The 51,723-nt window shown below is 38.3% G+C and overlaps 1 protein-coding gene and 1 pseudogene across 1 annotated transcript; both read left to right on the top strand.

The window, feature by feature from the left end:
- The first annotated feature begins 18,686 nt into the window (after window positions 1-18,686).
- Window positions 18,687-32,917, top strand: LOC128049668 (UDP-glucuronosyltransferase 2B4-like). Its single transcript, XM_052641975.1, has 6 exons — window positions 18,687-19,445; window positions 20,191-20,339; window positions 26,658-26,789; window positions 28,892-28,979; window positions 29,842-30,061; window positions 32,638-32,917. The coding sequence occupies exons 1-6, from the start codon at window positions 18,719-18,721 to the stop codon at window positions 32,915-32,917; spliced, it is 1,596 nt and encodes a 531-aa protein (XP_052497935.1). The 5' UTR covers window positions 18,687-18,718.
- Window positions 32,918-33,616: 699 nt separating this feature from the next.
- On the top strand, window positions 33,617-41,952 carry LOC128049535 (UDP-glucuronosyltransferase 2B18-like; annotated as a pseudogene).
- The last annotated feature ends 9,771 nt before the right edge of the window (window positions 41,953-51,723 follow it).

Raw genomic sequence — 51,723 nt, 5'->3', positions numbered from 1 at the left:
CACATTGCTAAATAAAGAACAAGTTCCACAAATTATAAAAAATAAGCATGACATTCTTATTTGGAAACAAAATTAAGTCTATATAATGTGTATATCACAGAGGAAAATTCTCTCAAAGAATACACTGAAATTCCATTGAAGAGAATTTGCATTTTGATTCTAATTTCTTCATTATTTGCTCTTTCACAATAATGTTTTTATTTATTATGTGGTTTTAAATGCCTAGTGAAATAAACAGTGATTCAAGAAAATAAGTTCTAAGATTTTCTTATATTATCTATGTGCTAGTTTCTTTCAGAACACTTGAATTGACTGGTAATCTGGCATACTATTCAATATATCAATCTAGGAACATTTTTAATAATACCAACTTCATGTTTAGATCAGTTCAGTTCAGTTCAGTTCAGTCGCTCAGTCATGTCCGACTCTTTGCATGTTTAGATATTTTAAACAAAATGTATGACAATATGTGTTTATCATTTCAATAGTTTCACAAATCATAATTCACAAAAATTTACTTAATGACTTTAGTGTGGTTTTAATGTCAATATTTAATTTTATTACAGTAGGCACTTCTGCTGACTCATTGTGAATACTTGCATTTGCAGTATTTTTGACATGACTTCTATTACTTTGGCATCCATTCCATCAACTAAGTTCTCCTCTCCTGAACTTTAGCATGTTTTGTTGCTGTCTCTCAAATGTTGCAGTTTAACTGCCGAAGCTCAATTACAACATGTGACACATTCTGGCTCTCTGTTTATGTCTCTGTCTTTCTCTCCCTCTCTCTGCTCACTATGCAACTCTGTACCATACTAAATTTTTGCATTATAAATGACCATTTGTCAAGAGATATATAGATATGTCTAAGAAGTTCCAGTAGTTCCAGCCCTCCAATAGTTTGAGTCTTCACAAACCAATCACTAAGTATGTTCAGATTATTACAACCCCAGTCACCATAAGACTGAAGCTACCTAAGAAATCATGTAAAAGAATCACCCAGCTAAGCCCACACAAAACCCAGAACTATGAGAGATAAAAATAAAATGATTATTGTTCTAAGCCTCTAATACATAACAGAAACAATAATTATACTTTTGTTATAACATTATAACTAAAATTTAGCTTAATAATGGGAAGCTATCAGTGTTACATTTTGAAAGTAACTGTGACAAGAAAGGGGAGCCAACATACCATGATTGCACTCTGAATGCAGAAAGCATAGATTTAAATCACTGAAAAATTATTGCAGATTTATGTGGAGTTGGGCAAGTTATATAACCTCCCTATATCTCAGCTGTTCCATCAGATAAACTAATACAGTTATAGTAACGGTGTCACTTACTTCAGGGGTTACTGAAGTCTGACTATATTAACATTCTAAAGCACTAAATAGCTATTGAAATAAAATTTGCATTAAGTAGTCTCATTTAAATGCATAGAAAATTTTCAAGAAGGATTTGAGTCTTCACATTATTATATTTTAATGTAACATTTATCAAATATAAATGATAATAATAACACTGTGTTAAATATGGAGAAATTAAATATGTCTGCATTAGATACATGGTATAGGATCAGGTCAAGATGGTGGAGTAGGAGGGCATGGAGCTCACCTCTCCCAACAAACACATCAAAACTACATCTTCACATGGAACAGTTGTCAGAGAAAACTAAAGGGAGACTGGTAGAACTCCTATACAAATATAGCCTCAAGAATAATTTCCACATCAATGGAAGGGTGGAAAAAAGACATAAGATTGACACCTTTGTCTCTGGGAGAGATCTTAAAAAAAAAAAAAAAAAATAGAGAAGATCCATACAGCTGGATTCTCCCACCTGGGGAACAAAGCAGTTGAGTCACACAATGGAAGTCCCAGTCCTAGGGTCCTATAGGAAGAGAAGGGGACAACAGAGGTTGAGCTAGTTGGATAACATCACTGACTCAATACACATGAATTGGAGCAATCTCTGGGAGATGGTGAAGGACAGGGAAGCCTGGCATGCTACAGTCCATGGGATAGCAAAGAGCCAGACACAACTGAGACTGAATAACAACAGGGAGCAAACAAACCTACTGAGACAAAGAGCACAGCTGCAGAAGCCTAGATTCTGATCAAGAGTACACAGGTGCTGGCTTGCCAACAAACACTAAGGAGAAGCTTTACACCAGCAGCTGGCAGTTCACCCTACTCTCAACTCCAACTACAACAAACATCACAGCCCTGTTCATTACACACCACAGCTTTGCACAGAACATAGATCAGCATCAATTCTTCAGTGCTCAGCTTTCTTTATAGTCTAATTTTCTCATCCATACATGACTAATGGAAAAAATCATAGCTTGGAATATCGGGACCTTTGTCAGCAAAGTAATATCTCTACTTTTTAATATCCTATCTAAGTTGCACCAGTGATGCTGAAGAATCTGAAGTTGAACAATTCTATGAAGACCTACAAGACTTTCTAGAACTAACACCCCAAAAAGTTGTCCTTTTCATTATAGGGGACTGGAATGCAAAAGTAGGAAGTCAAGAAATACCTAGTGTAACAGGTAAATTTGGCTTTGGAGTAAAGAATGAAGCAGGGCAAAGACTAAGAGTTTTGGAAGGACACTGGTCATAACAAACACCCTCTTCCAAAAACAAAAAAGATTCTACACATGGACATCACCAGATGGTCAATACTGAAATCAGATTGATTATATTCTTTGCAGCCAAAGATGGAGAAGCTCTATACAGTAGGCAAAAACAATATTGGGAGCTCACTGTGGCACAGACCACGAACTCTTTATTGCCAAATTCAGACTTAAATTGAAGAAAGTAGGGAAAACAACTAGGCCATTCAGGCATGACTTAAATCAAATCCCTAACAATTATACAATGGAAGTAAGAAATAGATTTAAGGGACTAGATCTGATAGAGTGCTGGATGAGCTATGGGCAGAGGTTCAAGACATTGTACAGGAGAAAGGGAGCAAGACCATCCCCAAGAAAAAGAATTGCAAAAAAGCAAAATGTCTGTTTGAGGAGGCCTTACAAATAGCTGTGAAAAGAAGAGAAGCAAAAAGCAAAGGAGAAAAGAAAAGATATACCCATCTGAAAGCAGAGTTCCAAAGAATAGCAAGCAGAGGTAAGAAAGCCTTCCTCAGTGAGCAGTGCAAAGAAATAGAGGAAAACAAGAGAATAGCAAAGACTAGAGATTTCTTCAAAAAAAATTAGAGATACCAAGGGAACATTTCATGCAAAGATGGGCACAATAAAGGACAGAAATGGTACGGACCTCACAGAAGCAGTAGATATTAAGAAGTGGCAAGAATACACAGAAGAACTGTACAGAAAAGATCTTCATGACCCAGATAACCACAATGGTGTGATCACTCACCTAGAGTCAGACATCCTGGAATGTGAAGTCAAGTGGGCTTTAGGAAGCATCACTATGAACAAAGCTAGTGGAGGTGATGGAATTCCAGTTAAGGTATTTCAAATCCTGAAAGATGATGCTGTGAAAGTGCTGCCCTCAATATGCCAGCAAATTTGGAAAACTCAGCAGTGGCCACAGGACTGGAAAAGGTCAGTTTTCATTCCAATCCCAAAGAAAGGCAATGCCAAGGAATGCTCAAACTACCGCATGATTTCACTCATCTTACAGGCTAGCAAATGATTCTCAAAATTCTCAAGCCAGGCTTAACAGTACATGAACCGTGAACTTCCAAATGTTCAAGCTGGTTTAGAAAAGGCAGAGGAACCAGAGATCAATTTGCTAAAATCCACTGGATCATCAAAAAGAAAGAGGGTTCCAGAAAACCTCTATTTCTGGTTTATTGACTATGCCAAAGCCTTTGACTGTGTGGATCACAACAAACTGCGGACAATTCTGAAAGAGATGGGAATACCAGACAACCTGACCTGCCTCTTGAGAAATCTGTATACAGGTCAGGAAGCAACAGTTAGAACTAGACATGGAACAACAGACTGGTTCAAAATAGGAAAAGGAGTACATCAATTCTGTATATTGTCACCCTGCTTAATTAACTTATATGAAGAGCACATCATGAGAAACACTGGGCTGGATGAAGCACAAGCTGGAATCAAGTTTGCAGGGAGAAATAATAATTTCAGATATGCAGATGACATCACCTTTATGGCAGAAAGTGAAGAACTAAAGAGCCTCTTGATGAAAGTGAAAGAGGAGAGTGAAAAAGTTGGCTTAAAATTCAACATTCAGAAAACTAAGATCATAGCATCCAGTCCCATCATTTCATAGCAAATAGATGGGGAAACAGTGGAAACAGGGACAGACTTTATTTTTGGCTCCAAAATCAGTGCAGATGGCGACTGCAGCCATGAAAGTAAAAGATACTTGCTCCTTGGAAGGAAAGTTATGGCCAACCTAGATAGCATATTAAAAAACAGAGCCATTACTTTGTCAACAAAGGTCCGTCTAGTTCCTGTTGTCATGTATGGATGTGAGAATTGGACTATAAAGAAATCTGAGCACCAAAGAATTGATACTTTTGAATTGTGGTTTTGGAGAAGACTCATGAGAGTCCCTTGGACTGCAAGGAGATCCAACCAGTCCATCCTAAAGAAAATCAGTCCTGAATACCATTGGAAGGACTGATGATGAAGCTGAATCTCCAATACTTTGGCCACTTGGTGTGAAGAACTGTCTCTTTTGAAAAGATCCTATTGCTGGGAAAGATTGAAAGTGGGAGGAAAAGGAGACAAAAGAGGATGAGATGGTTGGATGGCATCACCAACTCATTGGACATGCTGCTGCTAAGTCGCATCAGTCGTGTTCTACTCTGTGCGACCCCATAGAAGGCAGCCCACCAGGCTCCGGCGTCCCTGGGATTCTCCAGGCAAGAGTACTGGAGTGGGTTGCCATTGACATGAGTTTGAGTAAATTCCAGGAGCTGGTGATGGACAGGGAGGCCTGGCATGCTGTGGTTCATGGGGTCACAAAGAGTCAGACACAACTGAGTGACTGAACTGAACTAAAGTTGGACATAGCTTTTTTTCCCAAGGAGCAAGTGTCTTTTAATTTCGTGGCTTCAGTCACCAACTGCAGTGATTTTGGACCCCAAGAAAATAGTCTGTCACTCTTTCCATTGTTTCCCCATCTGTTTGCCATTAAGTGATGGAACTGGATGCCACGATCTTAGTTTTCTGAATGTTGAGTTTGAAACCAGCTTTTTCACTCTCCTCTTTCACTTTCATCAAGAGGCTCATTAGTTCCTCTTCACTTTGTGCCATAAAGGTGCTATCATCTGTGTATCTGAGGTTATTGATATTTCTCCCGGCAACTTGATTCCAGTTTGTGCTTCATCAAGCCCAGCATTTCTCATGATGTTCTCTGCATAGAAGTTAAATAAGCAGGGTGACAATACACAGCCTTGATGTACTCCTTTCCCAATTTGGAACCAGTCTGTTGTTCCATGTCCTGTTCTAACTGTTGCTTCTTGATCTGCAAACTAATTTCTCAGGGGGCAGGTAAGGTGATCTGGTATTTTCATCTCTTTCAGGATTTTGCAGTTTGTTGTGATCCCCACAGTCAAAGGCTTCGGTGTTATCAATAAAGTTGAAGTAGATGTTTTTCTGGAATTCTCTTGCTTTTCTGTGATCCAATGGAAAATGGCAATTTGATCTCTGTTTCCTGTGCCTTTCATAATCCAGCTTGAACATCTGGAAGTTCTCTGTTCATGTACCGTTGAAGCCTAGCTTGGAGAATTTTGAGCATTACTTTGCTAGTATGTGAGATGAGTGCAATCGTGCAGTAGTTTGAGCATTCTTTGGCATTGCCCTGCTTTGGGGATTGGAATGAAAACTGACCTTTTCCAATCCTGTGGCCACTGCTGAGTTTTCCAATTTGCTGGCATATTGAGGACAGCACTTTCACAGCATCATCTTTTAGGATTTGAAATACCTTAACTGGAATTCCATCACCTCCACTAACTTTGTTCATAGTGATGCTTCCTAAGGCCCACTTGACTTCACATTTCAGAATGTCTGGCTCTAGGTGAGTGATCACACCATCGTGGTTATCTGGGTTATAAAGGTATTTTTGCATAGTTCTTCTGTGTATCCTTGCCATCTCTTTTTAATATCTTTTGCTTCTGTTATGTCCATATCATTTCTGTCATTTATTGTGCCCATCTTTGCATGAAATGTTCTTTAAAGGACATTCCATAAAGGACTTCAGAAGAAATACTCACAACATTTATGCAATATAAGTGTTCCATGAAGGACAGCAGAGGAAATACTCCTAATCAAAAGAGTAAGAGTAATCTCCTGAAAGAATAAATAATGAAAGAGACATCACCCATCTACCAGACACCAAGTTTTAAAAGAAGTTAACAAAATTGCCAGTTGAATTAAATATCAATGATTTAAAAAATAAATAATTCAATTTCTGAGATAAAAAGCAATCTAGATACAATGAATAGCTGACTAAATGGCACAGAACAAATAAGTGATCTAGAAGAGAAAATAATAGAAATCACCAGTTAGAACAGCAGACAGAAAAACAAATTAAAAAAATTTAAAGCAGCATAAGAGATCTATGGGATAATTTAAAAGGTGCCAACTTACACATATAGTGTTCCAGATGGAGAAGAGACAGAGAAAGGGATCAAAAATGTATTTGAAGAAATTATGGATGGAAATGTCCCAAACCTAAAGAAGACAACATATATACAACTACAGGAAGCAAAAAGGATATGAAATAAAATCAAAAAGCACATGATTACCTCAGTAGATATGAAAAAAGCATTTAACAAAGTCCAACATCTATTCATGATAAAACTCTCATTAAAATGAGCACATTTGATGGGGAAATATTTTACAACATAATAAAGGTCATTGACAATAAACCCACAGCAAACATAATACTCAACAGTGATAAACTTAAAGCTCTATTGCTAAATCCAGGAACAAGACAAGGACATCACATTACTGCCTTTATTCAACACAGTATGTAAAGTTGTAGCCACAGAAAGTAGATAAGAAAAAGAAATAAAATGTGTCAAAAGTGCAAGAGAAGAAAAACTGTCAGTATTTGCAGATGACATGATACTCTATGCAGAGAATCCTAAAGTCCCCACATAAAAGCTATTAGAACTAATAATACAATTTCAGCATGCTAGCAGGAAACAGGATTAATTTGCAAAAATCTGTTGCATTTCTTTTTACTAATATTGAAATATCAGGATGAGAAAGTTTAAAAAAAATAACCTCTTTAAAAACTGTATCCAAAAAATAAAACACCTATGAATAAACCTGACCAAGAAAATGAAAGACTTACATGCAAAAAACTTTAAAACTTGAATAAAGGAAATAAAAGAGGATTCAAAGAAATGGAAAGACATCCCATGCATGCTCTTGGATTAGAAGAATTAATATTGTCAAAATGGCAATACTACCCAAAGCTATCTACAAATTTAATGTGATCACTATCAAATTACCCATGACATTTTTCACACAAAACTAGAATCAATAATTCAAAATTTTGTATGGAACTGTAAAAGATGCAGAATGGGAGAGTAATCCTGAGGGGGGTGGAAAGCAGGAGGTATAACTCTCCTAGACTTCAGACAATATTACAAAGCTGCAATAATCTAAACAGTGTAGTATTGATATAAAATTAAAAATAGAACTAACATTTTTGTTTTTGTTCAGTCACTAAGTTGTGTCAGATTGTTTGCAACCCCATGGACTGCAGAAGGACTGTCTCCCTGAGTTTGCTCAAACTCATGTCCACTGAGTCTATGATACCAACCATCTCGTCCTCTGTTTCCCTTTTTGCCATCTGCCCTCAACCTTTCCCAGCAACAGGGTTTTTTTCAATGCATCAGCTCTTTGCATCAGGTGGTCAGAGTATTGGAGATTCAGCTGCAGCATCAGTCCTTCCAGTGAATATTCAGGACTGATTTCCTTTAGGATTGATGGGTTTGATCTCCTTGCAATCCAAGGTATGCTCAAGAGTTTGTTCCAACAGCATAGTTCAATATCATCCATTCTTCAGCACTCAGCCTTCTTTATGGTTTAAATCTCACAGCCATACATGACTACTGGAACAACTATAGCTTTGACTATACGGACCTTTGTTGGCAACATGATGTCTCTGCTTTTTAATATCCTGTCTAGATTTCTCATAGCTTTCCTTCCAAAGAGCATGTGTTTTTTTTAATTTCATGGCTGCAATCACCATCTGCATTTACTTTAGAGCCCAATAAAATAAACTGTCACAGTTTCTACTTTTTCCCCATCTATTTGCCTTGAAGAATGGGAATAGATGCCACAATCTTAGTTTGTTGAATGTAGAATTTTAAGCCAGCTTTTTCATTCTTTGCTTTCACCCTCAAGAGGCTCTTTGGTTCCTCTTTACTTTCTGCCATTAGAGTGATGGTGGTGGTTTAGTTGCTAAGTCATGTCTGAATGTTGCTATCACACGGACTATATCCTACCAGGATCTTGTCCATGGGATTTTTCAGGCAAGAATACTGGAGTGGGTAGCCATTTCCTTCTCCAGGGGATCTTCCCAACCCAGGGATTGGGCTGGGGTGTCTTGCACTGCAGGTAGATTGTTTTACTGATTGAGCTACCAGGGAAACCTGCATATCTGAGGTTGTTGATATTTTTTTTAGCAATCTTGATTCCAGCTTGAGATTCATCCAGTCTGGCATTTTGCATGATGTACTCTGCTACAAGGAACAAGGACTGTTTCAAACTTGGAAAGGAGTACATCCAGGATATATATTGTCACTCTGCTTATTTAACTTACGTGGAATTTCCACTATGAAAAGAGAAAACTAAAAAGAGAGGCTAGTGTTAACACCCAAAACAAGGATGTCAATCAGAAAGAATTGTGCCATTGTCCCTATTCCTAGCTCTGGAAGCCAAAGTTCAGAGGGTTTGTTCATAGGGTGATGCAGGAACTGAAACAGAGAGCTCCAAGATTCTACACAGAAACTCATTTTATTTGAAACAGACTGTGGGAAGGTCAGGGCTTCCCTGGCGGCTCAGAGGGTAAAAAAATATGCCTGGAATGCAGAGAATGGGTTCTATCCCTGGGGTGAGAATATCCGCTGCAGAAAGAACTGGCAACACACTCCAGTATTCTTCCCTGGAGAATTCTGTGGAGAGAGGAGCCTGGTGGGCTACAGTCCATGGTGTTTCAAACAGTTGGACACAGCTGAGAAACTATACTTTCACTTCATTTCACATGGGAAGGTCAAGCCTAATAGTTCCCTCAAACTATGAAAGATTTTGTTGAAAAGCAGTTAAGAGGAAGCTTATGACTTCATGACAGATTCAAGCTAAACCATTTGCAAGCAAGTTTATCAGAGAAAACCAGAGAAAGACACAGCTAGAAAGAGCCTTCCTGAGGTCAGAACATATCTCAAACATTGACTTCAAAACTATCCTTGAAAAAGAGAATGAACTTAGGGGGATCAGATTCTGGAAAAATTAATATTCCTAGGTCAGTTCAGTTCAGTCTCAGTCATGTCCGACTCTTTGCAACCCCGTGAATCGCAGCACGCCGAGCCTCCCTGTCCATCACCAACTCCCGAATTTCACTCAGACTCATGTCCATCGAGTAAATGATGCCATTCAGCCATCTCATCCTCTGTCGTCCCCTTCTCCTCCTGCCCTCAATCCCTCCCAGGATCAGAGACTTCTCCAGTGAGTCAATGCTTCGCATGAGGTGGCCAAAGTACTGGAGTTTCATCTTTAGCATCATTCCTTCCAAAGAAATCCCAGGGCTGATCTCCTTCAGAATGGACTGGTTGGATCTCCTTGCAGTCCAAGGAACTTTCAAGAGTCTTCTCCAACACCACTGTTCAAAAGCATCAATTCTTCAGCACTCAGCCTTCTTCACAGTCCAACTCTCACATCCATACATGACCACTGGAAAAACCCATAGCCTTGACTAGATGGACCTTAGTCTGCAAAGTAATGTCTCTGATTTTGAATACGCTGTCTAGGTTGGTCATAACTTTTCTTCCAATGAGTAAACATCTTTCAATTTCATGGCTGCAATCACCATCTGCAGTGATTTTGGAGCCCCAAAAATATAAAGGCTGACACTTTTTCCACTGTTTCCCCATCTATTTCCCATCAAGTGATGGGACCAGATGCCATGACCTTTGTTTTCTGAATGTTGAGCTTTAAGCCAACTTTCTCACTCTCCACTTTCACTTTCATCAAGAGGCTTTTTGTTCCTCTTCACTTTCTGCCACAAAGGTGGTGTCATCTGCATATCTGAGGTTATTGATATTTCTCCTGGCAATCTTGATCTCAGCTTGTGCTTCCTCCAGCCCAGCGTTTCTCATGATGTACTCTGCATATACGTTAAATAAGCAGGGTGACAATATACAGCCTTGACGGACTCCTTTTCCTGTTTGGAACCAGTCTGTTGTTCCATGTCCACTTCTAACTGTTGCTTCCTGACCTGCATATAGGTTTCTCAAGAGACAGGTCAGGTGGTCTGGTATTCCCATCTCTTTCAGAATTTTCCACAGTTTACTGTGATCCACACAGTCAAAGGCTTTGGCATAGTCAATAAAGCAGAAATAGATGTTTTTCTGGAACTCTCTTCCTTTTCCATGATCCAGCGTATGTTGGCAATTTGATCTCTGGTTCCTCTGCCTTTTCTAAAACCAGCTTGAACCTCTGGAAGGTCACGGTTCATGTCTTGCTGAAGCCTGGCTTGGAGAATTTTGACGATTACTTTACTAGCAAGTGAGATGAGCACAATTGTGCAGTAGTTTGAGCATTCTTTGGCATTGCCTTCCTTTGGGATTGGAATGGAAACTGACCTTTTCCAGTCCTGTGGCCACTGCTGAGTTTTCCAAATTTGCTGGCATATTGAGTGCAGCACTTTCACAGCATCATCTTTCAGGATTTGAAACAGCTCAACTGGAATTCCATCACCTCCACTAGCTTGCTGGCATATTGAGTGCAGCACTTTCACAGCATCATCTTTCAGGATTTGAAAGAGCTCAACTAGAATTCCATCACCTCCACTAGCTTTGTTCATAGTGATGCTTTCTAAGGCCCACTTGACTTCACATTCCAAGATGTCTGGCTCTAGATTAGTGATCACATCATCATGATTCTCTGGGTCGTGAAGATCTTTTTTGGACAGTTCTTCCACGTATTCTTGCCACCTCTTCTTAATATCTTCTGCTTCTGTTAAGTCCAGACCATTTCTGTCCTTTATTGAGTCCATCTTTGCATGAAATGTTCCCTTGGTATCTCTAATTTTCTTGAAGAGATCTCTAGTCTTTCCCATTCTGTTGTTTTCCTCTATTTCTTTGCATTGATTGCTGAAGAAGGCTTTCTTATCTCTTCTTGCTATTCTTTGGAACTCTGAATTCAGATGCTTATATCTTTCCTTTTCTCCTTCACTTTTCGCCTCTCTTCTTTTCACAGCTAGTTGAGCTCTTTCAAATCCTGAAATATGATGCTGTGAAAGTGCTGCACTCAATATGCCAGCAAGTTTGGAAAACTCAGCAGTGGCCACAGGACTGGAAAAGGTGAGTTTTCATTCCAATCCCAAAGGAAGGCAAAGCCAAAGAATGCTCAAACTACGGCACAATTGTGCTCATCTCACATGCTAGCGAAGTAATGGTCAAAATTCTCCAAGCCAGACGTCAGCAGTACATGAACCATGAACTCCCTGATATTCAAGCTGGTTTCAGAAAAGTCAGAGGAACCAGAGATCAAATTGCCAACATACACTGGATCATGGAAAAAGCAAGAGAGTTCCAGAAAAACATCTATTTCTGCTTTATTGACTATGCCAAAGCCTTTGACTGTGTGGATCACAATAAACTGTGGAAAATTCTGAAAGAGAAGGGAATACCAGACCACCTAACCTGTCTCTTGAGAAATCTGTATGCAGGTCAGGAAGCAACAGTTAGAAGTGGACATGGAACAACAGACTGGTTCCAAACAGGAAAAGGAGTCCGTCAAGGCTGTATATTGCCATCCTGCTTATTTAACTTATATGCAGAGTACACCATGAGAAACTCTGACTGGAAGAAACACAAGCTGGAATCAAGATTGCCGGGAGAAATATCAATAACCTCAGATATGCAGATGACACCACCCTTATGGCAGAAAGTGAAGAGGAGCTAAAAAGCGTCTTGATGAAAGTGAAAGAGGAGAGTGAGAAAGTTGGCTTAAAGCTCAACATTCAGAAAACAAAGATCATGGCATCTGGTCCCATTACTTCATGGCAAATAGATGGGGAAACAGTAGAAACAGTGTCAGACTTTATTTTTGTGGGCTCCAAAATCACTGCAGATGGTAACTGCAGCCATGAAATTAAGAGGCACTTATTCCTTGGAAGAAAAGTTATGACCAACCTAGATAGTATATTCAAAAGCAGAGACATTACTTTGCAGACTAAGGTCCATCTAATCGAGGCTATGGTTTTCCCTGTGGTCATGTATGGATGTGAGAGCTGGACTGTGAAGAAGGGTGAGCGCCGAAGAATTGATGCTTTTGAACAGTGGTGTTGGAGAAGACTCTTGAAAGTTCCTTGGACTGCAAGGAGATCCAACCAGTCCATTCTGAAGGAGATCAGCCCTGGGATTTCTTTGGAAGGAATGATGCTAAAGATGAAACTCCAGTACTTTGGCCACCTCATGCGAAGCATTGACTCATTGGAAAAGACTCTGATCCTGGGAGAGATTGGGGGCAGGAGGAGAAGGGGACGACCCAGGATGAGATGGCTGGATAACATCACTGACTTGATGGACATGAGTCTGAGTGAAATTCGGGAGTTGGTGATGGACAGGGAGGCCTGGCGTGCTGCGATTCATGGGGTCGCAAAGAGTCGGACACGACTGAGTGACTGAACTGAACTGAACCACTAGCTTTGTTCATAGTGATGCTTTCTAAGGCCCACTTGACTTAACATTCCCAAATGTCTGGCTCTAGGTGAGTGATCACACCGTCTTGATTATCTTAGTTATGGAGATCTTTTTTGTACAGTTCTTCTCTGTATTCTTGCCACTTCTTCTTAATATCTTCTGCTTCTCTTAGGTCCATACCATTTCTGTCCTTTATCGAGCCCATCTTTGCATGAAATGTTCCCTTGGTATCTCTAATTTTCTTGAAGAATTCTCTAGTCTTTCCCATTCTGTTGTTTTCTTCTATATCTTTGCATTGATAGCTGAGGAAGGCTTTATTTTCTCTTCTTGCTATTCTTTGGAACTCTGCATTCAGATGCTCATATCTTTCCTTTTCTCCTTTGCTTTTCACTTCTCTTCTTTTCACAGCTATTTGTAAGGCCTCCTCAGACAGCCATTTTGCTTTTTTGCATTCTTTTCCATGGGGATGGTCTTGATCCCTGTCTCCTGTACAATGTCATGAACCTCATTCCATAGTTCATCAGGCACTCTATCTATCAGATCTAGTCCCTTAAATCTATTTCTCACTTCCTTTGTATAATCATGAGGGATTTGATTTAGGTCATACCTGAATGGCTTAGTGGTTTTTCCTACTTTCTTCAATTTAAGTCTGAATTTGGCAATAAGGAACTCATGATCTGAGCCACAGTCAGCTCCCGGTCTTATTTTTGCTGACTTTATAGAGCTTCTCCATCTTTGGCTGCAAAGAATATAATCAAGCTGATTTCAGTGTTGAGCATCTGGTGATGTCCATGTGTAGAGTCTTCTCTTGTGTTGTTGGAAGAGAGTGTTTGCTATGACCAGTATATTTTCTTGGCAAAACTCTCTTAGTCTTTGCCCTGGTTCATTCCGTATTCCAAGGCCAAATTTGCCTGTTACTCCAGGTGTTTCTTGACTTCCCTCTTTTGCATTCCAGTCCCCTATAATGAAAAGGACATCTTTTTTTGGGTATTAGTTCTAGAAGGTCTTGTAGGTCTTCATAGAACAGTTCAACTTCAGCTTCTTCAGTGTTACTGGTTGGGGCATAGACTTGGGTTACTGTGATATTGAATGGTTTGCCTTGGAAACAAACAGAGATCATCTGTGGTTTTCAAGATTGCATCCAAGTACTACATTTCGGATTCTTTTGTTGACCATGATGGGTACTCCATTTCTTCTAATGGGTTCCTGCCCACAGTAGTAGATATAATGGTCATCTGAGTTAAATTCACACATTCAAGTTCATTTAGTTCGCTGATTCGTAGAGTGTCAACATTCACTCTTGCCATCTCCTGTTTGACCACTTCCAATTTGCCTTGATTCATGGACCTGACATTCCAGGTTCCTATGCAATATTACTCTTTACAGCCTCGGACCTTGCTTCTATCAACAGTCACATCCACAGCTGGGTATTGTTTTTGCTTTGGCTCCATCTCTTCATTCTTTGTGGAGTTATTTCTCCACTGATCTCCAGTAGCATATTGGGCACCTAATGACCTGGGGAGTTCCTCTTTCAGTATCCTATTATTTTTGCTTTTCATACTGTTCATGGGGTTCTCAAGGCAAGAATACTGAAGTGGTTTGCCATTCCCTTCTCCAGTGGACCACATTCTGTCAGACCTTTCCACCATGACCTGCCCATCTTGGGTGACCCCACGGGCATGGCTTAGTTTCATTGAGTTAGACAAGGCTGTGGTCCTAGTGTGATTAGATTGACTAGTTTTCTGTGATTATGGTTTCAGTGGGTCTGCCCTCTGATGCCCTCTTGCAGCACTTACCTTCTTACTTGGGTTTCTCTTACCTTGGACGTGGGGTATCTCTTCATGGCTGCTCCAGCAAAGAGCAGCCGCTGCTCCTTACCTTATTATCAAAAACTATAGGGACTTCTTTGGTGGTCCATTGGTTGACTCCACCTTCCAATGCAGGAGGTGTGGGTTTGATCCCTGGTGTTGGAGCTAAGATCCCACATGCCTCATAGCCAAAAAACAGAAACAATACTTTAACAAATTCAATAAAGACTTTAAGAATGGTATATATATATATATATATATATATATATATATATATATATAGTAAGTCAGTCAACAATTGATGAAAGCTACCAGCGAGGGAATGTGAATATGCCGGAGGCTGCACAAAGACTTCATTAAATAGTCCATGTAGTTACTAAATATATAAGAGTAACAATACATGGAATTGGTGTTGCTACACTCCATTGTCTAAATGTAACAGTTAAACAATAATTTCACAAAACATATAAAGAAATAAAGTATGTGACCTACTGGGGGGTGGGGGGAGGGGGAAGGGAGGGGAGAAGAGACAATAGAATCTTCCTGTGAGAGGATAAATGATTGGCTCTAACAGTAAAACACTTCAAAATAGCTATTGCCTATGGGCTCAGTGAATCAAAGGAAACTATCGAAAAGACAAAACACTGAAATTAATAAAATTAGAAACTAAAATTAAAAATACAAAAGACCATAGGAGACTACTGTGAATATAAGAATGTAAAAAATATTCCTACAAACTGGAGAACTTAGTAAGGTGGATAAATTCTTATGAGCATACAACCTACTTTCAGGAAACTATTCTTGTAGAACAAAAGTATAATAACAAGGTTCCATCTAATAGAGTCTATAAATAAGAGATAGAAATCATACTTTACAAAAACAGCAAATGGAAATTTTGGAGCTGAAAATTACTATATCTATAATGAAAAATTCACAAGCTGGAGTTAACAGTAGATTTGAAGAAGCTGATGAAAAAGCAAGTGAATTTGAAGATAGATCAATAAGTTAACATAATCCAAAGAAAAGGGAAGAAAAGAATAAAGAAAAGTGAACAGAAACTTAGAGAATGGTGCATGTGCTGTGTGTGCCTAGTCACTCAGTTGTATTTGACCCTTTGTGACCCCATGGGCAGGACTGTAGCCCTCCAGGCTCCTCTGAACATGGGGATTCTCCATGCAAGAATATTGGAGTGGGTTGCCATGCCCTCAGGGATCTAACCCAGGTCTCCTGCATTGCAAGCAGGTTCTTTACCATCTGAGCCACCAGGGAAGCCCTATGTACTAACCTGCTTAGCTTCTGTGATCAGACGAGATAGGGTGTATTCAGGGTGGCATGGCTGTAGACATAATAAAGCACACTAACATACACAAAAATGGAGTGCGAGAAGAAAAAGGTGCAGAGTAAAAGATTCAAAAAATAATGCCTGAAAACATCCCAATCATGATGTAAAATATTAATCTGTGCAATCCAATTGTCCAATTAATTCCAAGTAGGATAAATATTGGAGAGCCATACACAGATACTAATGAAATATTGAAAACTAAAAACAGAAAGTCTTGAAGCATTAAAAGAAAAATAATTCATCCTTACAAGCGAATGTCAAGATATTGCTTATTCCTCATTAGACACAAGGAATGTTCTCTGGCAGTGAGATGATATATTGAAAGTGCTAAAAGACAAACCTATAAGCCAAAAATTCTGTATCAAGAAAAACTCTTTCAAAAATGAGGGCATGGGGTTCCCTGGTGGCTCAGTGGAAAAGAATCCATCTGCCAATGCAAAAGACATGGATTTGATCACTGATCTGGGAGAATCCCACATGGCACAGAGCAACGCACCACAACTAGGTCCATGCACCAAAAGTAGTGAGCCTGTGCTCTAAAGCCCAGGAGCCCCAGCCACTGAGCCCACATGCCACAACTACTGAACCCCTGATGCCGTTGAGTCTGTGCTCAGTAACAGGAGAAGCCACTGAAATGAGAGAATAGCCCCCACTGCTGAAACTAGAGAAAGTGCATGCAGCAACAAAGATCTAGCACAATCAAAAATACATAAATCATTATTTTAAGATGAAGGCGAAATATAGACAGTCTTATCCTCCCTATCAGCCCAAAAAGAGTTTATTTCCAGGAAGTCTGCCTTATAGAGAAACTTGAAGGAAGGCCTCTGACTGGGGAAAGTAAATCTAGACTACAATTCTAATCATGATGATAGACCAAAGGGCACTGGTAAAGATAAGCAACTCTAAGATAAATAAATGCATATGTCTTCTCCTTTCTTCTCTTAACAAATATAAAAAGCAAACAAGTAAAATGTATATAGTTGCATTTCTAGACATATGACATAGTTATTTAATAATATATTTGGGAGGTAGGGGGAAGGCAGCAGTGGTTTGGGCCCGGAGATGACAAGGTTGTGCAATGGCTTAGGCCCAGGGGTCAGGTGCTGTACCTGAGATACACAGCTTGGGGATAATGAGTGAAAGTTCCACTTTTGCCCAGAGGTGAAGTCAGAGAATATCAGCAGTTATGTTCCTAGTAATGACCTATCAGAGCCACATGTTGGGACCCAAGGGTGAGGTACAGAGAAACAGTGGTGTGAACACAGTAATTGTGGATCAGAGCTCTGACTAGGACCCATGGTGAGGCACAGAGTATCTGCACTGTTGCCCCAGCAATGATAGGCTAAAGTCATGACTCAGGACCCAGGAACGGTGTGTGGAACAGCAGCAGCTCAGCCTAGGTAATGGCCAGTCAAAACCAAAATTAGGAATAACATGGTGAGACCCAAATAAACAGCAGCATGGCCACAGTTATTAAGGACAATTCACTGACTTAGAACCTGGCAGCAGGGCGCAGATCAGAAACTCTAGTTGCACAGATAGTAAGGCACTGTGACACATCGATCAGGGAAAGTGGGGTACAGGAGAGATGGGGAAACTTTTTGACCCCAAGATCAGGTCTCACCACAGTGACATTTCTAGCCTCAAGAAAGACACAGCAGCAGGGACCCTGGGCAGCTCTGTCAGTTGAATCAGTGTAGGTGCACACTGTGGACGTGCTCAGGAGCAAGGCTGCAAAGGTCATGATGAGGAGGTTACTGGAGTTCCCTTGCATTATTTTTCCTCATGAGCTGAAATTCCTCTTAGGGGATCTCTGCCAGTGCCAAGCTCCTCTGAGCTACAGGAAGGGATGGTGGGGGTAAAATCTTTCCCACGCTTTTCTACGCAGTAATCTTCAGAGTTTGCATCCTACAGGGTTTCTGCTGCTTCTCCATTGTAGTCCAGAAATTTTCAAAAGTAATTTATATTGGCTTATAGTTGTTTGTTGTTTTTCTTGTTTTTGTGAGGGATGCAAGTGATGGGACCTCCTAATGTTCCATCTTGTTGATGTCACCTTTCTGTCATTCTGTGTCAAAGTGATTGAAGACACAAGAACCTCTCATTTGCTATTGCTTTACACTAGTCTTTTTTCTTCGGAGAAGGAAATGGTACCCCACTCCTACTACTCTTGCCTGGAAGATCCCATGGATGGAGGAGCCTGATAGGCTGCAGTCCATGGGGTCGCAAAGAATCGGACATGACTGAGTGACTTCACTTTCACTTTTCACTTTCATGCTTTAGAGAAGGAAATGGCAACCCATTCCAGGGTTCTTGCCTGGAAAATCCCAGGTATGGCGGAGCCTGGTGGGCTGCCGTCTGTGGGGTCGCACAGAGTCAGACATGACTGAAGTGACTTAGAAGCAGCAGCAGCAGAAATCTTTTTTCTTACATTATATAATTGATTTGTGTGTACAAGGTCATTGACTTTTAGCTGGGTGACAACTTTGACAAATCAATATAAACACAATGTATAATCTAGAACTAGTCTACACTTTGCCCTTTCATCTAATTTCCACATCTGCTGGCTATTATGCAATTTACCTACTTGAGGCAAAGGAGTTATAATTTAACTTCTGAATGATTTCTTCCGGATATAAGCCTGAGCAATAGCAAAAGGATATAGTAGTTGTTTAAACTACTGCATATGAACAAGATGTCTATGAAATGGCTCTTGCTTCTGCAGCTGTTACAGCTCACTTGCTATTTTACCTCTGGGAGTTGTGGAAAGGTGCTGGTGTGGCCAGTGGAATTTAGTCACTGGATGAATATGAAGACAATTCTGGATGAACTTGTGACGAGGGGTCATGAAGTGACTGTACTGGAATCTTCAGCTTCCAGTCTTATTGATCCCAACAAACCATTGGCTATGAAATTTGAGACTTTCCCTGTATCTTTTACTAAAGATGATTTTCAGGCTGTTGCCAAGATTTTGATTGAGACATGGATGCTTGTGGTGAAAGAATCCCTTTGGACCCATCTTTCAACAATACAAAGTCTATTTGATGAATTTTCTGATATTGGTGTGAAGATATGTAAAGAAGCTGTTTCAAACAAGAAACTTATGAAAAAACTACAGGAATCGAAGTTTGATGTCGTTCTTGCAGATGCTGTTGGACCCTGTGGAGAGCTGCTGGCTGAGATACTTAAAGTGCCTTTAGTATACAGCCTCTACTTCTCACCTGGCTATTCAGTTGAAAAGAGGAGTGGAAAACTTTCATTTCCACCATCCTATGTACCTGTTATGATGTCTGAATTAAGTGATCACATGACATTCATAGAGAGGGTCAAAAATATGATATATGTACTTTATTTTGACTACTGGTTTCAGCTGTTCGATGAGAAGTGGAATCGGTTTTACAGTGAAGTACTAGGTAAGTCAGGCTTCCCTAATGGCTGAATGGTAAAGAATCTGCCTGCAAATGTAGGAGATGTGGGATCGATCCCTGGGTTGAGAAGGTCCCCTTGAAAAGGAAATGGCAACCCATTCCGGTATTCTTTCCTGGAAAATTCCATGGAGAGATGAGGCTACAGTCCATTGGGTTACAAAAGAGTCTGACATGGCTTGGAGACCAAACAACACACAACAACTAAGTAATTCATGTTCTTACTTGGTAGCGTTAAATCCTATCTTTCCTTATGCCTTGGCAGGTGAGTTTGTATAAATATAATTTCACAGAAATTAGTCTCAAATAAGTGAAAGAGTGAAATAAAAATATAAAATGACCCATCAGTCTTATAAATATTATGAAAATACTTAAATTATAAGGTAAGGTAGAACCCATTATTAGTTTCAGATACTAGGAAGTCACATACCACAAATTGAAGCACATAGGACTTCCGCAAGTGAATATATATCTAACTCACAAAACCTTTTTTTTAATTTAAAAAATCACTAGAAGTCTCATAAAATGTCTTAATAAATGAAGACATGTACACTAAGAATTACACACATATTATACTATGTTATATTTATATTTATCGAAGAACAGATACATTCTAACATTTTTGACCACATTATCCCAAGCTCCTTTACAAAAATAACCTAAAATATATGCACACGGCAATATTCTCATTTGATCCAAAATTTGTGGTTTTTGTTTTTTATTTCACTTTCAGGAAGGTCCACTACATTATCAGAGTTGATGGGGAAAGCTGAAATGTGGCTTATTCGAAACTATTGGGATTTTTCATTTCCTCGCCCACGGCTACCAAATGTTGAATTTGTAGGAGGCCTCCACTGCAAACCTGCCAAACCCCTGCCTAAGGTCACCTACTCCTCTTTGTTCTTCTTTGTTAACTTTGTGTTTTCAATAGGAATCATGCTGTATTCTTTATTTAAAATGTTTGATTACAGTGAGTCCGATGTGGGAAGCTGGATAAAGTGATCTCTAGTTAGATATGGATATATGTCTATATGAACAAAGTATCTGAATTTCATTGTCATTCCAGAATAAGCTAGAATATGTGGGACACTTTAAGAATATGTCAGTTAAATAACAGCTTCATTATTCAACACATAATGAAGCATAATCAGATATCCACTAAAAAATATTTATAGTTATATTACATTTTATAAGTAATATAATACTAGCTACATTATTATAATTATATTATAATTGTAATGTTATAGGATAATTATATATGTTACATATTCTAGGAGTACTGACATACACTAATGGTGTAGACACAGTTTTTGCTACCTGACACTCCACGTGGAAAGACAGAATACAAGCAAATCATAAAAATTGTGCAAAAGTGTTATAAAAAGGAAAGAACAGAATGCTAATAATTATCTAGCATGAATCACAGACGGTATCTCTGATTCACTGATAATTAAGGTGAAATCAGAAGAATGCTCAAGAATAAACAGAAGGGATGGGGCAGGGGTAGAAGAAGATAAATAAGAAAAGCATGTAGAGTAGTAATGGTAGTTGCCAAGAAGTCCAAGCTTAGTGTAAACAGGAAAAGCCCAAGTAAACAAATAGATGATGCTGGTGAAGTCAGGTGGAAACGGATAGTGACTTAAAACATCTAGTAGGGGCATTGGGAAAACATTGAAAGGATTAAGAAAGAAAGCAGTAAAATATTGTTTAAACAGGATTTCCTGGTAGCTTAGCTGGTAAAGAATCCACCTGCAATGGATTCCTGGGTGGGGAAGATCCCCTGGAGAAGGGATAGGTTATCCACTTCACTATTCTTGCACTTCCCTACTGGCTCAGACAGTAAAGAATCCACCTGCAATGTGGGAGACCTGGGTTCAGTCCCTGGGTTGGGAAGATCCCCTGCAGGAGGGCATGGCAACCCACTCCAGTATTCTTGCCTGGAGAATCCCCATGGACAGAGGAGCCTGGTGGGCTACAGTCCATGGGACCACAAAGAGTTGGACATGACTGAGCGACTAAGCACTATGTTATACTATTGCTTAAACAAACAAACAAACAAGACAACAAGTAACATGTAGTCACTGGGTTAGATGTAAAGAGTAAATTGTGGGAGAAAAGACCACTTTGCAGGTTGTTGCTAGATGTAGGCAACAATGAGTGAAAACTAGACTACAGTGTTCATAGAGATACAACCACACTGTATCTTATAATAGTACCAACCTTATATTGTTGAGAGAAAAAATTTGTAAGTACATGTGAAACATCCAAAATGTCACTGGCATATACTCATGGTCCAAAAGATATATTAACTGCTGTCATTTTTTTAATTTTGTTATTATAATATAGTATCAATAACCTAATGTATGCCAGCCACCTTGATCTAATTCCTAATTGAAACTGATTTTCTTAATCATCAAGATTATAGTATTCAGCAAACTGCTAGAGATTAGATATCCCATGGAGTGTTTTAATGGTAAATAATGAAAGTTTACATAAAAATTAATGAAAATAATTTAATAAATTTAATAAAATTCACTTTAAATAAAATTTAATTTAACATACTTCATGTAAACTTTTTTAATGTTAGGAATTTTTAAGATTTTGGCAATCAGATATGTAAGATGAAATGCTAAAGTTTTTCTGTGAGCTTTGAGGCTCTTCATCTGTGCTTTGGCTAAACTGAACATTCTTCTTCTACAATATAAATGCATGTATTTATAAGGAATATTTAGCCACATTAAATTATACATAATATTTAGTTGGAAAATAACAGATATAATAAGATCACAGTTTTCTCTAAGGTTAAAAAATATAAGCTGGAATTACAAGTTTCGAGATTAGGAAACCTCTCTTTGTGTTCTATAAGAGCTAAACCAACTTTCTAACAGAAGTGAGGTAATATTGTGATTTTGAAATACGTTTCCCTGATGATTAGTGATATTGAGTATCTTTTCATATGCCTGGTGGTGATTTGGAAGCCTTCTTTAGAAAATGTCTATTTTGTTCTTCTGCCCATTCTTTAATTGAATTTTGTTGTATGAGTTCTATATGTATTCTAGACATTAATCCCTCATTCAATATGTGGTTAAAACTTTCTTTTTTTCCATTCTGTAGGTTGCAGTTTCATGCTGTTGATTGTTTCTTCTACTGTGCAGATGCTTTAAGTATAATATAGTACCACTTGTGGATTTTTTCTTTTGTTGTGGCTTTTATGTCCTATCAAAAAAAAAATAATCATTTTTAAGACAGATGCCAAAGAGTTCCATCCTTACATTTTCCTTTAGGGATGTTATGATATATAGTCTTATGTTTAAGTCTTTGGAATTATTTTAAGTCATTTGGAGTTATTTTTGTGAGGGGTGTAAGGCAGGGGTCTCATTTCATTTCTTGTCTATATACTTATCCAATTTTCTCCAAAAAGAAAGAAGTGACTATTCTTTCCACAGGGGGTGTTCTTGTCTCCCTTGCTGAATTGGTTGGCCATATATTCAGGGTTTTAATTCTAAACCCTGTATGAGGTTCCATTGATCTACGTGTCTATTTTGGGGCCAGTACATTATCATTTGAAATGTTGCAGCTTTAGTATAATTTGAAATTGGAAGGTATGATACTTTTGGTAGTGTGAACATTTTAACAATATAATAACATTATATTCAACAGTAAAAATTTGAAAACTTTTTCTCTAAAATCAGAAACAAAATAAGGATATATCAAATATATTTCACCCTTTTCTAAAAATATATAAATTTGAAAATAAAGATATCTCTGAATGGAGCATTTTAGTAAATCTTATTTCCTATTATATAAATGTTCATACTTTTGCATATTTTCTTGCAATGAGCTTATATTATTTTCACAAACATATCAGAGTATAAAATGAATCAGTCCACATCAGTGATTAATTTGTATAGATAGGATATATTAAAATAATACCAAATCAATGTATCTTTCACAGCATAGATGGAGCATATTTGGTTAGCAAGCCAACATGGCAATGCAAAGAAGACAAGTAACTTTAAATGCTACTACTGGTCAGGAAAATTTTGCTCCTCTACATTTATTAAACAGGATCATTAAGCAATGTGTAATTATTCTGGTATAGAGTGTACACTTTTTAAATTAGAAAGGATAAAGGACCACAAGACAAAATAATTCAGAAGCAATACAAGCAAATACAGATTCACATGGAGTTTTATATAGTTTGAAGTGAACTACTAAAAAGGTGACCAGATCTCTGCTGCAGAAAGCCCTGGGGGCACTAATGCCCCCATTAGTGCCCCATTAGTGCTCGCTGGGGGCACTAATGTAGGGGACTCTGAAGTTCCTTCACCACAGCTGACATTGTACATCCTACTGTGACATCAGTTATACAATATAGTTCAGGATGAAGGTTGCCACATGTAAACAAATTCAGCAATATGGTCAGTCAAATAAGTAACTACACAAATATATCTCTGGGTTATACACAGGACTTATAGGACTATCTCATAGAACTCCCCAACAATAATACCAGACTGCTCAATGTCAGAGATTAATAATTTAGACAGCTTGGGAAATTATGACAAATTTTAAGATAAGGATTATAGAGCTGAGTGAATGATGGACATAAGTGATTCAAACTATAAGTTTTTCATAGTGCTAATAGAGAAATGAAATATTAATGACTAATCTAAAATAATTATCAAAAAAGTATGTCTGGAATAAATAACTGATTTAGTAGATCTATAATAATAAAGAATTTAAGGTCAGTTTAATCCTGCAGTACAACTTCCTTCTAAGAATCTATGTTAGTAATTAATAACATAATAGATGAAAAATCTCAGTATAATAGTGTTTAACAGTGTCTCCTTGCCACCAATGTGTATTGGCCCTATCTCATTTCCTGCTTATAAACAAATATATTTGCAAAAATATACATAATACTTCTGCTTCATTGACTATGCCAAAGCCTTTGACTGTGTGGATCACAACAAACTGCAGAAAATTCTTCAAGACATGGGAATACCAGACCACCTGACCTGCCTCTTGAGAAACCTATATGCAGCTCAGGATGTAACAATTAGAACTGGACATGGAACAACAGACTGGTTCCAAATAAGGAAAGGAGTACATCAAGGCTGTATATTGTTACCCTGCCTATTTAACTTATATGCAGAGTACATCATGAGAAACGCCGGGTTGGATGAAGCACAAGTCAAGATTGCTGGGAGAAATATCAATAACCTCAGATATGCAAATGACACCACCCTTATGGCAGAAAGTGAAGAACTAAAGAGCCTCTTGATGAAGTGAAAAAAGAGAGTGAAAAAGTTGGCTTAAAGCTCAACATTCAGAAAACTAAGATCATGGCATCTTTTCCTATCACTTCATGGCAAATAGATAGGGAAACAATGGAAACAGTGACAGACTTTACTTTTTGGGGCTCCAAAATCACTGCAGATGGTGATTGCAGCCATGAAATGAAAAGATGCTTACTCCTTGGAAGGAAAGTTATGACCAACCTAGAAAGCATATTAAAAAGCAGAGACAGTACTTTGCCAACAATGGTCTATCAAGTCAAAGCTATAGTTTTTCCAGTAGTCATGTGTGGATGTGAGAGTTGGACTATAAAGAAAGCTGAGCACCAAAGAATTGATGCTTTTGAACTGTGGTATTGGAGAAGACTCTTGAGAGTCCCTTGGACTGCAAGGAGATCCAACCAATCCATCCTAAAGGAAATCAGTCTTGAATATTCATTGGAAGGACTGATGCTCAAGCTGAAACTTTGGCCACCTGATGAGAAGAACTGACTTATTTGAAAAGACCCTGATGCTGGGCAAGATTGAAGGCAGGAGGAGAAGGGGATGACAGAGGATAAGATGGTTGGATGGCATCACTGACTCATTGGGCATGAGTTTGAGTAAACTCCCAGAGTTGGTGATGGACTGGGAAGTCTGGCGTGCTGTAGTCCATGGGGTCACAAAGAGTCAAGTACAACCGAGCAACTGAACTGAACTCAACATAATAGAAGAAATGGACCTCATATCACCCATTTGTTTCTCAAGGACTTCAGGGATGATTTATGTTAAAAAAAAAAACAGCCATTATGGAAAATAGTATGGAGTTTTTCAAAATTTTTAAAATATTTTTTCTTAGTGCTGAATATTTATTAGCACAACTAACCAACATCCAAGATGTGAAGTTAACGTATTTAAGGAACATGAGGAGGAAGGAAGTCACTCTATAAACTATATAGTATGTGGTAAGAATAATATATATCAACACCTATGGCTCAGCAACGTCTCTTCTTTGGGTACATATACAAAAGAATTGAAATTATTACCCCAATAAGATATCTCTACATGTGCATAAAAGCTCAACTCACAAGAGTCAAGAGGCTAAAGCAACCCAAGTGTCCACCAACTAAGGAATCAATAAACAAAATGTCATATACACCAGTGATGGAATATTACTCACATTTAAAAGGAAATTCTAACAAATGTCACAACATGAAGGAACCTTTTGCTAAGTGAAATAAGTCAATCAGAAAAAGATAAATACTCTACATTTCAACTTATAAGAAGTATCCAGACTAATCACATTTGTAGAAACAGGATAGAATGAAGCTTGCCAGAGGCTAGAGAATGAGGAATGTGGAGTTTCTTAATGAGCATAGAATTCCAATTTTGCCAGATGAAAAAGTTCTGGAGATTGGTTACACAGTGGGAATATACTTAATGTTGCTATACTATACATTTAAGAATGATTAACAAAGTAAATTTTATGTCATGTGTATCTTGCCACATATTTTTTTTAAAAAACCTCTACTACAGACTTTATTTGATTTTCTCTCTTTAGTTGCTGGTAGCAATCCCTTCCTGAGAAGGCAATGGCACCCCACTCCAGTACTCTTGCCTGGAAAATCCCATGGATGGAGGAGCCTGGTAGGCTGCAGTCCATGGGGTAGCGAAGAGTCAGATATGACTGAGCGACTTCACTTTCACTTTTCACTTTCACGCATTGGAGAAGGAAATGGCAACCCACTCCAGTGTTCTTGCCTGGAGAATCCCAGGGATGGGGAGCCTGGTGGTCTGCCGTCTACAGGGTCGCACAGAGTCGGACACGACTGAAGCGACTTAGCAGCAGCAGCAGCAATCCCTTCAATAATGTTTGCTGTGCTCCTTCTCTTTTATGATGGAACAAATTATTTTTTTTTCACAGGAAATGGAAGAATTTGTGCAGAGCTCTGGAGAACATGGTATTGTGGTGTTTTCGTTGGGGTCAATGGTCAGTAACATGTCAGAAGAAAGAGCCAATGTGATTGCATCAGCCCTTGCCCAGATTCCACAAAAGGTACACACAGTAACTTAACAGTGAGCAACTATTTAATGTCTGTTAAACTCTACGAAAGTTCTGATTTTAGACATTTTCTAACAGAAAGGTAAACTATATAACTCCAATTTGTCTCTCATTTATATAAACCAAAATATACATAGTAGGTGTTGTAGAATTACAAGGAGTGTCTTTCATCCATAATAGATTTAGATTAACATTGTAATAAAAGAAAGAATGATATTAAAGAGATACAATATGAATTTTGGTATTATAATGGTATTGTGGGGCCAGAAAAGAAACCACCAAATTCTGCTTTGTCACTTGTTCCATTTCCTTGAATGATATCTGAGGTACAGTACACATACAAATGTTCCCTGGGGTTAAATTTTAATAGAAAATATAGTCACACAATAATGTCAAGCAATACTGAGAGAAGTCTGTTGTGCTTCTTGCAGTGTACATTTAGCATGTAATCCTGGTCTTTTTTGTATCCCATAAGTTTTGGAACAGAACTATCAGTGTGTTTTTCAGAATGCTACTCAGAGAAAGGATGGACAAGATTCCTCAAACTGCCATCCCCCAACTGATTTAGAGAAGAGAAATATCTGCCTCCCTGCTTGACTAGGCCCTGCTAAAATCTGAAGCAGGGAGATCAATGTGAAAGAGTGAAGATAGGGTCCTTGCCCTTAAGGTGAACTCTGTAAAGTCTGGTCCTTAATGAACTGTGCTTCTAACCTGTCACATTCTTCCTCCTGAGTGAAGAGGGAGAAGGGACTATAAGAAGCAGTCAAGCATAAGGGAGACTGGCATGGAGAAGATTCAGCTGCCTTATTCTTCATAAAATGGAGCAGTAACTTTTTTTCTGATATATAAAATACCCCTGCGGTCTTCGGATATTTGTTAACAACTTTTTTAGTTTGCGATTGATAGGCCTCTCCTAATAATTTATGCTATATTTTTGCTGAGAAACTAAAATTAATTTACATCCATTCACAGAGCAAATAGAAGTTAAACACTAATAAATTAGAATCCAGTTTATAAGAATTGCTTGGAATTCTAAAATTGTTCCTTATTTTTGTACTGGATCTAGAGACCACACTAATCAATTCTGTCAATGCTTTGTGCTTCATTGTTGAAGTATTCAGGATCAGTTGAATAAACTTTGATGCCACTATTTTGGAACTTTTTCAATAGTCCTGTTGTCCGTTTCAAATTTCCAACTGGCTCTTCTTTTCTAAAGGTAAAACATCCAAGTCTAGTAATAGAGATAATACTTTGGATTCATGTCAAAAAATTCCAGTTGTCATTGCTTTTGAAAGTGCTTAACAGTTTATAATTTAAATGAAGCTATACTTCCTAAGAAGCACTAATTAACTTATTATTAATAAATTATGAATAAGCAAAGGTATTTATTTCTAAGTGGCTGAGGCATGCCATTTTCCTCTTTGTAACCAAAATGTGTGAAATTCTAATAAAATAGCTTGTTATACTAACAAGTTGATATAACTAAACTCTCTTCTATAATGGTCAAAAAGAAATCAGTGAATATTAAATTTGAAGATGACAGCTAGTATAAAAAGAAGGTATATAAGTGTTTAGGTTACTTGTAATCTGTCACTGTCTTTTTGTTCTTGAAATAAGACCACCTAGAAATTATTTAAGTTTTCATGTTGGCACTGACACTTCAGTTGTCTATGCCATCATGTGTATATCAAATGTAGGTATTCCTGTTCATGTCAGGGTATTGTGCATGGGTGCTAATTCACTTCAGTCGTATCCAGTTCTTTGCAACCCTATGGACCATATCCCACTTGGCCCCTCTGTCCACGGAATTCTCCAGGCAAAATTACTGGAATGGGTTGCCGTGCGCTACTCTAGGGCATCTTCCCAACTTAGGGACTGAACCCACATCACTTATGTCTCCTGCATTGGCAGGTGGGTTCTTTACAAGCAGCATCACCTGGGAAGCCCATCAATGTATTAACAGCTAATATTACTTAATATGCCCTCATTTCTTACATGTCATATGGAAGACATGTAACTAGATATATTTTGATCACTTTAGAATTGTAACGTTGAAGTTCAACTCATAGAATAAGATATTACCCTTACCCTAACAGGTTCTATGGAGATACGATGGCAAGAAACCAGACACCTTAGGACCCAATACTCGGCTGTATAAGTGGATGCCCCAGAACGACCTTCTTGGTAAGACTTGGTAGAAAAAAATATTGAAAACATGGGTAACAGCTGAGCAAAGTGATAGCACTTCAAAAGGAAACAAATGTATAGAAAATTATTGAAACACTTGAAAAATGTATTATTTTATTTTTATTTCCTATGCGAGGGGAAAAAAGGAGATTGTATAACAATTGGCCTTTTATTCTACACAGTCACACCCCTTATGGCCAGAATCTTTATTTTGGCTCTAATTTCTACTCACCATGATCTTTTCAATAACTCCCTTGATTGTTGTTCTGTCTCTGAATTCTTTCCTTATACCTCTTTTTTCCCCTCTGTAGGGGTATGCTAAATGCTACTAAAAATGAGTCCCCTTTTTATTAAAGGAGACTCTCCATTTTCTGTTAAAAAAAAAATCTGCAATCATTTGTATGATACAATAACACACTTCATGACAAAAGGTTGCTTTTCCTTCCTCTGGTTCCAGTGCTACTACCACTACCCTTATTTTCCCCTGATACCATTCCTGTCAGACTAAATGACTCCACTATATCTTTAAGAGAATAATTTCTGGCATGCCCTCCTCTTTTTTTTGCATGTGTGGTTTCTTTTACCCGGAATGTTCTTTCAAGTTGTTCACTTGCCAATCATGGATTCATCTGTGACGTTCAAGTGACTCAGCACTTCTTTCACAAAGTCTTTATTTACCCTTTCAGCAGACATAGCAGTTTCTTCTCCGAGTTCTGAAAGCAATTTAAAAGCACTCTCACATGTGTAGTAATCTGTTATCTAAAAAAACACTGCTTCTTTCAGTGCCTTATAAAGCCCATTTCTCATTTTATTCTAAAAGTTATAATTAATCATTTTATTGAAATTCGCTCAATCCTAGGTCATCCAAAAACCAAAGCCTTTATAACTCATGGTGGAAGCAATGGCATTTATGAAGCCATCTACCACGGAATCCCTATGGTGGGCCTTCCTTTGTTTGCTGATCAACCTCATAACATTGTTCATATGACTGCTAAGGGAGCAGCTATCAGACTGGACTTGGAAACAATGTCAACAGAAGATTTGCTCAATGCATTGAAAGAAGTCATTAATAATCCTTTGTGAGTATATGTTTTTTACCTGACATTCTTTCTAGAGAAGTTCTCATCTGAAGGCCAAGGAGGCAGAAATGAGCCTTCACATAAGTATAATGAAGAGTAAGATTTATTCAATGCTTTGAAAACAATCAACAATAACCTATTGTGAGTGTCTCAATATTTTTTCATGGTTTTATGGGGAAAGTTTGTCAGTAGTTTAAAGACGGTAGAGAAATTCTGAAAGACTTAATCATTAGAATGGGAAGAATCACTGAAATGGTAATAGAAGGATTAAGAAGCATTGAGAACAAAGGTAAGTAGGGAAACATGCATCATATTAATATGAATATTCATCTGCTCACTTTACTTTCTTTCAGCCTGTGAACTCCTCAAATGTTTTAAACTCTACAAAGATACTTTATTTTCAGTAAACCACTTTGACATAATCAGTCTTAAATTCCCATTATATTTAATGTTTTCCAAGTTTTCTATGCTAATATTTTGACTCCATCACTGATAAATGGTAAACACCTAGAACTTTCTAATTACTCATTTTCAACTATTTAATATTTATAAATACAAGTTTATTCTTAGGTTTTCTGATTGTGATAAATTTTGTCTAATTTAGAAGAATTATAAATCTAAATGCAGTTGATTTGGAAGGGTATGTTGGGATATTCCTTTTCAAAAAACTTTTACACAGTTTTTAAAACCTATTTTCCATTCAAAATTATTACCAAATATTGGTTATGTTCACAGTGTTGTACAACACAACCTTGAGCTTATATTATTCCCAGTAGTTTAGCTTCCTACACCCCATGCATATATTTCTATTCCTCCAATCTGGTAACCAAAATTGTTCTCTATATCTGCAAGTTTTTAATAATACTTTGCTAACTAGAACTTTCTAACTTAATTTCAACTATACAGATATTGCTTATAAATGTAGATATATCCTGAGTTCTTCAGGTTGTGATTGATTTTGTCTTATTTGGAAGAGATATGATGGGATATTACTGTTTAAAAGCCAAATTTTCAAAAACGAGAAATATTTGATTTCCAAATCACTTCAGGATATATGTGAATTTCAGTTACACAATTATATTAATATCATAAATATGATATATATATATATGTTTCCCCCTATTATTTCATAATGACTTTGCAATGAAACATTTTGAGAATGTCAGTAATAGTAGCACAGTGTGTATTTGTGTTTTTATAGCAGTGTTATTTAAATTTAATTTTAGCACAGCTATTGTCCTAAATGAGTAGTGCAAAAAGCACATTTTCTTTTTTTTCTTAAGTAATAGATCTTTCATTTGCTGATTCTATGTAAATGTACATCTCTTTAGTATCTTTATATTTTTTTAATTTTAATAATGTAAAGTTGGTGTCAAAAATGAAGCTGATTTCTTAGCTGCTATATACTTAATGTTCATGATAAGCTACATATTTTATTTAGTAGCATAGTGTTACTTTACACATATTAAGTAACTTCTTTATTGTAGTCTATTCATGAGATGGTTAGATGGTATCACCAACTCAATGGACATGAGTCTGAGCAAGCTCTGAGAGTTAGTGATGGACAGGGAAGCCTGGCATGCTGCAGTCCATGGAGTAACAAAGAGTCGGACATCACTGAGTGACTGAACTGATTCCTATTGTATCACAAAAATGTATCCTGATTACTGCAATCTTTGCAAACACCAAGTGTTCCCCCTATGCTTTGACAGAAAAGGGAAAAAAGTTAACTCCATTGTTATCGCTACAGTGCCATGTTATAGCACTTTGTGATTTAGAGTTCATGAACCATATCTCATTATTCTCTCTACTTTCTTGTCTGTTAGCCATCATCTCCAGGTCAGGAAGATCCCCTGAAGAGAATGGCTACCAACTCTAGTACTCTTGCCTGGAGAATTCCATGGACAGATGAGCCTGGCAGGCTACCATCTATGGGGTTGTAAAGAGTCAGACACAACTGAACACAAACACACACACAGTCCATCATCATTTTAACAGTAGAAACAGAGTTCAGGCATTGTAACTGCAATGCCTGAAAGTGAAATTTTGAGTCTTCTCCACATTCTAAGAGAATCTTGTTCTAAAAGAACAAGAACCGGAACAATATGAGAAAACATTTTCTGAGAGTATACTAGATTCTAAGAATGTCCCTGGTTCAATTCCTGGGTCAGGAAGATCCTGGCAAAGAGATAGGATAATCCAATATTCTCAGGCTTCTTTGGTAGCTCGAATAGTAAAGAATCTGCCTGCAATGCAGGAGATCTGGGTTCAATCACTGGGTTGGGAAGATCCCCTGGAGGAGGGCATGACAACCCACTCCAATATTCCTACCTGGAGTATCGCCATGGACAGAGTAGCCAAGCTGGCTACAATCCATGGTGTGGCAAAGAGTCGGACACGATTGACTGATTAAGCACAGCACAGCCCATAAGCTAAGATCTCAGTAATCACCTTGGAGGAAAAGTAGCTACTTTTCTTCCACTCTGTGTTGCACTTTTTGCTACCATTTGCAAGAAAATTTCATTTATTTGTCTATTATAGCTCATTCTATAAATTAATCACTGATTTTCCTTCAGCTACAAAGAGAATGTCATGAGGTTATCAGCCATTCAACATGATCAGCCTATGAAACCCTTGGACCGAGCAATCTTCTGGATTGAATTTGTCATGCGGCACAAAGGAGCCAAGCACCTGCGGCCAGCCGCCCACAACCTCACCTGGTTCCAGTACCACTCTCTGGATGTGATTGGGTTTCTGCTGGCCTGTGTGGCAACTGTTGTATTTGTCATTACAAAGTGTTGTCTATTTTGTTGCCGGAAGTTTGCTAGCATAGGAAAGAAGGGGAAAAGAGACTAGCTGTTTCTGAGATGTCTAGCACGTTTGCCACATAAGTAGAACTCCTCATATTTATTAAAGTAGGATGAATTATGATAAAGTTCTACTCTTCTTGTGACAAAATGTAAATTTTATTTGCAAAGGATTTTCTACCTGACAAAAATATGTCTTGCCAAGAAAAAACACTGATGAAAAATTAAATAAAACTATATGCATACATATTGAAATTTAATTTTTAATTAAAAAGTTAATCTAAAAAGAAATGATTGTGTTTAACTATTTTTCACATGCTCTTTGTAAAACAACAAGAAGTCTACTCATAGCATCTGTGTCATTTTCTAGATATTCAGAATTTTTAACTTCATTTTGATGTCAAATTTTATAGGTTTTCCTTGTAATTGAAATTGTTCAATAATTGGAATTCTGTAAAAAGTTTCATCCATTTATTCTATTTGTGAGACCACTATCTGGTCTTCATTTTTACTGTGCATGCAGCCTCAGAATCACCTCCTACCTAGAGCCATGGCAAGACATTTGCTTTCATCCAGTTTAGCTTATTTCCTGAAGAGTGTTTGTAGATTTAGAAATATAGCAACTGCCACCTGCTTCCTATTATAAAATTGAAATATTTGTGAAAATCTTTAATTTCATGACAATTTTCTTTTTCTCATCCACCTTTTAGTCACCTATTATTTTCCCTCCCATATTCAACTTTTAATAATGGATGTAAGTTCTCAACTGTATATTAAGAAAATATATAACCTGGACTCTAAAGGGACTTAGAAAATTTTCATTCTCTCAAAATGTACCTGAATTTATCTGCAGATCCTATCTATATCTATATACATATCTAAGTCTGTATATACTCTTACAAAACTGGACACAGCATCACTTAACTACTTGCAGATATGATGTGATATCCAATGGGTTTGTTGACCATAGATTGAATTAATTACTATTGCATTATAATGTATTTTGAACCACACTTTTGATTAGCATTTATCATTCTTTTGTCTCTTTATTCAAGCAGCTATTGCCTCATTCCTTGCCATAGCACTTATATGTAAAATACAATTCCTTATCATGACAGAAAATAACATAGACATCATGTTTTTAAACCTGGGTCCACTATGACTGACATAATCAGCAACAATGAGCACAGTACAGGTGGGAGGGGGGTTCAGGATTGGGAACACGTGTACACCCGTGGCAGACTCATGTTGATGTAGGGCAAAATCAATACAGTATTGTAAAGTAAAATAAAGTGAAAAAAAAAAAAACACTATAGGTGTTTAAAAAAATAAATAAAATGAGCACTAAAAAAAAAATTACAGAAATTTTAAGAAAAATTGGTGAATCAGATGAAAGCAATCTGAAGCCACACTCATGAAAACTGCACATCAAGAAAGCAGCTTATGATTGAACTGGTCCAGGTGAAGAAATGAGTATTTTAGTCAAGAGGACCACAATCCACACTGTATGACATTCATCAACCTAAGACATAATTAATATTAAAAGTAAATTGAAACATGATTATACAGTGGAAGTGAGAAATAGATTTAAGGGACTAGATCTAATAGAGTGCCTGATGAACTATGGACAGAGGTTCTTGATACTGTACAGGAGACAGGGATCAACCATCCCCAAGAAAAAGAAATGCAAATAAGCAAAATGACTGTCTGAGGAGGCCTTACAAGTAGCTATGAAAAGATGAGAAGCAAAAAGCAAAGGAGAAAAGGAAAGATATATACATCTGAATGAAAAGTTCCAAAGAACAGCAAGGAGAGATAAGAAAGCCTTTCTCTGTGATCAATGCAAAGAAATGGAGGAAAACAATAGAATGAGAAAGAATAGAGATCTCTTCAAGAAAATCAGAGATATCAGGGAAAATTTCATGCAAAGATGGGTTCAATAAAGGACAGGAATAGTATGGACCTAACAGAAGCAGAAGATATTAAGAAGAGGTGGCAAGAATACACAGAAGCACTGTACAAAAAACATCTTCATGACCCAGATAATCATGATGGTGTGATCACTCACATTCACCTAGAGCCAGACATCCTGGAATGTGAAGGCAAGTGGGCCTTAGGAAGCATCACTATGAACAAAGCTAGTGGAGGTGATGGAATTCCAGTTGAGCTCTTTCAAATCCTAAAAGATGATGCTGTAAAGTGTTGCACTCAATGTGTCAGCAAATTTGGAAAACTCAGCAGTGGCTACAGGGCTGAAAAAGGTCAGTTTAAACTCCAATCCCAAAGAAAGACAATGCCAAAGAATGCTCAAACTACCGCACTGTTGCAATCATCTCACACGCTGGTAAAATAATGCCAAAATTCTCCAAGCCAGGCTTCAGCAATATGTGAACCGTGAACTCCCTGATGTTCAAACTGGTTTTAGAAAAGGTAGAGGAACCAGAGATCAGATTGCCAACATCCACTGGATCATTGAAAAAGCAAGAGAGTTCCAGAAAAACATCTGTTTCTTCTTTATTGACTATGCCAACACCTTTGACTGTGTGGATCACAACAAACTGTGGAAAATTCTGAAAGAGATGGGAATACCAGACCACCTCACTTGCTTCTTGAGAAACATGTATGCGAGTCAGGAAGCAAGAGTTAGAACTGGACATGGAACAACGGACTGGTTCCAAATAGAAAAAGGAGTATATCAAGGCTGTATATTGTCACCCTGCTTATTTTAAGTTAAATATGCAGAGTACACCATGAGAAGCACTGGACTGGATGAAGCACAGGCTGAATCAAGATTGCTGGGAGAAATATAAATAACCACAGATATGCAAATGACACCACCATTATGGCAGAAAGTGAAGAACTAAGAGCCTCTTGATGATGAAGAGGGAATTCATAGGGCCTGGACCCCATCTTAGACCTGTTCATGCTGATCATGCTAAGCCACCTTTCCAACGGGCTCTGAACTCTGTGTTTAGTGTCTATGAAAACAACAACAGAAGGATAAGACACCCTCCAGACAGGGGAACCTTGAAGATAGTATCTAGGTTACTCAACACCTAAGAGAAAACATACACTAATCACCCCTTCCTCCAGAAAGGCCATATATTTTTCTGTATCTATTGGAGTGTAAGCTCTGGTTTATTGATTATTGGGTAACTGTTTGACTGTTTGAGCACACGAGTACATAGCACGTGAATGATGGGGTTATTGGGATTGCATTTTCCTTGGTTGATGTAAGTCTCAAGGAATTTGGAGTGATGGGTTCTGACACGTATGCATGGGGTATAAAAGGTTTTCACAAATGCTGGTCAGTGTCCTTGGCTAAGAGGAGACTCTCCCTTGGGCCCACCAGTGTAATAAACTGCACTCCACTATCTGCATTGTCCTTCTGAGTGAGTTTGTTTCCCAGTACGTGTGGCTACAACAATGAAAGTGAAAGAGGAGAGTGAAAAAGTTGGCCTAAAGCTCAACATTCAGAAAACTAAGATCATGGCCTCTGGCCCCATCACTTCATGGCAAATAGATGGGGAAACAGTGGCAGACTTTATTATTTTGGGCTCCAAAATCACTGCAGATGGTGACTGCAGTAATGAAATTAAGAGATGCTTACACCTTGGAAGGAAAGTTATGATCAACCTAGACAGCATATTAAAAAACAGAGACATTACTTTGCCAACAAAGGTCTGTATCAGTTCAGCTCAGTTCAGCTGCTCAGTTGTGTCCGACTCTTTGCGACCCCATGAATCGCAGCACGCCAAGCCTCCCTGTCCATCACCATCTCCCAGAGTTCACTCAGACTCACGTCCATCGAGTCCGTGATGCCATCCAGCCATCTCATCCCAGGTCGTCCCCTTCTCCTCCTGCCCCCAATCCCCCCCAGCATCAGAGTCTTTTCCAATGAGTCAACTCTTCGCATGAGGTGGCCAAAGTACTAGAGTTTCAGCTTCAGCATCATTCCCTCCAAAGAAATCCCAGGCTGATCTCCTTCAGAATGGACCGGTTGGATCTCCTTGCAGTCCAAGGGACTCTCAAGAGTCTTCTCCAACACCACAGTTCAAAAGCATCAATTCTTCGGTGCTCAGCTTTCTTCACGTCCAACTCTCACATCCATACATGACTACTGGAAAGACCATAGCCTTGACTAGACAGAACTTAGTCGGCAAAGTAATGTCTCTGCTTTTCAATATGCTATCTAGATTGCTCATAACTTTTCTTCCAAGGAGTAAGCATGTTTTAATTTCATGGCTGCAATCACCATCTGCAATGATTTTGGAGCCCCCAAAAATAAAGTCTGCCTCTGTTTCCACTGTTTTCCCATCTATTTCCCATGAAGTGACCACTTCTTGCATTCTCCCAGCTCCTCAGCAATCACTGTGGGGTCTGGCAGCATCCACTGGATCTCAGTTTGGGGAGCTGTCATTCACACTGGAGGCCAGAAATTGCTAATGGCTATCACATTTCTTCTTTATTAATATGACAGGAGATATTTTCATTTCACATTTCAGTGCTTTAATAAAGCCCATTTCTCATTTTATTGTGAAACTTATAATTAATAATTTTTACTTAAATGCATTCATTCCTAGGTCCCAAAAACCAAAGCCTTTGTAACTCATGGTGGAATCAACGGCATTTATGAGGCCATCTACCACAGGATCCGTATAGTGGGCCTTCCTTTGTTTGCCGATCAACCTCACAACAACATTCATATGAAGGTCAACAAAGCTGCTGTCATATTGGACTTGGAAACAATATCAAGAAGAGATTTCTCAGTGCATTGAATGAAGTCATTAATAATCCTTTATGAGTATGTTTTTTTTTTTTTTTAACTAGATATTCTTTCTAGAGAAGTTCTCATCTGAAAACCAGGGAGGCAGCCATGAGTCTTCACAGAAGCACAATGAGAAGTAAGTTTGGCTCAATGCTTTGAAAACAGTCACCAATAATCTATTGTGAGTGTCACATTAATATTTTTTCATGGTTTTATGGGAAAGGTTTGTCAGTGGTTTAAAGATAGTGGAGAAATTTTGAAAGAACTAATCATTAAAAGGGGATGACAGAAGATGAGATGACTAGATGTCATCACTGACTCAATGGACATGAGTTTGAGCAAACTCTAGGGGATGGTAAAGGATAGGAAACCCTGGCCTGCTGCAGTCTATGGGGTCACAAATAGTCGGACATGACTGACAGACTGAACAACAGCAACAAAATCATTAACATGAAAGAATCACTGAAATGGTAATAGAAGGATTAAGAAGCATTGAGAACAAAGTTATAGTAGGGAACAATGAATGCTATGAATGTTTGTCTGCCCACTTTACTTTCCTTCAGCATGAGAACTCCTCAGATGTTTTAAACTCTTCAAAGATGGCTATTTTCGGGAAACCACCTTGACATAATCAATCTCAACTTCCCATTACATTTAATATTTTCCAGGATTTCTAATATTTTGAAATATTAGAGAATAGTATGCCAATATTTTGATTCCATCACTGATAAGTGGCAAACAGCTAGAACTTTCCAATTACCCAATTTCAACTATGTAGATACTATGTATAAATGTGCATAGTTTTTGGGTTTTTTGATTGTGATAGTTTTGTCTTCTTTGGAAGAATTACAAAATCTAAATGTGGTTGACTTGGAAGGGATATGCTAGATATTCCTTTTATAAAACATTTTACACAATTTTTAGGTAATTTTCCATTCAAAACCAAATATTGGTTATATTCCTAATGTTGTACAATACAACTTTGTACTTATATTATTCCCAGTAGTTTTTGCCTCTTACCCATATATTTCTATTCCCCTAAATACAGTAACTAACAGATTGTTCTCTATCTGCAAGTCTTTAATACATTGAACCCATCACTCATAAATGGTAAACAAATAGAACTTTTTAACTTAATTACAACTATGTCGATGCTGCTTATAAATATAAATATATTTTGAGTTATTTTGGTTGTGTCTGTTCTTGTCTTATTTGGAAGAGATATGTTGTGCTATTACTATCTAAAAGCCAAATTTTCTAAAAGCAAAAATATTTGATTTCCAAATCACTTCAGGATATACATGAATTTCAGTAACACAATTATATTAATATCACAAATATGACATATACATGGGTAAACAGTGGAAACAGTGGCTGACTTTATTTTTCTGGGCTCCAAAATCATTGCAGATGGTGATTGCAGCCATGAAATTAAAAGATGCTTACTCTTTGGAAGGAAAGTTATGACCAACCTAGATAGCATATTAAAAAACAGAGATATTACTTTGTCAACAAAGGTCCATCTAGTTAAGGCTATGGTTTTTCCAGTGGTCATATATGGATGTGAGTGCTGTACTCTAAAGAAAGCTGAGGGCAGAAGAACTGATGTTTTTGAACTGTGGTGTTGGGGAAGACTCTTGAGGGTCCCTTGGACTGCAAGGAGATCCAACCAGTCCATCCTAAAGGAGATCAGTCCTGGGTGTACATTGGAAGGACTGATGTTGAAGCTGAACCTGTAATACTTTGGCCACCTGAAGCAAAGAAATAACTCATTTGAAAAGACCCTGATGCTGGGAAAGATTGGGGGCAGGAGGAGAAGGGGATGATGGAATATGAGATGGTTGGATGGCGTCATCAACACAATGGAAATGGGTTTCAGTGGACTCCAGGAGTTGGTGATGGACAGGGAGGCCTGGCATGCTGTGGTTCATGGGGTTGCAAAGAGTTGGACACAACTGAGTGACTGAACTGAACTGAACTCATACATATGTATACTTCCCTCTATTGTTTCATAATGTCTTTGAAATGAAACTTTTAGAGAATGTGTCAATGATAGTAGTACAGTGTCCATTTATGTTTCATAAGTTGTGTTATTTAATTTTAGTGCAGCTATTTACCTAAAGAAGCAGTATAAAAAGCAAATTTTCTTTTTCTTAAGAAATAGATCTTTCATTTGATGATTTTCTATATGTATATCTTTCTAGTATATTTATATGTTTTTAAATTTTATTTTATTTTTTAATTAATTTTTTTCAGATTTTATTTTATTTTACTTTACAATACTGTATTGGTTTTGCCATACATCAACATGAATCCACCACAGGTATACATGTGTTCCCCATCCTGAACCCCCCTCCCACCTCCCCGTACCATCTCTTTGGGTCATCCCAATGCACCAGCCCCAAGCATCCTGTATCCTGCATTGAACCTGGACTGGCGATTCATTTCTTATATGATATACATGTTTCAATGCCATTCTCCCAAATCATCCCACCCTCTCCCTCTCCCACAGAGTTCAAAAGACTGTTCTACACATCTATGTCTCTTTTGATCTCTCACATACAGGGTTATCATTGGTGTCAGAAAATTAGGATGATTTATTAGCTGCTATATACTGAAGGCTATGATATAATGCATATTTTATTTAGTAACATAGTGTTGTGCATGCCTGGTAGGTCGTTTCCATCGTGTCTGACACTTTGCGACCCCATGGACTGTAGCCCACCAGGCTCTTCTGTCCATAGGGATTCTCCAGGCAATAATACTGGACTTTACACATATTAACTAACTTTTTTATTGTATTCTTTTGCTATAGTATTACAAAATATGTTTCCAGATTATCACAGTCCTCTCGAAAACCCAGTGCTCCCCCCATGTTTTTGACAGAAAAGAGAAAGAAGTTACCTCCATTGTCATTGCTACAATGCCATGTTATAGCACTTTGTGATTTAGAGTTCATGAACCATATTTCTTTATTCTTCCTACTTTTTTGTCTATTAGTCCATCATCCTTGTGTCAAGAAGATCCCCTGGAGAAGAAAATGGCTACCCTCTCCAATATCCCAGCCTGGAGAATTCCATGGACAGAGAAGCATGGCCAACTATAGTCCATGGGGTCTCACACAGTCAGACTTGACTGAGCAACTAACACACACACACACACATACACACACACACACAGTCCATCAACACACACACACACTCCATCATCATTTCAACAGTAGAAACGAATGTAACTGCAATGCTTGAAAGTGAAATTTTGAGTCTTTTCCAGATTCTTTTAGAACAAGAACCAAAGCAACAACAATATAAGAAAACATTTTCTGAGAGAATACTACCTGCTAGGAATGTCTCTAAGAATCAATACATTATTCTCAAAATGATCAGATAAGGTACTATTCCTATCCAATTTATATAGCAATTGGGCCCTCCAATTATAAAATGAGTAGTTTGAAAATAAAAAGGTTTTAAAAATTTAATAAAATTATACTAAAAAACAAAAATAGAGGAATAGAAAGAATATAAAAAAGCAGCCAGCAATTGTCAGAGTCAGTCAGGAATCAAACCGAGTCAATCCACTTCCACACTTTCAGCTACTACTTCACTAATGTAAGATCAGCTCTGTTTGGACATGCCTCTGAACCTCACCATAGACTTACCTGCTTATCTCTAGATTATGACTGCATTTTAAAACGTATCTACCAGATTTATTAACAATTCTTTACTAGAGAATTCAAACTTTGCACAAACATATGAATTCCTTTCCTTTCTTTCCCCTTTGGGACTTAACTCATTCCATTCTTTAGACTACACAATCATCCTCTCCCATTTTCTTTCTATTCTTCGGCTCTGGAAATTCTATGCATTTAAGATATCCTAACCCACAAGTTAAGGTCTCAATAATCACCTTGGAGTAAAATTATCTATTTTTCTTCCACTCTGGGTTGTTTTCTCTGTTACCATCTGAAAGAAAATTTCACACATTTGATCAATTAGAGCTCATTCTATAAATAGATGTCTGTTTGATTTTCTTTCAGCTACAAAGGGAATGTCATGAGGTTATTAGCTATTCAACATGATCAGCCTATGAATCCCTTGGACAGAGCAGTCTTCTGGATCGAGTTTGTCATGTGCCACAAAGGAGCCAATCACCTGTGACCAGCTATCCACGACCTCAACTGGTTCCAGTAAAACTCTCTGGATGTGCTTGGGTTCCTGCTGACCTGTGTGGCAACTGCTGCCTTTGTCATCACAAAGTGTTTTCTGTTTTGTTGCCAGAAGTTTGCTGGCACAGGAAAGAAGGGGAAAAGAGACTAGCTGTTACTGAGATATCAAGCTTGTTTGCCACATAAATAGAACTCTTCATGCTTATTCCAGTAGGAGGAATTATGGTAAAGTTCCTCTCCTTTTGTGACAAAATATAAATTTCACTTTCAAGGGATTGTCTACCTGACTTAGAATTATGTTTTGCAAAGGAAAAATACTGGTTAAAATTAAATAAAAATAAAATTACATGCATATATAGTGAAATTTATTATTTTAATTCAAAAGTTATACTAAAGAGAAATTATTGAATGTAATTGTTTTTCACATGTTGAGTGCAGAAACAAGAACAATAACCAGTCTACTCAACTGTATTATTTTATAGATATTCAGAATTTTAAACTTCATTTGATATAGAATTTTATAGTTTTTCCTTGCTATAGAAATTGTTCAATAATTGGAATTTTGTAAAAAGATTCACCCCTTAATTTTATTTGTGAGACTATTAATAGTTCTTTGTTTTCACTGTGCATCCAGCCTCAACAGCACTTCTTACCTAAAGCCATGGCAAGACATTCACTTTCATCCAATTAAACTATTTCCCAGAAGAGTGTTTGTGGGATTAGAAACACAGCAAAGATCACATAATCATTTCAATAGACACAAAATAGTATTTGATATAATCCAACATCCATTCATTAAAAAAAGCTCTCATCAAACTGAATATGGAAGGAATATATCTCAACATAATAAAGGCCATTTATTATAAAAACACAGTCAATATAATACTCAAAATTGAAAACTTGATCAGAATCAAGGAAAAGATGCCCACCCTCACTTCCTGTTTAATACAGTATGAGAATTCATACCCACAGCAATCAGACTAGAAAAAATAGAATAGAATTATCCAACTTGGAAAGGAAGAGGTAAAACTGCCACCACTTGCAGATGACATGATACTCTATGTAGAAAGCCCTAATTATCTTCATAAACATTATTAAAATAAATTAATTTAGCAAAGTTGAAGGACACAAGATTAATACACAAAAACCTGTTGCATTTCTATACACTAATACTGAAATATCAAAATACTAAATGCCAAAGAAAATGTGAAGAAAAGGGAACCCTCATACAGCATTTCTGGGAATGTAAATTGGTACAATTGCTATAAAAAACATTATGCAAATCACTTAAATACCAAAAATAAAACTACCACATGACCCAGCAATCCCACTTTAGCTATATAGCTGAAAAAATGAAAAACTCTAGTTTCAAAAGATACGTGCACCCCAATGTTCATAGCAGCACCATTTGTAATAGCTAAAACATGATGGGACTTCCCTATAGCCCAGATGGTAAAGAATCTGCCTGCAGTGCAGGAGACCCAGGTTCAATCCCTGGGTCAGGAAACCCCTTGAGAAGGAAATGGCAACCCACTCCAGTATTCTTGTTTGGAGAATTCCATGGACAGATGAGCCTGGCAGGCTACAGTCCATGGGGTTGCAAAGAGTCATACATGACTAAGCCACTAACACACACAAAGCATGGAAGCCACCTAATTCCCATTAACAGAAAATTATCTTAAGAAGGTGTGGCATATGTGTACTAAAGAATATTACTCACCCTAGGAAAGAATAAAATATTGCCATCTGTAATAACTTGGTTGGAACTAGAGATCACTATTCTTAGTGAAATATGTCACAAAGAGAAAAATACTATGTCACTTTATATAGTAACTAAAAAAATAATACAAATAAATCTATATACAACAGATTGACAGACATAGACAATAAACTTATGCTTACCAAACAGCAGGGGAGACAGCAACCAATTAAGAGTATGGAATAAGAGATGCAAACTACAATACATAAAATAAGCAACAAGAATCTACAAGAGAGCACAGGGAATTATTACCCAACATATTGTAATAAGTATAATGGAATGCAATTTTTAAAAATACTAATTAATTATACTATACCCCTGAAATAACACAAAATTGTAAATCAACTACACATCAACATAGATAGATAGATATAAATAGAAAATTTTGCACCTTGACGTCCCACTTCTTTTTCTTTTAGTTTGTAGCTGTGCTGGGTCTTCTTGCTGCACAGGCTTTCTTCTAGCTGCAGAGAGTGAAGGCTGCTCTGTAGTTGTGGTACACAGGCTCCTCATTGAGGTGGCTTTTCTTTTTGCAGAGCACTGGCCCTAGAATGCATGGGCTTCAGTAGTTGGAATGCATGGGCTCAGTAGATGCAGTTCCCCAGCACTAGAGTGCAGGCTGAACAGCTGTGATGCACTGGTTTAGTTGCCCTGCAGTATATAGGATCTTCCTGAACCAGGGATCAAACTTGTGTCTCCTGCATTGACAGATTGATTCCATACTACTGAGCCATAGTTGAAGCACCAGCACTCTCATTTCTGAAATGGCAACATGATATATTCCATGAACAAATTCTTACATGAAGTAAGAATAACTACTGAAAGTTATATTTTAAAACAACTATTTAGTGTCTAGAAAGTGCCCTAAAGATATACAGCAAGTAAAGACACATTTATTTCAGAAAAATGCATTAAGAGAAAAATCACTGAAAGCCTTTGCCATTTAAACCCCAAACATCTCCCTCTCTCATCATCTTTATTCAGAAAACCAGACTCCACTCTGGGTAGGTTCATAAAGAACACTAGGCTCTCTATCCACAGCTCCCTTTTGAGTGTTATTGTATCATCTTAGAAGGGTTTAGTCACTTGACTTTCTCCCACATACACACACATACCCCCTAGTTATGAGTTACAGTGACTAATTTCCATATAAATATGGCCATCAAATTTCCCCCTTCTTCCACCAGCTCCACTAATAGGGCCAAGGTTCTATTCACGCACAGAATATTGAGAATACTGAATCACAGAATGTGTTTTCCCAGCTCGTTCATAGAATGGAAGTTCCATGATGAAAAGGAAAACTAAAAATTGACACTACTGTTTACATAAAAAAGAGGGATTTCACAGAGAAAGATATACACCACACTGTTCCTATTTCCAGCTCTGAAGAGAAAGTTCAGAAAGTTTGACCAGAGGGAGACTTAGGATATAAAAGCTATTCTTCAGGGCCTCAGTTAATAGAATAAGACTGTGAAAAAGTCAAGCCTATGAGCACTCACAAACTATGAAAGATCTGTTGGTAAACAGTTAAGAGGAAGGTAATTGTTTAATGACAGATACAAGCTAAACATTGAAAAACTAGTTTATCAGAGAAAATCAGAGAAAGACACAGCTATGAAAAGCATTCCTGAAGTCAGAACACATCTCAAACACTGACTTTTAAAACTATCCAGCAAGAGGTCAGATTTTGGAGCAATTTATGCCCCCAAGATGTTATAAACAGCTATAGCACAATCACTAAACAACTGATGAATTCTAACAGCATGAAGTTCTGTTCAGTTCAGTTCAGTCGCTCAGTCATGTCTGACTCTTTACGACCCCATGAACTGCAGCATGCCAGGCCTCCTTGTTTATCACCAATTCCTGGAGCCTACCCAAACTCATGTTCATGGAGTTGGTTATGCCATCCAACCATCTCATCCTCTGTCGTCCACTCCTCCTCTTGCCCTCAATCTTTCCAACATCAGAATCTTTTCAAATGAGTCAGCTCTTCACATCAGGTGGTCAAAGTATTGGAGTTTCAGCTTCAACATCAGTCCTTCCAATGAACATCCAGGACTGATTTCCTTTATGATGGGCTGGTTGGATCTCACTGCAGTCCAAGGGACTCTCAAGAGTCTTCTCCAACACCACAGTTCAAAAGCATCAGTTCTTTGGTGCCCAGCTTTGTTTATAGTCCAACTCTCACATCCATACATGACTACTGGAAAAACCATAGCCTTGACTAGATAGACCTTTCTTGACAAAATAATGTCTCTACCTTTTAATACGCTGTCTTCATAACCTTCCTTCTAAGGAGTATGTGTCTTTTAATTTCATGGCTATAATCGCCATCTGCAGTGATTTTGGAGCCCAGAAAAATAATGTCAGCCACTGGTTCCATTGTTTCCCCATCTATTTCCCATGAAGTGACACATGCCATGTCTAAGTTTTCTGAATGTTGAGCTTTAGGCCAACTTTTTCACTCTCCACTTTCACTTTCATCAAGAGGCTCTTTAGTTCTTCTTCACCTTCTGCCATAAGGGTGGTGTCATCTGCATATCTGAGGTTGTTGATATTTCTCCCGGCAATCTTGATTCCAGCTTGTGCTTCATCCAGCCCAGCATTTCTCATGATGTGTTCTACATATAAGTTAAATAAGCAGGGTGACAATATACAGCCTTGATATACTCCTTTTCCTATTTGGAACCAGTCTGTTGTTCCATGTCCAGTTCTAACTTGTTTTCTGACCTACATACAGGTTTCTCAAGAGGCAAGTCAGGTGGTCTGGTATTCCTATATCTTTCGTAATTTTCAACAGCTTATTGTGATCCACACAGTCAAAGGCTTTGGCATAGTCAATAAAGCAGAAATAGATGCTTTTCTGGAATTCTCTTGCTTCTTCAATAATCTACAAGATATTGGCAATTTGCTCTCTGGTTCCTCTGCCTTTTCTAAAACCAGCTGGAACATCAGGGAGTTCACAGTTCACATATTGCTGAAGCCTGGCTTGGAGAATTTTGAGCGTTACTTTTTGGTGTGTGAGATGAAAGGAGACAGTTAAAAGAAGAGTGCTACTAAAAGCACTGTCTGCCCAGGTAATGTGAATTTTGCGGCAGCTACACCCTCCAAATAGTTGCATCAGATGCTTTACCCTGTAAGGGAAAGAGACTTTATTAAACTAGTCCATGTAGTCAGTAAACATATGTCAGTAACAAGACATGGAATTAGAGTTGCTACACTCCATTGTCTAAATGTAATACCTTAACAATAATTTCACAAGACATATAAAGAAATACAAATATGTGATCTAAATGGTGAAAAAACAGTCAGTAGAAACTGCTTATGAAAGGGACTAATGGCTGGCTCTAACAAGGAAAAACTTCAAATTAGCTAATGTCAATGGGTTCAGTGACCCAAAGGAAACTACCAAAAAAACAAAACACTGAAATAAATAAAATGAGAAACTAAAATAAAAATATAAGTGATCATAAGAGACTATTCAGTATCATTATATTCTTCAAATTGGAGAACTTTGGGGAAATATATAAATTGTTGGAAGCATACAACCTACCGTCATGAAACTATGATGAAAGAAGAAAGATATAATAAAAATGTACATCTAATAGAGTCTAAAAATGAGAAATAAAAATCATATTTTACAAAAATAACAAATGGAAATTTTGGAGTTGAAATTACTGTATTTGAAATGAAAAATTCACTAGTGGGAATAAATAAGAAGCTGATGAAAAAGCAAGTGAATTTGAAGATAGATCAATAACATAATATAATCCAAAGAACAGAGACAAAAAATGAAAAGAGGGTTAGAGAATATTGGTACATGATAAAGCACACTAACATACACAAAAGAAAGCTCAAGTCAGAAAACCTTAAAGCACTAAAGAGAGATAATTCAACCTTACAAGGGAATATCAAGATACTGCTTATATCTTATGAGAAACAGTGGATGCTCTCTGTCAGTGAGATAATATAGTCAAAATCCAGATAGTCAAAACTGTCAATCAAAAATTCTATATCAAGGTCATTGTTGTTCAGTCGCCCAGTCATATCCAACCCTTGCAATGCCATGGACTGCAGCACACCAGGCCTCTCTGACCCTTACCATCTCCTGAAGTTTGCCCAAGTTCATGTTCATTGCATCTTTCATGCCGTCCATCCATCTCATTCTCTGACACCCTCTTCTGCTTTCAATCTTTCCAGCATCAGGGACTTTTTCAATGAATCAGCTGTTTGCATCAGATGACCAAAATACTGGAATTTCAACTACAGCATCAGTCCTTCCACCAAATATTCAGGGCTGATTTCCCTTAAGATTGATGGTTTGATCTCCTTGCTGTTCAAGGGACTCTCAGGAATCTTCTCCAGCAATCACAGTTCAGCGCTCCGCCTTCTTTATGGTCTGACTCTCACAACCTTACTTGGCCACTGGGAAGATCATTGCCTTGACTATACAGACTTTGTCAACAGAATAATATCTCTGTTTTTTAACCCAGTCTCTAGGTTTATCATAGCTTTCCTGCCAAGAAGCAAACATCTCCTGATTTCATGGCTGCAGTCACCATCTGCAGTGATTCTAGAGCCCCAAAAGAGGAAACCTGTCACTACTTCCATATTTTCCCCTTCTACTTGCCATGAAGTAATGGGGCCAGATGCCATGATCTTAGTTATTTAAGACTTAGTTTTAAGCCAGCTTTTTCACTCTCCTCCTTCACCCTCATCAAGAGGCTCTTTAGTTCCTCTTTGCTTCTGCCATTAGAGTGGTATCATCTGCATATCTGAGGTTGTTTCTCCTGCCTATCTTGATTCCAGCTTTTAACTCATCCAGCCTAGCATTTCTCATGATATCAAATGAAACACTCTTTCAAAACTGAGGGCAAAATATAGATAGTCCTCTACCCTTATCCACCCAAAAAGAATATATTGCTGGGAAATCTACCTTATAGAAAAAAAAAAAAAAAATGAAGGAAAGTGTATGGCTTAAGAATGTAAATCCAGGCTACAATTCTAATCACCATAATAAACCCAAGAGCACTGCTAAAGGTAAGAAATTATATAAGACAGTATAAATGCATATGGAAGAGGCGGCAAGAATACACGGAAGAACTATACAAAAAAGATCTTCACGACCTGGATAATCATGATGATGTGATCAATAATCTAAAGCCAGACATCTTGGAATGTGAAGTCAAGTGGGTCTTAGGAAGTATCACTATGAACAAAGCTAGTGGAGGTGATGGAATTCCAGTTGAGCAGTTTCAAATCCTGAAAGATGATGCTGTGAAAGTGCTGCACTCAATATGCCAGCAAATTTGGAAAACTCAGCAGTGGCCACAGGACTGGAAAAGGTCAGTTTTCATTCCAATCCCAAAGAAAGGCAGTACCAAAGAATGCTCAAACTACCGCACAATTGCACTCATCTCACACACTAGTAAAGTAATGCTCAAAATTCTCCAAGCCAGGCTTCAGCAATATGTGAACCGTGAACTCCCTGATGTTCAAGCTGGTTTTAGAAAAGGCAGAGGAACCAGAGAGCAAATTGCCAACATCCGCTGGATTATCAAAAAAACAAGAGAGTTCCAGAAAAACATCTATTTCTGCTTTATTGACTATGCCAAAGCCTTTGACTGTGTGGATCACAATAAACTGTGGAAAATTCTGAAAGAGATGGGAATACCAGACCACCTAACCTGCCTCTTGAGAAACCTGTATGTAGGTCAGAAAACAACAGTTAGAACTGGACATGGAACAACAGACTGGTTCCAAATAGGAAAAGGAGTATATCAAGGCTGTATATTGTCACCCTGCTTATTTAACTTCTATGCAGAGTACATCATGAGAAATGCTGGACTGGAAGAAACACAAGCTGGAATCAAGATTGCTGGGAGAAATATCAATAACCTCAGATATGCAGAATACACCAACCTTAAGGCAGAAAGTGAAGAGGAGCTAAAAAGCCTCTTGATGAAAGTGAAAGAGTGAAAAAGTTGGCTTAAAGCTCAACATTCAGAAAACGAAGATCATGGCATCTGGTCCCATCACTTGATGGGAAATAGATGGGGAAACAGTGGAAACAGTGGCAGACTTTATTTGGGGGGGCTCCAAAATCACTGCAGATGGTGACTGCAGCCATGAAATTAAAAGACGCTTACTCCTTGGAAGAAAAGTTATGACCAACCTAGACAGTATATTCAAAAGCAGAGACATTACTTTGCCGACTAAGGTCTATCTAGTCAAGGCTATGGTTTTTCCTGTGGTCAAGTATGGATGTGAGAGTTGGGCTGTGAAGAAAGCTGAGTGCCGAAGAATTGATGCTTTTGAACTGTGGTGTTGGAGAAGACTCTTGAGGGTCCCTTGGACTGCAAGGAGATCCAACCAGTCCATTCTGAAGGAGATCAACCCTGGGATTTCTTTGGAAGGAATGATGCTGAAGCTGAGGCTGCAGTACTTTGGCCACCTCATGTGAAGAGTTGACTCATTGGAAAAGACTCTGATGCTGGGAGGGATTGGGGGGCAGGAGGAGAAAGGGACGACTGAGGATGAGATGGCTGGATGGCATCACGGACTCGATGGACGTGAGTCTGAGTGAACTCCGGAAGATGGTGATGGACAGGGAGGCCTGGCGTGCTGCGATTCATGGCGTCACAAAGAGTCGGACACGACAGAGCGACTGAACTGAACTGAACTGAACTGAACTGAGGCTTCCTAGATGGCACTAGTGGCAAAGAACCCAGCTGCCAAAGGAGGAGACATAAGAGACATCAGTTTGATCCCAGATCAAAAAGAGTCCCCTAGAGAAGGGCACAGCAATCTACTCAGTATTCTTGCCTAAAGAATCCCATGGACAGAAGTTCCTTGCAGGCTACAGTCCATAGGGTCGCAGTGAGTTGGGCACTATGGAAGCAAATTAACACACACACACACACACACACACGCACACACAAGTGCATTTATCTTCTCCTTTTCTTTCTTGACAAATATAAAAAGCAGCCATGTAAAACATTTACGTAGTTGTATTTCTAGACATATGAAATATTGTTAATGTATTTTAGAGGTAAGGGGAATGCAGCAGAGGGAAAGGCCCTGACATGACAGGGTTGTGCAGTGGCTTAAGCCCAGGTGTCAGGTGCTGTACCTGGGATACACAGCCTGGGGATGATGAGTCAAAGTTCTACTTCTGGCCACAGAGGAAGTCAGAGACCATCAGCAGTATGTTCCTAGTAATGACCTATCAAAGCCACATGTTGGGACCCAAGGGTGAGGTACAGAAGCAGTGGTGTGAACACGGTAATTGTGGATCAGAACCCTAACTAGGTCCCATGGTGAGGCACAGAGTGTCTGCACTGTTGCCCCAGCAATGATAGACTAAAGCCGTGACTCAGGACCCAGGAATGGCATGTGAAACAGCAGCAGCTCAGCCTAGACAATGGTCAGTCAAAACCAAGACTAGGATTAACAGGGTGAGACCCAAATAAACAGCAACATGACCACAGCTATTGTAAGACAAACCTGGGAGCAAGGCACAGATCAGAAACTCCAGTTGCACAGATGGTAAGGCACTGTGACACCTCAATCAGGGAAAGCAGGGTACAAAGTGATGAGGAGACTCCTTGACCCCAAGATCAGGTCTCACCACAGGGAAATTTCAGCCTCAGGAAGGACACAACTGAAGGGACCCTGGGCAGCTCTGTGGTTGAATCAGTGGAGGTGCACACTGTGGGAGTGCTCAAGAGCAAGGCTGCAAAGGTCATGATGATGAGGTTGCTGGAGTTCCCCTGCACTATTTTTCTCCATGGGCTGAAATCCCTCTGAGGGGATCTCTGCCAGTGCCAAGCCCCTCTGAGCTGGAGGATGGGGTGGGAGATGTAAACTTTTTCCCACACTTTTCTACATGGTGATCCTCAGGCTTTGCAATATGCAGAGTTTCTGCTGCTTCTTCATTGTAGTCGAGAAATTTCCCAAAGTAATTTGTAGTTGTTCATTTATGGGTTTTGCTATTTTTGTGAAAGATAAAGGCATTGGGACCTCCTAACCATGCATCTTGTTGATGTCAGTTGAGTTCAGTCGCTCAGTCATGTCCGACTCTCTGCGACCCCATGAATCACAGCACACCAGGCCTCCCTGTCCATCACCATCTCCCAGAGTTCACGCAAACTCACATCCATC

Source organism: Budorcas taxicolor, chromosome 6 (assembly GCF_023091745.1).
Source record: "Budorcas taxicolor isolate Tak-1 chromosome 6, Takin1.1, whole genome shotgun sequence".
In the NCBI taxonomy this organism is placed as follows: Eukaryota; Metazoa; Chordata; class Mammalia; order Artiodactyla; family Bovidae; genus Budorcas; species Budorcas taxicolor.
The sequence above is the reverse complement of the archived record's forward strand: the minus strand, read 5'-3'. Positions and strand labels throughout refer to the sequence as shown.

Bases quoted from the DNA above. Each gene is read 5' to 3' on its own strand.
- LOC128049668 (XM_052641975.1), top strand. From the start codon at position 18,719: ATGAACAAGATGTCTATGAAATGGCTCTTGCTTCTGCAGCTGTTACAG. The intron at 26,790-28,891 runs GTACACACAGTA...TTACCCTAACAG, and splicing joins TTGCCCAGATTCCACAAAAG to GTTCTATGGAGATACGATGG. The intron at 30,062-32,637 runs GTGAGTATATGT...ATTTTCCTTCAG, and splicing joins GAAGTCATTAATAATCCTTT to CTACAAAGAGAATGTCATGA.